Raw genomic sequence first — 72089 nt, forward strand, 5'->3', positions numbered from 1 at the left:
GGCCCTTGCAGGCTTACACTCATGAAGGAGATAGGTCATTCATTGTTCAACGCATCCTTCTGAGTAAGCACATCAACAAGAGAGGTGTCGGAAGAAAAAGTATAGAGAAAGAAGTCTTTACTGAAGTCTGGATTGTACAATGTGGGTGCTTCTGCTATAGCTTGCTTGATATGGGAAAATGTGTCCTTTTCCCTCTTGTCCCATTTATAAACTGCATCCTTCATGATCATATCCTGTATTGGCTTAACAATATGAGCAAAGTCAGAGATGAATTTTTGAAGGAAGTTGATCTTCCCGAAGAAAGGCTGCATGGATTTCTTATTCATTGTGTGAGGAATCTGCATGATGGTCCGCACCCTATCTAGGTCTACCTTGATCCCACTTTTAGAAATGATTTGTCCGAAGAGGTTACCTTCCGACACTACAAATATACTCTTATTGGTATTCAAGGATATCTTATATTTACGACATCGCTCGAAAATCTTCTTCAGATGGTGTAAGTGGTTTGATCTTTGTTTGGAGAATATTGTCAAATCATCAAGATAGACCACTATGCTCTATCCAACAATCCCATGAAAGGCGATTTCCATCGCATGTTGGAATGTTGCACCAGCATTAACTAGCTCAAATGACATTTGTTGAAATGCAAACGTTCTCCACTTCATCCTAAATGTAGTTTTCAATCTATCAAGCTCTGCTACCAGAACCTGGTTGTATCTTGAGAATCCATCGAGCAAAGAAAACATTTCAGACCCTCAAAATGTTTTCAGTATTTTCTCCATTGACAGAATGGGGTAGTTATCCTTATACGAGGCACGGTTGATATTGCGTAAATCTATAGACATGCAGATCTCCTGAGACTTCTTTCTCACAGAAACCAAGTTTGATACCCACGTTGAATGTCACACCTTGTAGATGATCTGAGCATCCAATAGTTTCCTCAAATCCTTTTGTATGAGGGGCTCAAGTGTTGGGTGGACTTTCCTCAGTTTCTGTTGAAATGGCTTGGCCCATTCCTTGATTGGTATCACATGTTGGATGATTCAAGTGTCATATGTCTTGAGTTCATTTTATGTCCATGCAAAATACATCACGATACTACTTGAATAAGCCGATGAACAATTGTTTCTCCTGTGGCATGAAGCAAGTACCAAGATTAACATATTTCAAATCTTTCTCGGTTCCCAAGTTGATTTTCTCATGAGACAAAGTAGAACCGTGGGTCTTGCCATTAACAAGTCCCCGAAAGTGGTTCTCCAGATCATACAAATTTTCCAGTGATACCACACCCTTGGGGATGAGGTTTCCATTGCCCGCATTAGCTTCATTCTTCATTGTTTGTTCGTGATTTTCCTCATCGATTGTTGCATCTTTGAATACGTCAGTGTTTTCCATAAAGTACAGTATATGTTGGTCGTCATAAAAAACACGTAATTTAGTTATATTATCTGGGATGGACGGTTTATACCAAATTTCAATAGAAAAGTCGTCCCTTAAAGGTAATATCCTAGCATAAGTGTTTCTCAAGGCATCTGCAACTGCGTTATGCATTCTTGGTACTAAAATAATATTGAAAGATTGGAAGTGAGAGATGAGTCACCATACCTCTTTTTGATAACTCTTAATATGAGGTGAAACACAATGTATAGTGTTACGTACCTGACACACCATGATTTCAGAGTCACCTACCACTTTTAGAACGACAATGTTGAAGTCAATGGACTTCTGTAAGCCCAAGACAAGTGCTTCATACTCTACAGTGTTATTTGTGCACTCAAATTCCAAGCGACTAGAGATCAAATGTTTTTTGATAGTGGGTCTAATAAAACGCAACCAGCTCTAGAGCCCTCATGTGTCTTGGATCCATCAAAGTACATTGTCTGCATACCATATGTATAGGGACTACTCAATGCACTAGTACTACTACTACTACTACTAACTATACAAATTTCATTATCACCAGTTGGACATGGAAGGAGATCCAACTATGTGTCTGGTGGAACTGGGGATGGCTCTGCAAGATATCACCCCAACTGTGTTTCTAGATAATAGTTCTATGAAATCCATTGGTTTGTTAGGCCCATTCAAGGGAGTCACTGCGTCCTTCATGTATCTCTCTAACTCTACCTGATCTGATTGTTCCTTACCCTATACGGAATCCATAAGTGTGACTAGTCTGTGGCAAAGTATCCTTGAAGCTTGCTTGACCAATCTTTGCTCAATAACACTCTGTATGCTTCTGGAATGTCCATAATAACTATGTTGATACATTGATGAACTCATCCAGATTATAACCGGATGATGACATCCATGAGTTCACCAATTTCCTGGACATGAGTTTTGTCTAGCTGAATGATTTATGCTTCTGTATTGTTTCATTTAGCATTGATCTTCTTGGCCACAGATAGTGGCATGACATTCACAGATGCATGAATCAACCAAAAAATTGTGTACATTAAAGTTGAATATTTTGAATGTTAACAAGAACGGTGGATAGAGTGTGTTTGCATCCATCATGAGTTCATTAAGTACAGATGTGAGAGTGTCAAGAGACTTACTAGATCCCTTGTCCAGAGGTAGCATTACCAGTGGAGGTTTGTCCAAGTGCCCGCAGAAGGATGTCCCACTGGCTCGTGATCTTTGTAAGTTCGAACATGGATATGTTTGCATGAACCTTCTTCATATTATCTATGATGTTATAATCTATAGCGAGAATACCAACCAAGGTGGCTGGGGATGGAACTTTATTTGTGGATTCTGGAGGGGTTTTGTCCTTACTACTGTTGGAAACACTTTTCATTGAAACTGCTTTCTCAGACTTTATCTAAGTTTTTTGTGTTGAGTGAGCCAAAGGATTGAGTTTTCTTAACAAGTTTTCTTTGAATTTTTTATTTCGAAACTTCAATCACAGTGGTCATCCCTTGGCTTCTCAAGTTGTATCATTTTTTCCACTTTTGGGTCAGACCATCACTCGGAGGCTACCTATCAGCAGTGCTCTTTTGTGTTGTGATAATGCAATGATACATATTCACTGCATGCCTACTGTTGCAGGCTCTTCCTTCTCTTCATCAAGCTCAGCCTGTTCCTCAACCATGATTGAGTCAACAAACTGCGCAACCATTTTGCTCATGATTTTCTTCCATTGTGGGAATGTCTTCTCTAAATAATGCTTGTTATGAAACGTTCAATACGAATCTGTGCCAATTTTTTCAATATTCAAGACCACATTGGAACTCTATGAATACTTGGTTGGTTTATTGCTATTGCTACCAGAAGTTGAATTCCTTCTGAGTATGAACTTGGGGGCTTGTTTCTCATGGTAGTCTCGCTTGTCCTTTGTTTGAGTTCGTCCATTTAATTGGTCAAGGACTTCATGAGATGAGTTAGGATTTCAAGATCATTCGAGTATTTTTCCTTAGCCTTGCTCACAGAGGCCTGAGACCTCTTACCCATGTCCTTGGAATTTTTTGTTGATTCATCATCTTTCATGACTCCAATAGCACACAACTCCTTCTCAACAGAAATAACCTCCTCGAAGTTTTTTGTCAATGGCTATCTCGCAGTTCTCTTTACAAACTACACAATATTTGTCGGCAAGGCATAAGTGTAGTAGTCTATGGTGATGGAGTCATGAAGTTTTGTGTCATTTGAAAATTTTTTTCAAGATGTGATTGAACCTCTGATTGAAATCTTTAACTTTTTCCTTCTGCTCAATCTTAAGACTACCCAACTCCTTTAATCACATGGTAGGGGTATTGTCTTCAACGAATTTCTCAAGAAAGATCCTTTTGAATGCCTTCCAATTCTAGATGTAGTTTGGATAAAGGTTGTGATACCATACAACTGCTCTACCATCCAAGGTACATGGAAAAAATATGCATGAAAAATTATTGTAACGTACCTCAAGTGTTTGCATATGTAGGTAAAGTTTTCCAAGTGATCTTCAGCGTTCACTTTCTTGTCAGGGTCATATTTCATCAAGAGCTTCTCCACATGCCTTGACCTCTTATGCAGGACACCCTAAAGTACCAGTGAGCCCTGAGTCATTTAGTCTAGATTTTTCTTTGTCATTTCTTCTTCTTCAATGTCCTCCTCTTCCTCTTTTGAATATGATGGTTCCTCTTCCTCTTCTATTTTCTCTTCCTCTGTGTATGTCCCACCATAAGTTGAACCTGAGAGTAAGGGGTTGCCTCCTTCTCCTCCATGAAAGAGTGGAGGCTCTTCTTCCCTTTCCACAACGTCTGCTAATTCTTCAAGAGTGACGAGGACCACCTATTCAACAAACAAGACCACTACACATGTGGGGGTGGTCTTGTTCTTCTTTTGAGAATATGGAAGACAGATTACTCCTGGAATCAATCCAATAGCTTTTGAAAACTGACGAGTGATGGGGCGGACGACCCGAAGATGATAATACGAGATTACACATTCAGGCCTATGCGGTGAAGAGTTACCAACTTTAGAATTACGAGTGGAGGAGATGGAGTGAACATTGTTGCATTGACCAGAATATGGATGATTGGGGTCAATGGGACAATCAACCATAAAATACTGGCTTCCATCCTTCTAGTGTAATAATTATTGACTGTGCTGGACTTGCCAACATTCTGGGGATCTCTCCGATATGAAGTCCCAATCAGACCTCTCACCATTTGGTGTAGGCGTCCCATCAAGTATAAAGGCCCGATTGCCAAATCCTCAAATATTTTCCTTGGCTATAGCTGTCAGCACAAGAGAGTGATGCAATGGTATCTTCGAAAAACAAGGTGAGTGTGCCTGGTGAGTGTGCAATGCAACTATGTCGAGGTTCTTTTACTATAAAGGGGGGGAGAAAAAGTGAGCCTCTAAGTGAGAGGTAATAATACCTCCTAGGAAGAGACGCACATGAACCAAAAGGACCTATCTAACATGCAATGGAATAGTCCACAACAGATGTGACAGTGATTACAACCAACAAATAAGGGAAGTCTATCTAACATCCAACGAAATAGTCCACAATGGATGTGACGGTCATTATAACCAATAAGGAAAGAAATATCTGTCTAGTATCACGTGGAATAGTCCACAAGGATTGGACAATGATAACAACCATTATAGCACATTCTCAACAAGATAAGCACTAAAATAACCGAAATAGTTCAACTATCTTTGTACACGTGAAAGAAAACACGAAATACAAGCGTCCATAGAATAGCCTTACATATATTCATAGTTCATGCATGAAGAACGTGATCGCCTTAAAAGGCTTCTGTCATTAAGAAAAAGTTCCAAGACACATATTTACATTGTACATCACTAGCCCCAGTAGTGGGATATTGGAGCCACTCCTTTCTCCTCAAATAATTCAATGGTCTCTCTAATTCCTTACAACAGGAGCCAAGATGAAAAGTTATTTTCTCATACAATGAGGGGGTATATATAACCAAAAGGGTGATGCTTTACCCTTGTGACTCTTTGACTACCCTCATGACTATCCAAATTCCTATGAATTTTCAACTTACATGACTCTTAATAATCATGTGTGTCCTTTGGACTTCCACTTTACAATACATTTGATTTACAATATACATGGTCCACAATGGTGATGTGGCATATGACAAATCATTACACGACTTGATATGATACTGCTGACATGGACTAGATTGACGATGTGGCAATGTTAAGTCCTTGTTGATGTTGAGTGCTAGATGTGTTCTTGGACATGCTTTCTCTTCTCCTCTACATAGCTTGGTGATGCAAGGTCTTCAATGATTTTTGGTCTTGGAAGTTTGTTGCAAACTTGTTTCCCTTTGCTTTCTCTTGGTAGGTCAACTCGTCCATTTAGCTACAAGTGGTTCTTTAGGAATTCGTATCTCCTTCTTCTCCTTCTTCATCATCTCTCCATGACTTGACAGTGTACGTGTTCCTGCAATTCACTCATGACACGACGACATCAATCCGAAAACTTCCTAATCTAATATGATGCATTATTATCCATGAACTAAGCCTAGGACAAGTCATAGGCTCAGAGAAAGGGCTCAATGACTATGATTGCATAGTTCCAGTTGACAGGGAGAGAGCTTGGTCACTGAGACTACACAAAGCGCAACTCAGGCTTGACTGAGGAACTTTTCTGCATAGTCCACAGAGGGCCATAATTTCATAGTGGCCACCGAGGGTCAAAATTGTGAAGATCAAGCAAGAAATGGTTGACGTGAGATGAGGACCTGGGAGGGAAGACTCCGAATTTTTGGAGGCCAAGGAGGACTGGGTAAAAGAGAGGCATGGAGGGAAAATCTGCACAATTTCTGGGGACAGTGAGCTCCTATTGGGGAAGGTCACTAGAGGAAACATATACACAGTTATGGAGGCCAAGGGAGGTTGGTATATTTTTGCATTGCGGGGTTCTAGCAAGCAAGGGAAAATCTTGAGGATTGAAAGTGCAAAGTGTGCAGTTCAAGGAAAAACTGGGAGGCACAACTGTGCAATTTTGGGGTCAAGGAACACTGTTAGCTCTGGGGTGTAGAAAACAACCCTGGAGGTTAATGACTATGCACTGCATAGTTCCAGGCAACAAGGTCACATTAATGAGCGCTGAGAATGTGCAGTGTGCAGCTCATTCAGGGCCTGATGAAGTTGAGTTGCCCAGTCAGGAATATTTTCCGATAATGGCTAAGTGCGGGAGGGAGATGGACTCGTGATGAACCTGAACTTTGATCACACACTTAGCATACTTCGACGACACGACAACATAGGCCATCCTAGAAACAAGCAAATAATTACCCTATGTGTGACTATCTCATGAAAAAAAGAAACAAGTGCGACACTTAAGATAGAATTTAAGATGACTGTGACGACACTTGTGTGACAGTGCTCAAAACTTTTTGTATGAGTGTGATAGATGTTTACATGGATAGGAAAACTTGTATACACAAAGACCAGCCTTTAAAACCACCATAAAAGGATCACAAACATTACATATTAGTCAAACATACCAAAATATGATAGTTAATCCAACAATAAAAGGGGGAAAATACCTTTGAGAAATCTCATGGAAATAGCTTGAGTGTTTGCAACTATCAAGGAAAAGACCAAGGAAGGCTCTGAAATTTGAGTGCAAGCAAAAATTTTGGAGGGTGTTGCAGCAACTACAAAAGTACCTCAGAACTTTTGGCCCTCTGTCACAAATACAAGCCACAAGAGTTTGGAACTTTGTCACAGATAAGAGATACAAACTTCGACCTTTTTGCTCATTATATGTACCAAAAAATTCATACCTCTATCATAGAAACAATCTGTAGACTTTAGCTTTCTAGTACAAGTCATACACCATAGGCTTCGGCTCACTTGCACAAGTTATACATCACAAGATTCATCTCTCTGGGATAGGGTACAAGTCACTGTAGTTTCTTCCTTCTGGAATAGAGATAGACCACATAGATAATTTTCTATTCCAAGAGTCTTATTTACCTTCTATTTTCTCCTTATTTTGATTTATGTTTAGAGGATTTGTGCCTTGTGAGAATGGAAGACTCTTATTTAAAGCCAATAACGAGATCGAATGCGTGTCAATGCTAGCTAAGATGAATTGTAGGAGAGAGAGGGCCAACTTGAAAACTTGGGAGTCAAAACTAATTTTTAAAACTTTAAATTTTTGTTCTTTTGATAAATACAAAATTTGATTTTCTTATGAGCATGAAGAACATGCTTTACATGAACAGATACATCAATATATCAATATGAATATCGACCATAACTACAAAAAATCAACAAAAAAGAGTATAGGTGGTTATGAATCCATGAGAGGGAAAGGAGTATGGGTTACGAATGGTCATAGGGGTCAAAACGAAATTCATTAGATAAAATATTAGTTAATTATAACTAAAAGTGATTTAACTTTAGGGGAAATCAACCCTAAGATATATGAGGGGAAGTTTAGAGAATGCCATGTGTTAAGCTAAATCCATGCACATAAAAGTGAGAATTTTCTAAGTTGAGCACATGATTGGTCATTCATTGCTACCTATTCATGTTTCCATGGAGACTAAGTTACTAATTTTGTCAAGAGGAGATCCTTATAGAGACTAAGTTACATGTGGAATTTAGTGTAAAAATTACCACAGGATAGTGTCTTGTCATAGAGTTTTTTGACCTATCTTACATTAAAGCCTTATTAGAGGGAGTTAACTTAAGTTATTGTAGTTGCAAAAAATAGGGCTCCCCTCTTAGGTTTTATTATATTAGGGGAAAGGAGATATAGTAACTAGGATGGCTGGTTGTTTGAGATAATTATGTACTAGGGAATATTGGGTTGAGTGACAAAGTGATCTTATTATCCCTTGTGGCATCATATCCCCAATATGAGGGTGGCCTAGTCTTGAGAGTCCTAGAATAAAATTACCTAAGGTTGCGATAAATGTCCTTAATTAGTAGTTAGTTGGTATATTTCAATAAGATAAGTGTTCTATTCTAGCTTATGCTTTAATGCGAACATTATGTGTATTTTCAGTTGGTAATTTTTCTTGATATCTTAATGTACCTGCTACATTATATGTTATGTTAATTAAGCTTGTATTGTATGTGTTAGTGTAGAATTTTAGGCATGCATATCTATTCATATACAAGGCTTAATAATCAATGGTATCAAAACTATGAGTTATTGATTACATAAACCAAGATAAAAATAAAATGAAAACAATTTAGTTTTTGTAGAGCATAAAAGAGTGTTAGTTTGATTCAACATGGAGTTGGTACAGTACAAATTGGTATGAAATATTGGGTAACAACACTTAGGATGTATGGGCTAGAATGAGCATGTAGAAGAAAATATATAAGATGTACATGAAATGTTTGAAGATTTTTCTTAAGGAGAAGAAATTGGGAAATTACATAAAGAATTCAATCACATATGGGAATATAACAAGTTTAAATGTTTGATCGAATTTTTTTTCATATGGGAATAAAACAATTTTATATGGTTTATGAGATGCAAAAAACATGGATTTTAAATTCACAACTTCATAATATATATTATAGAGCCAACCTTTATCGTTACAAATTCGAACATGGAAGATAGAGTTTTAAAATTAGGAAAAAAATAGAAGAGAAAAATTTCTTAGGATAATGAATTGAGAGATGTAAGATTCAAACTAGAAATTGAAAGCTTGGATTTAGTGAAGGAATGGGTTAATTAAAGAAGCATAGTTGAAATTTTTTTACAAATGTAAATTTCTAGAAAAAAAATGAGCTTTATTGATGAAATTTAACAAATTAAAAAAAATTAAGAAAAAATGAGTTTTTTTGAACTATTGACATTTTCAATGATGTGTATATACTAAGTGGAACGAAGTTAGATATGTGTCATCACAATGTGGATCTATAATAGAAGGGTCTATTGATTAGGCACATCCAAGCCCAAATGTAATCTGAGTCATTGAATGAGAAGAATCTTCACCATTAGATCTATCCAAAATAAGGAAGAGCATTATCAAGTGGGAAAATTTAAGCCCGAATTAAATTTGGATTATTGGACCATGACCATCCCTGGCCATTGGATTTTTTCGATGTAGGGTAGTGCATTATCAAGTGTGCACTGATTAAACCAAAAATAAATGTGGTTCATCAAATCTAGATCAATCTCCACCATTAAATCTATTGAGGTTAGGCTACCTCATTAACAGGAAAGTAAATCTAACTTAAAATTCAATATAAGCTATTGGATTCAGGTCAATCTCAATTTTTGAATAATTTATACTTAAGTGATGCCATTAATTTTCGATCATCTATTATGAACCATCTCACAAAAAGATAGAAAAGATAGATCAACGACTTCAAAATCAGCCTCTTCGAGGGGGCAACCTCCTTTACATTACACAAATGAACAATTCTTGGATGATTCAAATGACTAAACCTCCTTTCTATATATAGGAGTCTAAGGGGTCACAATATAATCAAATCTGACATAACAATAATAATATAAGGGCACAAAAATAACAATAGTGGGCTTCTATGGGGCACACTAATAACAATATGGGGACAATAGGGGCACAATAATAACAATAAAGGCTACAATGACAATAGTAATGGGGCAATCACTAGTATTATAGGGACCTAACATGCCCATCTCCTTCAAAAAAGTGTTTTCCTCAACGCTTGAGTAGTTCTAGATGCTTCTGTACAAAATTCTTATCCTCCCATGTGGAATCTTCAGTGGGTAAGTTCTTCCACTTGATGAGAGACTCCGAAATTGATTGATTTCATAGCTGTTGATTTCTTGTTTCTGTGACTGCTTCAGGTTCCAATATGATATTTCCTTCCTCATCAAGTTCTATCAATATTGTTTGAACTGGGAGTTTGTCACCTATAACCTTCTTTAAACATGAAATATGGAAAATTGGGTGCACTCAGGAAGCTGCAGGAAACTCCAATTTGTATTCCATAGTACCAATCTTTTGTAACACCTTGTATGGACCATAATACTTTGGTGATAATTTATTATCCTTCTTAGCTTGGTTGAGGGACATTTTTTGATATGGTTGTAGCCATAGGAATACCCAGTCACCTACATCAAAACTTCTTTCGATGTGATGTTGATCTGCCAGTTGTTTCATTCTATTATGCGCTAAAGTGAGGTTATCCTTTAAGAGTTGGAGAACTTGTTGTTGATGCTCGATGCGATTTTCCACTGCTTGAACCTTCAAATTTTCTCTTAAATATGATGTGATGGATGGTGGATGATATCCATAAAGTACCTTAAATGGGGTCATTTTGCTGCAGTATGGAAGGAAGTGTTATACTGCCATTTAGCTAGAGGCAACCATTTGACCCATTATGTCTATTTATCAAAGACAAAGCAATGAAGATATCCTTCCAAACATTTGTTTACTATCTCAGTTTTCCCATCAGATTGAGGATGATAAGATGAGCTATGAGCTAACTGAGTACCGAGACAAGAAAATAATTATGTCCAAAAATTTCCAGTGAAAATGGGATCTCTGTCGCTTACAATAATATTTGGGTTTCCATGTATCTTTTGAATTGTTTCCATGAATGCAGTAGAAACTGTACTAGATTTAAATGGATGAGATAATGCACAAAAGTGTGCATACTTGGTAAGTTTGTCAACTAGCACCATGATGACACTCTTCCTTCGAACTTGGGTAAACCTATGATAAAATCCATTGAAACCTCCTCCCAACATTGGCTTGGAATGGATAAAGGTTGTAATAGACATTGGGTCTTAATTATTTCAACTTTATTTTGTTTTCAAACCAAACATTCCACCATAAAATTTTGAATATCCGATTTAAGGTCATCCCAAAAAAATTCCTTCTTAACCCCATGGTAAGTTTTTAAAAATCTTGAGTGCCCTCCTAAGGGAGAAGTGTGCAATTCCATAATAATGTTTTGTTTGAGTTGGGAATTCTTACATAGGTATAAGTGAACTTGGTACCATAACGAATCATTTTGAGAGCTAAATGTATCATATGTACTGGTATCTTGTTGTAACTTTTGAATGAGTGCCCACACTTCTTCGTCATTCTTCCATTCATCCCTTGCTTCATTTATCCAATTTGGTTTGACAACAGAAATGGTGCAAAGCAATGCTTCCACATCTTCATCCTTTCTTGAGAGTGCATCTGCCACAACATTTTGCTTCCCTTTTTTGTAGATGATTTTAAAGTAATAACCCAACATCTTTGTGCCCCATTTTTGTTGCTCTTCTAAAGATAATCTTTGTTGTAAAAAGTATTTAAGAATATCATGATCCGTTTTTACCTTGAAGTGTCTTCCCATTAGGTAGGCTCACCATTTCTTAAGTGCATGTAGTATTTCCAACATTTCCTTCTCATAAATATATTTGTGTAAATACTTTCCTTTGATTGGACGACTTTCGAAAGCAATGGGTCTTTCTTCTTGCATTAAAACAACACCAATTCCATTTCCTGAGGCATCACATTCCACAATACAGGTTTTTGTGAAGTCCAACATAACTAAGACCAGTGCTTGGCACATTTCCTCTTTAAGATGTTCAAAGGCCTTTGTTGCTTCTGGAGTCCATGAAAATGCATCTTTCTTCAATAATGTTGTTAAATGTGTTGCTATTCTCCCATAATTCTTAACAAACTTGCGATAATACCCTATCAATCTGAGAAATCCTTGTAGATGCTTTATGGATGTTGGGATTTTCCATTCCTTAATGGATTTAATTTTTCTAGGGTCTACCTTAACACCTTCATAAGATACAATATGACCCAGATATTCCACCTCTTGTACTCCAAAGAAACATTTGGAGCTTTTTGCATATAATTGTTTCTCCGACAATAGTTTGAGAACTTTGTCAACATGTTGAACATGATCCTTCCAAGACTTATTGTAGATTAGTATATCATCAAAAAATACTAACAAAAATTTTCTAAGGGTGGGTTTAAAAATGGAATTTGTCAAAATTTGAAATGTAGAAGGTGCATTGGTAAGGCCAAAAGGCATGGCCAAAAATTCATAATGATCCTCATGAGCTCTAACTATTGTTTTCATAATATCTTCAATCTTCATTCTAATTTGATGATATCCTGAATGAAGATCCAACTTGGTGAAGTAAATTGATCCATGCAATTCATCCAATAATTCATCAATGATAGGAATGGGAAATTTATCTTTAATAGTGAGCTTGTTGAGCTCCCTATAATTTGTACACATGTGCCATGATCCATCCTTCTTGTGCACCAATACTATTGGAGAAAATAAATAACTTTGACTAGGTTGAATTATACTAGCCTCTAGCATTTCTGCAATCATACGTTTAAATTTCACTCTTTTGGGCATAGGGATATCTGTAAGGCCTAATGTTTGGAGGAACACTTCCTTGAATCAAATGAATATAATGATCATGATCATGAATAGGTGGGGGGCCTTTGGGAGTGTCAAATACCTTGGAATGATTGTCCAATACGTTTTGGAGATCTAGAGAAATATATGATTTCGATGTGGGAACCTCTAGCGAACATAATTGTGCAATTACGCCCCATTGTTATTTATTTAGAAGATTTCTTATTCTATTAGAGTTTATTATGTTTCCAAATTTCCTTGCAATACCCCTTAATTCAACTTCCTTTCCTTCCGAACAAATTTCATGAAAAGTTCTTGAAAATTAAATACCATTGTACCCAAGGATTGTAGCCATTGGAATCCTAGTACAACATAAGCACCACCCATTGGAATGGAAAGCATTAGGCTATTCAACACATATTATCCCATGGATAGATTGATATTATGGCACTTTCCAGAGAAATTTATGGTTCCTTCACTTGCAACCATAACTTGACACTCTGATACTGGATATAGGAAGCAATTCAATTCCTTGTCTATCTTACAATGAATAAAATTATGGGTACTGCTCGAATCAATCAACATTATTACCTTTTTCTTCTTAATATGCCCTTCTATCTTGATAGTTTGAGGAGTGGTAATTCCAACCAATGCATTACAAGATATGGTCGGATTCATTTCTTCTTTCTCCAAGGTTTGTTCCTGGTGTATATCCTCTTCTTTTCACATTTCTTCTTCCTTTTCTTCCTCCTCTTCACAATCTATGTGAAATAATTTCTTCTAAGCACACATATGACCTTTAGTGTATTTGTTATCATAGCTGTAACAAAGACCTTTTGCTCTTTTTTCTTCCAATTGTTGTGGTTTCAGCCTTGTAGGTTGTGGAAGGCTAGGGGCAACAACACTTCCATCTTTATAGTTGTGAGTAGTAGGCTTCCTAGTTGCCATAATTTTGCTTTCCATTTTTCTTGCCAACCTGAATTCCTTCTACAATGAATCAGGTTCCCAAAGGCGAACCTCATGTTGGATGTTATGCTTTAAAGTCCCTATAAACACATCAATCCTAGCTCCTCTGGAATATTTTTTACCCTTATATTCAATTTTGGAAGTCCTCAATGTGCTCCATCATTGAACCCTTTTGTTTGAGATTTATCAATTGGCTAAAAAAAATGTTTCTTTTTGTATCCTCATAATTTGCTATCATTTCTTCTGTAAAAATTGCCAAAATGACAATTTGTTTACGAGAGCAAAGCCATCGATACCGTACAAACTGATTTGGTTCCAAATACAAATTTGCAATGCGTACCTTTTGTGTGTTTTGCACATTATGGAGATCGAAATATTGCTCCATCTGTAGTATCCATGTTACGGGATCCTTTCCATCAAACTTCCTCATATCGATCTTTTGAACATGGTGGGTCTTCAATCCAACGTTAGAGTCTATGAAATCATGATTAACATTTATTTTGTTCTCATCATGAGTTTCCTTTACTACCCTTTCACCATTAGTAAACATTTCTTGTAGCAACTTTGTCAAATTTGTCTTCAAATCTTCCATTTTTCCTTCCATCTTAGCTTCCACGACATTCATCTTAGCTTCCACGCCTTTATTTAAACCATCCATCTTAGCTTCCACATCTTTCTTTAAACGCCCATCTTAGCTTCTGTTACTTTTTGTGAGAGTGAAATTTGTTGCACTTGGTCTTGTAATTTTGATATATGATGTTGCATTTCTTCCTCTTCTTCATGAGTCATGCTAGAGCTTTCAAGTTGCTTACTAGGTGTTTCCATTTTATTTCTTCGGGTCATCAATTAATGACAATTATGCTTGACTATGCCCTTTGAATTCCTTCAAACTAATTTTTCAAACCAAACTTATGCTAAATTAAAAAAAAAACTACACAACTTTTTTCACTTTGTAGGCACTCGATATTGAATCTGATGTATCTCTGAAATTTTAGATCTCCAAGGTTTTAAATTACAAATTTTGGTAGCCCTCTGAGTCCTCTTTCCAATGCCACAAGTCTTATCAAAATTGGATTCTCCAAGAAATTGTTATGCCCAAACTCTAGAGAGCCCATGTGCCTTACAATAGAAATGGTCTTCACTATCTTAGATGAATGAGATCATAGCGAGATTTCCAACGTGATGCTACAAATGATAAACAAATTCAATATGAGAGAATTGCACCACATGAAATAGTGAAGGGGGGAATAAGGAACCAATTTTCTTCCAAAAGACATAAATCCTTACCTAGAACTTAGATTAGGGCACAAAATTAGCGAATAGAAATATATTTGACAACAAAACCCATCTATGAAGCAAAATTTATGATCTAGGGATGAAAAATCTTTAAAAACTAGTAGAAAGATGTTGTGGCAGTACAGGGAAAATTGGGCTTCAACAAGCCACAACTTCCATCAGAAAAATTATATTTGGAGAAATGAGCAATTAATGGAAACATATTGTGGATAATTCATCTATCATTCCATATTTAAAAATGAGGCAATAAATATTCTAAAAATAAAACAAAGGCCATTGATAGCTTATAAAGGCCAAATATTCCTAAATTTCATATAATTGTGTAATTGTGTTTAAGTCTTATTTTAAGAGTTGACTAATAGGACTATTGTATGCACATCTTAGACCTAGATATAGGCATAAAAAATAAATCTCAACGTGAGAACCGAGACTACAGAGGATGTTCAAGTATGCTCCACCCATGAAGATGAAGTCATGGGGATGAATGTAAATATGGGTAACACTAAAACAAAACCCAATTATCTTAGGGACAAACAAGAGCCAAATGAGCTAATAGAGACTACGAAGAGCGTGAGGATGGAGGTGAAAATATACAGATATAATAATGAGAGGATAATTAGAGTGTAGGAGAAGATCAATCAACCACTTCAAAGCCTAAACTAGTTGAAAAGGAAAGTTGGGAGAGGGGCAAGTTAAAGGCATAAAGAGGAGTCGAATAAGCCTCGTGATAGAAGGGGAAACTATAAAATAACCAAACATTCAAGAATTTTAGTAGAAATCATAAGCTACATTACTCACATGATTTATCATTATGAATGGAAGATTCCTTTGAGGAATCACACACAATCAAAAGTCACTCTCATTAGAAATCAAAGGAGGATACATTAGTTCGAGAACATACAAGGAAAATTCAAAACGCTTAGGCTACCCATATTTGATGAAAAATATAAGCAAGGAGAACCTAAGGAATGGTTGCTTGGGATCAAGAAGTACTTTTAGCTACACAACTGCGCCTCTAACTTGGAAGATAAGATCTCCACATACCACTTGCAAGGAGAGGGTTTTATGTAATGTGAAAAACTTAGAAAATTCAAGTATCTAAATGAGAAAAAAATCACCTGGAAATATTTCAAAATGTACTTATATATGCGTACTATTATAGAAAAATATGTGAGACTTCTTTGAATTCGAACTTGGAAGCATGACCATGGAGGAATATGAAAAAAAATCCTTTGACTATTGAGGTATGTTTTCTTTATTAATGATGAAAAGGTCAAAACACAAAGATTTCTAAGTGGTTTTACCTTCATTTTATGGTGATACAATCAAATTTGATGAGCCAAATACCCTGGAAGAAATAATAAGGAAGCCTAAATACTTGTACAAACAAAGCAACATTTTGTAGATCTTGGAAAGACAATGAGAGGGAAAAAGTGGAGAAAAGGACAAAAATCTTGAAACAAATTCATCTTTTTTTGAGCAACCCTAATATAGATCTACTAGAACTAGCATGCCAAGGTGAGTCCAAGATGGAATAATCTTTAGGAAAGAGGCCAAAACCACCCTTAAATTTTGGGTTTGTAAGGGAGAATAATTGTTTAGATATTTCCCTCCTAAAGAGGAAAAAATGAGGATTTTCCATGATCCTGATGAAGCCACTATAGTGGAGGATATGGGGAGAAATATCTAAAGGATATACATAGCCTTAGATTGACAAGTTTAGCATCAACCACAAATGATTGAATTTGACTCAATAAGATAAATAATGAGCCCATTACCATTTTAATTGATTCTTGAGCTAGCCATAGTTTTATTTGTTAAATTTCCAACACTTCAACACTTTATACCACCAACTTGTCCCTATAAAACAAAAAAAATTGTTTCACTAGAGGCTTGGTGAGAATAATTTCCACCTACTCCTCTCGGGAAATGTACTAGAATCTCATGGCACCTCTCTAGACTTTGTCTATGATGAAGTGATATATGATATATATATCTTTGGATTTGTATTGAAACATGGGATATTTAGAGAGCTTAATGCAACTTTAATTATCACAATGAATCACCATAGGATCCAACCCAAGACCAAATCACCATGTGAGCATATTTCAAATCCATATGGCCTCATAGCTCACCAGACTCGTTGCCATGTATTCTACCTCTGCTAATGTAAGTGCCAATGATTGCTTCTTCATACCACACCACGAGATCGTGGTTAATCCCAAGACAAGAAAAACATATGGACACAGATTATTCGGGGAATTTTTAGGTCTAAAATGATCCTCATAAGGAAAATAATAAAATAGTTGTTAAAAAAAATCCTAAAATTTTAATTGTATTTTTTACTAATTTCATTGTACGTTCACTCAAATTTCAAGTGTATATATCCATTGGATGCAAAATTAAATTCCACATCCGAAGAGTAGCCACTTTGCATACTTCTAAGTAGACCCACACAAAAAAAAATGAAAAAACATGTATTTTCAACATGTTTTTTCTTGTATTTTAATTATTTTTTTTCGATGCAGTCATATGTAGTGTGGGTGCTCGTTAGATCAGGAATTTAATTCTGCATCCAATGAGTTTCTACACTTGAAATTTGAGTGAACATATAAGGAGATAAAAAGAAAATACAATAAAAAAAAGTAGTTTTCCTCTTTTCCCTTCAAAATATTTTCCTCTAGGGATGTCATCACTATCTTGAATTCTATTGGTTCTTTTAAAGTTAATTTTGTTACTACATTTTTTGTTTTGAGGCCCATTTTTTACCTCAAAATTCCCCTAATGCTTCTGTCCACAACAATTTAAGCCCAATCAAAATTTGTGTACCCTCACAACTCTACTCCACCAACTCCAACATATCTCAATCCAAAGTCCACTCTACCTCATAGATATCTCAACACATGCTTCACTACCACCCAATGAACTCATCTCAACTCCACCATGAATTGGTGAAGTATTTTCACAACAAAATAGATATCCAACCTAGTGTTGACCAAATACATCAAAAACTCAATCAACTACCTATACAATATAAGATCGACCAAATTGCCCTCAGAAGTACTTAACTCCTTTATGTTGGTGTTCATAAGTGTAGACATCGACCTGCATTCATCCACCCAAAATCTCTTTAGGACCTCCAATGCATACTTTCCCTACCTTAGGAAAATCTCTCTAGTTATTGCGACACCTCTAATCTAAAAATGTAATGCATCAATCTAATTTACTTCCTCTCAAAGTCCAAAATAAGGTCCTCCTTGCACATCCTTATGAGCTTCTCCAATACTGCTGAGAAGAGATCATCCACATAGAGGACCACGATAAGTGGTTCACCCTCAACAAGTACATAGTACAAGTTGGAGTCTGTTTCACTCTTGATAAAGCCCAAATCAAGAAGATATCATCAATCCTAGCATACCATGTGTGTAGAGTCTACTTCATGCCATAAAGGGCCTTATTCAACCTGCATACATGAGACCCTCTCCCATGCACCTCAAAGTCTTGAGATAACTTAATATACACTTGTTCCTCAATCACCCCCTCGAGGAAGGCAATCTTCACATCCATTTGATGTATCCTCGACTTCATCTCTAAAGCAATAGATATTACTACCCTAATAGATGCATATATGGTAATAGGAGAAAATGTCTCCTCATAGTCCACTCCCTCCTAGGAGAACCCTCTCATTACAAACCTTACTTTGTAGTTCTTAATACTACCATTACCTACATGCTTAATCTTGAAGATCCATCGAGAAGTGGCCATAGAATTTCCCTCCCACCTTGACACTATGTACCACACATCATTCCTCATAATGGAGCTATATTGCTCCACCATGGCATCCTCTAGACCTACTCATCTACAACCTCCTCAAAAGTGGAAGGTTCAGACTCAAAAATGTTGCTTCATGGGACCAAATTATTGGAAAATATCACTTGTGGCCTACTTTTCCTAAACATGTTGCTAGGTGCCTCCACATGCTCCTCAACATCTCTCAAGGAATGTTCATCCCATCTCAACCTCCTCCAGTTAAATCTTAAAGGAACATCTAGCTCCTCCAAATCTATATGTTGTGTCCTTGTTGTTGGTGTTGCTAATCCCTGCTCAACCTTAGGACCCTCTTACTCCTAATCCTCTACCCCTACTAGCTCCATATCATGAGACCTACTAAAGGTTATTCTCTCCTTGAATCTAACATCCCAACTGATGATGACTCTCCTATTTTCTAGAATGTACACCCTATAAACCTTTGAGACCTAACTGTAGCTAGTAAAGATGCCCTTCTCAATTGAGGGAGGGCTTCATCTTAGTCCTTTTGTCTAAGCAATGTAGACATAAACTAGACTATCAAAGATGCACAAATGAGTCACCTCCAGTCTCACTCTTTTAAACATCTCCTCGGGAATCTTCTTCTCCAATATTCTATGAGGAATCATATTCTTCAATTAAACAAATGTATTACATACCTCTCCACACAAAAACATAGGTGAGTCTTGATCATATATGATGCTTCACTTCTCCCACTATTGTCTTATTCTTCCTTTCGCCAACCCCATTTTGCTAAGGGTTGTAAGTAACTATGAGTTTCTTCTTGATCCTTACCTCCCTACACAAATCCTAAAACTCACTAGAAGTATACGTACTCTCATTATGAAATCTTAGTACCTTTGGTTCTCCATAAAAACTTTTAAACTTGTTATAGTTGATTGTTACAAGACTAGAATGTCGAGAATTCTTAAATCTGAGTTATGCTTCAAAACAAAACTTGACTTTGGAATTTAATAATTCTAATTCTTTTGAATATAGAACTACGGAGGTACAACTAGAATATAATTCAAAGATGACCAAAGGATTTTCAATAGTCTCTTCATCCCTTGCAAAGAATCAAAAATGAACAAGCTAAAAACAAATCAGGGAACAAAGGTGTACCATTGTTTTGTTGCAGAGTTCTTTCCTTATTGTGTGAGGGATCAAATTAACTATGCCCCAAATGCGTTGTTACAACACTAAGATAATTTATACCTCTTACTGATGTCTAATAAAACGATGGTTGAGAACGTTATGTGTTCAAATCAACCAATACCCAGAAGCGGTATTCTGAAACCATTCCATCAAGTGATCGACGATCCACATCCATCCCTGCGGTACCCCTCCTCATTTCCAGAAACCGCTATGAGGACCCCCGGAAGTGGAACATGGTTTTATGAAAACCAACTCATTCTCACATATGGATGACGAAATTTGGGGCCTGCCTTTCAAACATCATACGATGATTCAAAAATCTAAATTATGTTAAAATGTAGTCGTTTAATCAATAAAGTGGAAAACATAATTTAATATTGTATATGTGAGATATATAATATTAAATTTCATTATTGTATTATTTTAAAAAGGCATCATTAATATTATATATAATATTAAAATTTTAAGTGGTAATATCATGAATGAGCCCACGTATTATTGAAAAGGGTTCATTATTTGTAAAAGTTAGTTTGATCACTGTTTTAAAAATCAGTTTTATCACTGATTGAAAAGAGTTAGACTAGGGGTAGGAATAAAAGTTTGAATTAATTATTTGGGGTTTGGAGTTTGCAAATTTTAAGACTGATGTAATGACAAAATTTTTCTGGAGACTATAGAATAAAAGCTAGTTTTGATTTTAATTTTTGGGTAAAATGTAGTGCGTCTTATGTCTTGTTTTTCTAAAGTTTTTAGCATTTCATTTATGTTTTTTTTTCCTGGACAATTGTATATAATAACAGGGTCTTTTAAATTGGGATTATGAATTTACCTTATTAATGGTACTCATTTTTAAAGTTTAAAACTCTTAATGGGCAATGCACTTCTAGGAATTCATATACAATTTCCAAGTCTTTTCACCATTCGTTGTACATAATTTGAACTTAAATTCTTAAATGAATGAGTTGTGAAACTCTATCCTCCTTCATCTTTCTTCCAACCATCTCTCTATTTCAAAAAATCTGCAATCCTCATTAGTTTTCGCCAATCTAGTTTTGAATGATAGTTTTATGAACTAGATAATTTATTGCAATTCTCATATGCTCTCTCTCCAACCATATATTTAAAGTCCTTATCATTTTTTTTAGATTTCCTGGGCAATGTTTCTCTTGCAGCCAAGAATTGTCTATAGGGAGAAAAAAAACCAATAAAAGACCTCACCCTTGGTCTTTAGGAAGTAGATCCAACTTTTCTTGGACCAGACATCTATTAATTTCATAAAGTAGCTAGACGTAGCGATTGATTCCACTGACATAGTTCCGCATATATCTAAATGCATCAAGTCTATTATCCCTTTGGACCTAGACTCAATATGATGAAACATTGTATTGGCATGTTTTCCAAGTGAACACACTTTGAACACTCCCTCCTACTCCACCCTGATCTCTAGAAAACCTATAACCATCCTTTGTAACATAGGAAGACGCTTGCAGTGTGGGCGTCCCATCTTCCTATACCAAAGCTCAGTCTAGCTATCACTCTCATGTACAAGAGCCCTCACTATCTATCTTTCAATAGATATATGTTGTTTTCCCTTCTCCCAATTTCTCACCTCTTATTGGGATGAACTCCTTTTGGCCTATCATCTACTTCACCTCCAATGAAACCACCTCTAGTCCTTTATCCTCCATGGCCGAAATTGAAAGAATATTTTTCCAAACCTTGTGCAAAAATCACTTGGCTCACATCCATGATACCCCCTAAGTCCATATAAAACTCAATACTACCGACACCCTCTACTATATACTTGGTGTTGTCTCCAAGCTGTACATGTAGATCTCTAGGTTCTTTGGTCATGTTGCTGAAAATATCTTAAGATCCCATCATGTGATGAAATGCTTCACTTTCCAGAAACCACAACCCTCTTGTAATAGTACCAAAAAGGCATGACATCAAGGAAAGTTTCTTCTTGAACTTCTCAACCAACTCATCCATCTATGTTTTGGTTGTTGTAGATGATTTTCCCTTGTCCTTCTTCTTGTTTGGAAATTGTCTAACAAAGCGACTAACATACGGAATGAAAAGAATTTTACTTTTCTCTCATCCTTCTCTTTCTACTTTGTGAAGATCCTCCTCCACCCCCATTTCTCTTTTCCTTCCCTTTTCCCTTCTTTTCTTGCATAGCTAGAGAAATTAACTCATCCCCATCACCATTCCTACACTATACACCAGCTATTATACTCTCCCATATTTATTTCTTGATGAAGTCATCCCACAACTGGTTCCAATCAAGAAGTTGTTATCTAGCAAGGATCCCCTCCACAAAGGTGGTTCATTTCTTAGCACATCCCTTTAGAGCTACCTTCACTAGCTCTGAATCACTCACAAATTCTCCCATAGCTAATAGCTCACCATCAACCTGTTGGATCCTAGTGAGATATGAGGCTATGGTCTCTGATCTGCTCATTTGAATGTTATTCAACTTCTCTTGCAACACCATTATCCTATTCTAATTTTCTCTCTACTAAAGACTAGTTAAAGATACCCATATATGACATCTTGTTTCCTTCCCTATTATGTGAGCAATTAAATGATCCTTCACACCATCTAAGATAATACCCATCACTTCCACATCCTTCAAATTGTGCTCAATTTCTTTGGCAAGGTTAGAAAGAACCTAAATCTTTGTTTCTGCAAAACACCACAAACCATTCATTTTCAGAACAATACTAACATGATCCTTCCACGGACTAAAATTAGTGGCACCATAAAAATTGTCTTCATATATTGAGCTCATTGATGACATTTCACAAATCAACCTTGGCCACAAAACCCTAGTTGAAAAATAAAAATAAAATTTTGTCATAAAAGGAACAACGTATTATTGTAAAACCATTATGATCTTAGATCTCTCCTTCAATGTTTTTACAACTCTGATATCGTGTTAAAATTCCAATACCAATCCAAATTTCTTTACACCTCAACAATTTTTATTCCTAGAAAATTATTAAATAAAATTTTGAAATGTTATGAAAATATAATCATTGGTATTCAACTTCTGAAATTAAATATTTGCAATGGAAAAATAAAATCAGAAAGATAGTTCACATCACAATAATATGTATACACCCATAAAAAAAAATGAATTCATTAAAATCCTTAGAAGGTATTGGTCTAGACCCATAGAGAAAAATACAAAGAAAAATACATTAATGGGACATGTAACTTGGCCCACACTAGAAAAAAATAGCCCAAGGAATTTGACCCGCCAAAAAATCAGCGTCCTGAAGAATTTCACTCTAGAGAAACTTGGCCTCCATCCCCAATAAATTGTTCCTCTCCTTTCATCCTCGTATGACCCCTGCACACTCAAGAAAATTGGCCCACTGGATAAAATCAACCACTCCACAAGTCGACCTCCTCCGCACTACATGTACTTGAACTTTTGATTAACTAAACTTGGTCACTTGGAAATACCAAATTTTCATTGCACCCTTCCTCTCTTCTCTTCAATATAACTAAGCCTCTTGCTCTAGAGAAAATTTCTTCCTCCACTTGTTTGTCTTCAACTCTCCCTTACTCTTATTTTATAACTCCATTAAGACAAATCCCAAACCCTAATCTCCTAAATGATTGATGGTCGGGATTAGATCTCGCTTCTCTTGAGATCAATTGTTGAAATCATATCTAAGTCACATAAATAATTTCATTATTTATCCTTAGTACTTTCTCTTAATAGTTCATAATAATTAATTGGACTTAATTTGTACTTTCCTAAGTTAGGCTTAGGAAAGAATTCGTAAATCACTTCATCAAGCAAGAACCTAAAGAGTCAATCAATCATCGCTTACATACTACCAATATAGTTCCATCTTAACCACATATCTAGCACGTGCTAAGAGGGATCAAGTCTTTTGAAGTGAAAACCACTTTTATAGTGCAAAAATTGAAAAAAATGTTTGCATCTCAAGAGATTTAATCCCTCTCAATGTCCAGTGCTTGATAGATATGTGGACACACACACACCATTTAAATTGCAATTTTTAATGTATATATGGATTTAGTGCTTTGAAAATCTCATTGAGAACTTGGATTGTGTAATCTACATAGCTTAAACTTGCAATTCCAACAAATGTTTGCTGGATTTTAGACAAAATAGCCCAAAAACATCATGCTAAAAAGGGGCTAAAATGTAAAATAGTGAGATTATTTGAAATGTTTTAACCATAAGTACTATTTTTTTCAATTACTTTATATAATATACACATAGTTTTTTTTTAATATCTTTTACTTAACATGGACAGTGCAATATTTTATTTCTAAACTATATTGTACACAATAAAATGTTTTTTAGTTATTTAAATATTTTTAAATAAATGCTAAGTTTTTTTAACCTTGCATATTGATTTTTTTTAATTTATGACCTACATTCAATTTTTTCATTATTAATATTTTAAATGCAACATATTAATTTTATATTAAAATTTTGAATGAATTACATATCGCCCTTTTATTATTTTTATCATGAAATATTTGGATTTTTTTACTTTTAATTACTTCTCTTTGTGGATTGAAATATTTTATTAAGGTTTCTCTCTCTCTCTCTCTCTTTCTCTCTCTCTCTCTAATTGGCATTAATATAAACTTATTGGCATTGATATTGAAATAATTTATATAAGTTTTCTATTGAAATATTTTTAAAAAGTTATAAGAATTATATATTTTTAACACTTAGAAAATATAAGATTTTTATTTTAACTTTTAATTACTTTATCTGTCTCTAAATTTGTTATCAAATTATATTAATTCATATGGATATCAAAATATTTTATTTATGGTTGAGCGTGAGAGTGAAGTACTTTTACATATCCTCCATAATGGGTTGTAATATCTACTAACCACTTAGCGAGCACAGTGAGATAATTAAAACTAAATAAACATGATATTTATTATTATTATTTTTTTTAGTCAAATTCATATTTTTAGTTGACTTCATATTTTTATTTAGAGAATATTTTCCTTTTATTTTAAAAGGGACACATGTCAAATCAAGGTTGAGCAAGCACAAAATCACATATTTCCCTTGTACTAGGTTGTAGAATGCACCTCTCGGCACAAAGACACCAAGGTCATGTAAAACACCTTTTGAAGCTACCAAGAACTTTAACAATATTGATCCTAAAATTTTTAAAGGATTTCACTTGAATAGAACCAAGACTGGAATAACTTGGATGTTTCAACTAGCTACAAGGGATAAGAGGAGGATAATGAATCAATGAAACAAGAGGAAGATAATGAATCAGTGAAACAATGTCAACTAGACATGAATGACTTGTGTACAAAAGTAGATTTGAAAATCATACCTTTGGGTTCCTATGATTTCATAAATGCTACGGACTGGATGGAAAACGTCACGTTGTCCTAGATTGTTAAATTAAGACATTTAGTTATCTTGATGAGAAAGGACAAGAAACAAAGATTTATGGGATTCCAATACCCATCTCCATTTGAGAAATATCAACCATGTAGTTGAATAGGAGAAAATTATGTCAAATTTATGCATTCTGTATGGAGGAGACAACCGAGGATAAGGTGCCAAATTTTCAAGACCACCTAATGATCAAATTATTTGAGGACATATTTGGTAAAATCATAGGATTACCACCTAAAATGGATATTGAATTTTCCATAAATTTGGCACCTGATCTACCCTAGTATCCAAAACTCCATATTGAATGAGTACAATAGAATTGAAGTAATTACACATGTAACTAGAAAAATTTTAAATAAGGGGTACATACACCCAAGTGTGTTACATTGGGGAGTGAAAGTGCTCTTTGTTAAGAAGAAAAATGGCAAATTGAGATCATACATAGATTTTAGGCAACAAACAATTATCCTTTTCCATGGATAGATGTTTTAGTTGATCAATTCAAAGGAGCCAAGGTACTTTCCAAGATAAAACTACTATCAAGAAAGAATTAAATATGAAAAGATAAGTAAAATAGCCTTCTATACAAGGTATTAACACTAGAATTTGTTGTGGTTCCATTTGGGTTAATAGATGCACATATTGTTTTGTACGTTTAATGGATATAATTTTTAGATCAATATATGTGGATATGTTTGTCTCTATTTAGATGATATATTAATTTACTCTAAATCATAGGAAGAGTGTAAGAAACACTTAATGACGTTGTTATAGGTACCAAGAGAGCATTAGATCTATGCCTAATTAGGGTTATATAAGGAATGAAATGAAAGACGTGAAAGGAAATGAAATACATAAAGAGAAATATAATAAAAAGCATGGTGATATGGTGAAAACCCAAATTCTATTTATGAAACGAAATAGAAAAAATAATATAAAATAAAAATTGGCTAGAATGGTGACATATATCTATTGGAAATATCGTTTTCATTGATTTCAAAGATTAGGGGATACTACATATGCCCAAGTTAAAGGTTAAAATATGAAGATTGTTGGAAATATTGTTTTTGGACTTTTGATGCATAATTTGGATAACCTATATTTGAAGCCATCTTTACTCTAATCTCATAGCTCAAATAGTAGCCTAGGATATATTGTTGAAAATATTCTTCTAAGGCATTTCCAACATTGTATGGCACTCCCTCTTACTCCATAGGAATGAGGAGACATGAAATATTTCATTAAGATGACCCAAGCAAAGTACAAGTAGGCTGAGCTAAATGGTTTTACAAGTTGGACCCATAAGTGAACATAGAAACACTATAAATAAAGGATATGAGTTAATTTGAATAGTACCAAATCAAGAAGACATTTAATGTGCAAAAAAGGAGTTGAGGAATATTTTTAGGGCGATTCTTGGAGATTAAAGGTGGAAGAAAAATGTGATTTATGGAGCGAATGAGTCATCTTGGATTTTTTACTATAACATTTCTTCATGCTATGTTAAGTCTCACAATCTTTCTAAGACATCTAATAGGTTTACTTTCACCAAATTTATATTGAATTACACTTTTTCTCTTCGAGATTAGGGATTTTCATTGAAATTCACCTTTTCAATTTGACATGAGTTTTGCTAAATTTGATTTACCGCCATCTAACAACCTTCTCCATCTATTTTTTTTATTAAATCTACATTTCATTCTCTATGGTTGTGATGACTCCTCTTTCTCAGATCGCTCACATGTATTAAAAGTATCAAAAACTCCTCTTTCTCTGTCTGCAATTTTTTTTAATTTAAATAATATTGTATTTTGCATGACACCCATATGACTGGGAATATGGTTTTTGTTTGATTTGATTAAAGTACCTGGGGGATAAAATTATTTGAGCTCCTCATTCCAATTATATCATTTAAATAAATTAGTTTTTCATGTTTTAAAAAGTCTCTAAGGGTTGCAATTGGTGTAAGGATTAAGAGAAAAATTTAAGGGAAAATACGATTTGTGATCACATTTTTCAACTCTCCCCCACAGCTTTGCGTTCAATATTATTTTGGCCACGAGAGACCTACACTAAAGGATCAAGTAAGGGTAACTATTGGACTGAGAATAGGAAGAACGTGTGCATGTGATCTAGCCAAATGCTCTAAAGCCAATGGCATAAACACACTATGGAAGAACCCCCTTGTGCTAGGATTAAAATCCTGCCAACATCACCTTGATCGGGCTAGAAACCACCAACTTCACCTAAAAAATCAACTTGAGGGAATAGGAAAGACCCAGGGACATCCTAAGAAAAAATGTGTCAAAACTAGTACTTATGAGGAACAAACTCATCATTCTGGAAAATAGTAAGAATCCTTGCCTCAATTTCACGAATTCAGTAGTAGAAAATCTGTATTTATATCATATTTTTGAAAAAAATATGGCTTCTTGCCCCAATTTCATGAACTCAGTCTGATACAATTTGTATTTATATTTATTTCCTGATTTTTTATTTTGCAAATTTTGAGTATTTTAAATTAATTTGACTGGTCAAAAATATGTTAATTTTGTTTTTTGAATACGAAATTTGTTTATTTTATTTTATTATATAGGAAAGCTTATTCTGGACATTAGGTCAGTTAAAGAATAAATTCATAAATCATTTGTATTTATAATTGTTTTTCTTTTAAAGGAAGGTGAAGAAATTTATGATAGCTCAGTTGTACATTGGTAATGAGAATTGAAAACTTACAAATATATTATAATTTAGTTGTCAACTAATGATAAAGATAGTTACAACTAGCTGATAAACATAGTTACATGTGGCTATTGTTACTGATTGATATTGTAACACCCTCCTGCCACATCTACCTAAGTAACCGACCAACCAGGGTAAACATACGACGAAAGGATACTATGGTTAGATTCAACCTCCTATGTGACCTTAAGGAAATGGAATCGATGGAAACACAACCTAAATACCTTCTACATCAGCTACAGGACCCCTAAGAACTATCCCAACACTTCAGGCAGCTTTCTCCTGGTTCCCAATGAATTTTTTAATCACTTGACCTCTAGACACTCTCATGCTATAGGGCTGCCAGTGTCCAAGAGGCTCTGGACACTCTCATACTATAGGCATGCGAGTGTCCAGGGACTATTTTTTCCAGTTCTGTGCTAGCGTCCTCGGTATTTGAGCCACTTTTTTAGGCTGAGAGCCAAGGTCACTGCCCATAATTGAATGACATCTTCATAATAGTAAAATAACAGGGAAACAATGATGCAAAGAAAATAGTTGAACAAGCCCTTAATCAGATACCTACTAGCTGTGACAGGCATTTCATCGTACATATCACAAATATGTAATCTACAGGTGTAAACAACAGATTTAGGCATAGGGATCTCATACTTATCTGAGAATCGCTAAGAACCATTTTTCCCTCATATCATTTGTTGCATTATCATATATTTGGTCATAGATATATCGTTCATTCATTTACAAGTAAAAACATGATGAGAGCCATACATAGCCACTATCATAAAACACATACATAACCAGCATAATAGCAACAGAAATACTAATGAAATCACAACCATATGATCCACATATAAATCAATATGATACTCATAGAAATACAAGGAGAAATAACATTTCACTAATGATGCAAAATGCAAACCCGAGATGGGACTACCATGTTCCACCCGACCATAGAATGGTTGAGCCAATTCTCTCTTCAATCATTCACCCTCATGCCATATTCCAAGCATGAATGTGGGACTCAAACCAAAAGAACCATGGCATCCTGAGGCTTAACCACCTCACCCTCATCAATAGAAACTAGGATTTATGTAACAACCCCGAGTTAAAACATGCAACTAATTAGATCAATTATGTGATTTACAATTAACACACCTCTATTCAACTAATTGGCATAGAAGTTTTGAGAAATAGGAGCAAAGACAACTTACCTGTAGCAATGATATTCTTTACTTGTAAATTCGAAGTTGAACATTATAATCATCGCTAACCGCAACAAAGTTTTAGGGACGACTCTCCACCCAACCGTAGGCTCAGTTGCACAAAATTTTGCTACAACTAGCCACCCTCGAGCCCTCAATCAATGTACTACTGCCAGGGAATCCTTTTTCTCACAACACTTTTCTCCCAAGAGAATGGATTATGGAATCATGGAATGATCTCTCATCTTCCTCACCGTCTATTAAATAGAACAAACATTGGAAGGGGAACCGCATGCACACATTCCATGTGTCAACATGCAACTTTTATTTCTTTATTTTAAGTTTAACTTAATTTAGTAATTCTCTTAATATAATTCTTTCTTATTTTATTCCTTTTTACTTTTTGATAACTTTACTTATTTTTACTATTTTTATAGTTCTCTTAATTTAACTCTTTCTTATTTTATTTTACTTTTTGTTAACTTTACTTATTTTTACTATTTTTATAGTTTATTTTTATTTATATTTATTTAGAACTCTAGTATTGTTATTTACTATTTTATTTATTTATTATTATTATATTTTCTTCATTATTTATTATTTATTTACTATTATTATATTTTATTTATTGTTTATCATTTATTTTCTTATATTTTAATATTATATTATATTATTTATTATTTTTATTATTATTAGAGGACATTACATACTCCCCCTCTTTAAGGAACTTTGTCCCAAAGTTAAGTTGAATTATTTAAAATTTAATTTATTTAGTTATTTATTACTTCATGTTTGCCCTACACCCTTTGCTGAACTAGTATAACCAGCAGGCATCGAAAGTTTTCACAACACCCAAGAAATCTCAAGGAATCTCTATCCTTTTTCCCACTTTCAGAACCAGGCATAAGCCTCCCCGGTCTGTATCCTAGTCCAAAGCTAGCCCCAAGGCTCATGCCTGACTCAGACTTCATCTAGCCCAAGGCAGGCATCTGGTACGGTACTCAATGACTCCGAGCATCTCGAAAGGCTGTCCCACTCCCTCCACAACTACTAAGGCGCACAGCCCCAGGCATCGAAGTCCTTACACCCCCACCAAACTTTGGCATCCCAATCCAATACTAGGCACCTAGCCTACAATATTAGGTACTTGGCCTCCTCAAGATGGTCCCATAGCCCCTCAAGAGCTATCCATCAAGAGCTATACTAGACAAAGGAACCATTGGCATATGTAGTGTTGATTGAGTATGTCCCCATCCCATATTGTGTTAGTCATTCTCCCTCGCGAGTATGGGCTCCCACGAGATCATTGAATAAACCGGCCCTTTTGACCCATTTGTAGATTTCCTGTAAATCACCACATCTCAACATACATCCAATGTATTAGTTATAATTATAACACCATAGAAGATAACCCACATGCTAACTCTTGCACGTCATCATGAGAACATAACATCACTATTATTACAAAATTTTGCAGGTCATAATCTACATACAATTACTACATGCTTCACATCATAATACCCTCTTGAGTTATAACATCAACATATCTACATCAAAGACACATCATCACATAATAAATGAACCACATGTCAATATACATCATATCATAACATCATGATCCCTATGCATATCATATCCATCATGAGCATACAACATCATTATCATAACAAATAAATAAATGAATAAGCACCACATATGCATCATTAACCTCTCATCATAACTATATCCATTTACCACATACCACAAAACATTATTAATATGAGAATCCTCTCAATACTTATCAAATATAGAGCAATAAAAAACTACAAACATTCTTATCATGATTCGTTTAGAAAAATCAATGTCATTTACTTGTATGAACAATGAATGCCAATGATGAAATAAGATTATTCAACATCCATCTAGGATCTAGGTTGTCTCATAAATACTATTAGTGTCATGCTTTAATCAAGATACCAATTGCTTTTCAATAATTGTTTCATGTTCTCTCAACTAGCAAGTTAGCTATTTATACAATAGGTAGAGTCGTTTAAGTAGATCTTTGAGCCTCATCGCCTTTAGCCTTAATCTCTAGTCATGTATTCTTCTTTCCCCAAAGAAATTTAATGAAATTCATCATTAAGTTATTACTGACTACACAATTATTCTTTGAATGCTCAATATCAAAATTAAAATATCCATGATCACTATATATATTTTGTTTATCCATTATAGTGTTATTCTTCTCAATGGGACACAAACACTAGGTCATCATTGTTGAAGTCTTTTGTCATGCTCATTTGCACAAGGGAGGGTTGATCCTTGGTGAATTATCCTTCACTCAGTGAAAGTAAATAATCGTTCTTCCTCTCTTCGAGAAGCAACGTCCTTAGAGCAATACACCCAATAAGCATTACTTATGTATTAAGCCACTATAACTCAATGCTCACTCTCAATTCATCATACATACTCAATCATTCACTCTGTATACTATAAAATTGTCATAAGTTGTTTGCCTTATTATAACTTTTTTTTCAAAATTGAGTAAGTAATGAGATATAATTCAATCCTTGCATTACTTTCAATTAAAAATGTCACTAATATAAAAACAACTTCATGATTTAAAGTGCATATCAACACACCCATTAGCTAATTAAAAAAAACAAGATCTTTCATATTTCACATAAATTTTTTTTTTTAATATATATTATTAATTTAATATAACTTTATCATAAAATAAATATATATAAGCCTTCCTATTATCACTCACTTAATTTATATAATTAAAAAGACTAAACATTTAAAAACAATATTTTACCGTTGTTTTTGTTTTTGTTTTTGTTTTTTTTTCTAAAGCCACCTCCAACTTGTACCATCTCAATTTAAATATTTAATTGTAAATTTCCCTAACTATACTCAATCAATTATGTTAGAAAATCCAAAATTTGTTCTTCATAATCCTTGTTTTAAAAAGCATCATATCTTCAATAATAGTTATATTTTGAGTCTGTTCTACACAATTATGGGAAAACTCTTTGTCTATTTGTTTAATCTAATCCTTGAGATCTCATGTCAGTTAGGTAGCTAATGCGGCCTAACATTTCATTAAAAAAACCGTTTATTTAGAGAACTATATGAGCATAACATTGAATGAATCTAGGTTTCTACTAGACTTACATGTGAGAATGACTTCACTTTTAGTTCTCATGTGTATAACCTTGAGTCAAGTACTAATGTAAACATAAATGAAACATGGCTCAGGAAATTGAGATGTTTTTAATGTGCACATAAATTTAATGAACATGCATTTTGAAAGTATACATTTGATTAAGTTTTGGGCATGTATTTTTGGAAAAACCCCTTTTTGTGAGCCTGGTTGAGTGCCCGTTGAGTGGTATATACATATGGTTGATTGGATTTGTGTAATGTCTTCTTAAACCCTAAAAGCTATGAAAAGGAACATATGTAAATGCAAGTATTTTCACCAAAACAATTGGTTCAAATGGAACCGAAAAATATGAATTATTGAGAATTTTTACTCAACTTGGATAATACAGTTGGAGACCAATGGACTCGATGGGCGTGCTGAAAGTTATTTATTGGGGATTAATAACTGAACATATTTAACCTGAAACCCATTAAAATCCTGAGCAATATCTATTAAAAACTAACCAACCAACAAATTGGTCACGATTTCAAAACCCAAGCCACTTGTTAAACATAGCCAAAGTTTCAATTATCAGCAATGAACAACATTACTAAATCAATTACATGAACATAACTGCAATACTTTTCAATACGTATTTTGTCCTCGCCATCCCTTTGCATAGTTTTGACCTATATGAGACATACATCCTCTAATGTATTTGTACATATATGCTATGTTTATATTTCTGATATAAATACAATTGTGATTTTTCGTCCTGAAAAAAAAACTTTTCAATACGTATTTCGAACAAAAGTCGCAGGAATTAAGCTCGTAAAACCCTACATTTCAAAGTGAAACCCTAAGTACAATTTTTTTTTCGTTTATCAGCATGACTAGCAAAGGGAATATGGATTTCAGGTCGGCGGTCACCTATGGTACTATCTACTTGGGGAGGAGAAGTAACTCAGGGACAAAAACCTTTGCCTATTCCCACATCAGTTCTTTCATGCCAACTTACCCGCTAACGTTGGACTGGGACTTATTCTGTTCGGTTGGGCACTATTGGAATTGACAGTTCCTCTGGTCTCAGCTGGGGATAAGACTAGTGGGGATTATAAAATAATGTTGTTTCCTAATAAAAATAATTAATTAAATGAGCTGAAGATAAAAGAAACAATGAATTAATTTGCATATAAAAACGCTTTAAAAGTAAAATTTATATGTATCAAATTTGAAGGGGCAAAAACCTTTTTACATGCATGTCTCATGCCATCTATGAAGTTATATCATAAGGTTTCATTTTTATTTTTAAATATATATTCAAGTGCATAAGTGTATGCATGCAATTAAAAATCAGTACACTAAAAAATATTAATAGGGATGAAAGATAGAAGTAATTTTGGTCTTTATATGAACTAGAAGTTGGGTTGGGAATTTGAGCTTTGTTTCGCTAGTAAAATTAATCACTAGAGCAATAAAAACTATAAGAAGATATGCAAAACCAATTATAACTAAAAATTTATGTTTAATAAGGCATTAGATGTTAGCTAAAGAAGAGTTTTATATATTTTGTTATTGATTAAATGGACAAAATAGTGCCGAATTCACAAGCAATTATATTCAACTATAATAAACTTAAAGTAATTTGCAACTTAAATACAAATATAAATAACATATAATTATACAAGGGCTTATAGGTTTCAAGAGTTGGATTGAACACAAAATATAAAATTTAGATATTAGATCATTTTTTTTCTACATTAAAATGCCCATAGGCCCTAAGGGTTGAGCCTAAGCTCTGATACCATATGTAACAACCCCTAATTAAAACATGCAACTAATTAGATCAATTATGTGATTTACAATCAACACACCTTTCTTCAACTAATTGGCATAGAATTTTTGAGAAATAGGATCAAAGACAACTTACCTGTAGCGATGATATTTCTTACTTGTAAATTTGGAGTTGAACACTATAATCATCGCTAACCACAACAAAGTTTTGGGGATGACTCTCCACCCAACCGTAGGCTTAGTTGCACAAAACCTTGCGACAAATAGCCACCCTCGAGCCCTCAATCAACGTAGTACTGCCAGGGAATCCTTTGTCTCACAACACTTTTCTCCCAAGAGAATGGATTATGGAATCAGGGAATGATCTCTCATCTTCCTCACCATCTATTAAATAGAGCAAACATTGGAAGGGGAACCGCATGCACACATTCCATGTGTCAACATGCAACTTTTGTTTCTTGATTTTAAGTTTAAATTAATTTAGTAATTCTCTTAATATAATTTTTTCTTATTTTATTCTTTTTTACTTTTTGATAACTTTACTTATTTTTACTATTTTTATAGTTCTCTTAATTTAACTCTTTCTTGTTTTATTTTACTTTTTGTTAACTTTACTTATTTTTACTATTTTTATAGTTTATCTTTATTTATATTTATTTAGAACTCTAGTATTGTTATTTACTATTTTATTTATTTATTATTATTATATTTCCTTCATTATTTATTATTTATTTACTATTATATTTTCTTTATTGTTTATCATTTATTTTCTTATATTTTAATATTATATTATATTATTTATTATTTTTATTATTATTAGAGGACATTTCACTTTACCGTAATCCATCCCCGATCACTAGGCCAACACAATAAACATGTCATAATAGGATTTACCATGATCTCCACCCAACCACTAGGCCAAACAAGCATGAATGCCACCGGATTTCTCCACCTACACCATGAGGAATTTTTCTGTCTCATAGTCTCTCAGGATTTAACGCAATCCAAACCTAGATCACTAGGCCCTAAACCGAGACCTACTCTCCAAGGTTTACCGCATATCCCAAACCCAAGATTACTAGTCCCAACGAAGAGAAAACCACCTCTTGGCTTTACCGTATATCTTGTCATTCATAGACAAGGATTCCTAGGCCCACCAAGGCAACACAATCCTGGCTTTACCGTAGCCCACAATCTGGCTCAAGGGTCATTAGGCTAGTGGTTTTACCGTGATCCACAATCTAGTTCAAGGGTGACTAGACCATGTTCTCTATCATTTGGAGATCCACCTCACTTAGCTTCGAACCCATCCAACAATCCAGCTCAACCAAAACATGAGAACCCCATCACACCATGGCTATCTGGAAATAGCAAGGCTAGGATGAAAACATTGTTACACCTGGAAATACCCATGCCATAACAGCAAAAGAACCACATGCAATACCATGCATGCCAAATATAGAAAGGAAAAACACACGTAAATCGATATTTGCAAAGAATATTGTTGTAGTTGTTTGATCCTGCCTTTCCCTGCTTGATCTTTGCTTCCTCTTGCCTTCTTTGCCTTTCTTGATCTAATGCCAAAATGCTCCAAGAAAACTCTAAGTGTCCAAGTGTGAGAGAGAGAGAGAGAATAATGAGAGAGCTTCAAAACTAAACTAACAAAAGGTTACCAATTGGTCCTCATAAGCCTTTTTATTAATGAGGCCTCTATTTTCATCATTTTCCATTATTTTCTTTCTTTTTCCTCCTCACATGCAACCTACGACCTTTCACCTCCCTTTTATCCTAATTTCCATTATTTTCATAAATATATGTGCTAAAATTTCCATTTTTCCTTTTCAAAGCCTTAGTTATCATCTTTGCCAATTTCCTTAGCCATAATAAACCAAATGAACACCCACACTAGGATTGTTTTTCCCAACATTCAGCTTGGAATAAGTGTCCCATCAATCGTGATTATTATTTTTCATGTATTAACTTTTATTACATGGAATTTTCACCAAGGTTGTTAAAGAATCCTCCCCCTTTAGGGACACCTTCCTCAGTGTTCAACCACACCTATACCTCAGCAAAATCGCTGAAAAACAAACATACTGCCCATGGATATTTATAACATAGCTCGATGCAGTATTTACAATGATCACCCTGCTGAAAAGAAAACCAACATGAAAACATAACAACATGACAACAAAATGACATGACACCCATACCACTTATTGGAGCTTTATAACATATCTCATGGCGGTATTTACATCCATATACATATGTACATATACCAAAACATCATCAAACATATACCAAAACACCATACCAAAACTGATTTTCCTCAACTGGAAAACAAAGAAGGATACATAGCCCACATTTGATCTAGCATCTCCCATGTATCTTCATCAGGCCCAAAGTGATTCCATTTCACTTTAACCTATTTGATTTCTCAGTTCCGGAGCATGACCACATTTTTATGAAATATACACTGAGGCTCTGGTTGTAATTCTCCATCTGGTTCCACCTGTAATATAGACTAGTCAATCACATGATCAAAATATTTAACATCTTAAGCAATGAAAAATGGAAAACATCATGGACTTTCACCGTCGAAGGTAGTGCAAGTCAATAGGATACTGGCCCAATCCTCTAAATAATACTGAAGGGTCCACAAAATGGTGTTGCCAACTTGGTACATGATCCAATCCATAAGGAGATCTTCCTTGGTTTGATGTGAAAATACACCTGTTCCCCAACCTGGAACTGCTTGAGTGACCTATTCCGATTTGCGTAGCTCTTCTTCCTATCCTGTTCTACCTTTAGATTCTTCTTGATTACCTAAATTTCCTACTCCATCTCTGCCAATATGTCTAGTCCAATCAACACCCTATTAACAAGATCACCCCAACTGATGGGATAATTACAACTCCGTCCATATAATGACTCAAAAGGACTCATTCTAGATAACTCCTGATAACCATTGTTGTATGCGAACTCAACCAAGGGAAGATATTCTTCCCATTTCTGCTGCTAATGCATGACATACATCCTCAACATGTCCTCCAATATCTTGTTGTCACTCTTTGTCTTTCCATCTGTCTACGGATGATAAGTTGCGCTGAAGGCCAACTCTGTGCCCAAACCTGTAAATAACTCCTTCCAAAACTTGGAAGTGAACTTTCCATCCATGTCTGACACAATCTTCTTTGGAACACCATGCAATATGACCACATCTCTGATGAATACCTGTGCTACATTGCTAGCTGAGAATGTAGACTTCAATGGAATGAAATGTGCAACCTTTGTCAACATGTCCACAATAACCATGATGGAATCATGTTGTCTCATTGTCTTTGCCAATCCTATGATAAAGTCCATGGAAATGACTGCCCATTTTCTGCTCTGGAATCACAATCAGTTGTAGCAATCCAACTGGATACTTACACTCTGCTTCCACACGCTAACAATCAAAACACCTAGCCACAAAATCTGCTAGATCCTTCTTCAAATTTGGCCAATAGTAAAATCTCTTCACTGTTGTCAATGTCTTCTGATACCATGGGTGACTCGAATATGGTTTCGCATGAAACTCCCTCAAGATCACCTTTTTGAGCTCACTATTATCTGGCACATATATCATGTCTCTGAATATGACCAATCCATCCATTATGAGACAATAATCCCCATTTGAATGCAAACATCAATAAAAAATTCATGATTTCCCGGTTCTCCCAAAAAAAACAGCGTCTAAGGCCTCAAAATGGCTCTGGAAGTTCAGGATCCAAAAAACTACCAAAATAGTAAATTGTGTTACAATTAAGGAAACTGAAAAACTGAAAGAGACAATGTTGGGGCTCCAAGTGGAATAAGCAAGTGGCCACCAATATCCATCTGGATCAATCCTCTGCCCTTAGGAAGTAATGGTCCCCATTGTGTTGAGTGCCTCCATGAGATGGGGAAACTTCTACTGAACTTGGTCCCTGGTGAGCCACTTGCCTTGGTGTAGGAGTTGGCCAAATTTGACAAAATAATATAATTGGATCTTTTGCTGGTAATTTTTCTTGATCAGTGTGTCCATGATCCAATCAGTTGTGGCCTGATCCATGTAGTATGGGTTTAGCTCTATTGGTGAGATTTGTTCTGCAATGTCAAATGTGTATAGCAATGGTGGAAATTATGGCCAAAGGTGATCTACATTGAACACTGGGTGTAGACCAAGGAACGATGGAATACTGAACCCAAAGGCATTGTCCCCTACAACCTTGGTGATGGTGTATGTCCCATATTGGAGTGGGTGAAGCTTGTGTTGGCATCCATCGAGGCCCTCCTTCGACAAATGTAGCCAAACTTTGTCACCCACATGGAACTTGTGCGGCACCTGATGTCGATCATGGCACTGCTTGTACTTAGCATTGGCACTATCCAATATATCATGGACCTGCTGGTAGATGTGTTGAATGCACTCAATGAAGTTGTTAGCCCTGTCGGCTTTGGGTTGGACATGAGTCGAATCTACCTGAGTAGCTGCAAATGGTATGGCCACATCAATGGGACATAATCGTTGAAATCCCAACCCTACCTGAAAGGGGTTGTGGCCTGTTGAGTTGTGGAGAGCTCTGTTGTAGCTATGTTGGACATATGGGAGGCTTTCATCCCATGTGCATGGATGCTTTGAGTTGTACATGTGAAAAATGTGTACGATCATCCTATTGACGACCTCTGTTTGGCCATCAGTTTGGGGATGGAAAGTCATGGACTTAGTGAGTTTGGTATCCAACATCAACCAGATACTTGACCAAAATTCACTTACGAATATGTCATCCTGATCTGAGGCAATGGACTATGGGATCCCAAAGTGTACCCACACTCGCTCAAAGAAGAGATTAGCAGTGGCTTCTTCTATGATGCCTTATAGGTCACCATAATGGTCATCTTATAGAATATGTCGATGACCATGAAAATGTAGTCGTTTTCGTGCTTAGTATAAGGAAGGCATGACATGTAATCCATGGAGATGGATTCCCAAGGTCGAATAGCAGTAGGTAAAGGAGTATATAGACCTTGCTTCTTGAAGGTTGGTTTGGAAATGGTGTAGGCAGTGCAGGATTTAATGTACCTCCCAACATTTTGACAAAGGTTCGACCAATAAAAATACTTCTACAATACTGTCATTGTTTTCTCTACTATAAAATGTCTAGCGACCTGAGTGTAGTGCGCCTCCCAAATCATCTTGGAACGATCACTTGAAGGAAAAGAGATGTGTCTCAGGTGGCATAATAGTGCATCCTGGAGGTGAAATTTGGACCTTTCTTACCTTCTAGGAGTGTCTGGTATGTGCTACCGAATTCTGGATCACTCTCGTAAAGATGCAGCCACTCTAAAATCTCATGCCCATAGGAGTCGAGCACAGTGATCAGTGCCATGACTGGTGATCGGATGAGGTAGTCTGCAACATTATTTGTTTTTCCCTTCTTGTACGTAATGTTAAAATGGAATTGTTTCAGGTATGTAGACCATTTCTGATGGTGATCGTTCTGCAACTTTCCTTATGTTTGCATGAATTGCAAGGGTGAGTGGTCTATGTGGATGATTGTTTCCTTCCCTAGAATGTAATGCTTCCATTGATGCCAGGCTTGCAAAATGGAATAAATTTCTTTGACATATGTGAGATACTTTCGGATTGTGCCTGAAAGTGTCTCAATGTCGTAAGCCATTGGATGCCCCTGATGAGTAAGAATTGTTCCAATATCATAGTCAGAGGCATCTGTCTCAATATCAAATGATTGTTGCAGGTCTAGTAATGTGAGAACTAGTACAAAGCAGAGGCATTGCTTCAACTCGAAAGACACCTTTTGTTGGGTTTTGAAGCAACAAAACTTTTCTTTCGCTCTACCCTTGGTGACTTGACTTAAGGGTCAAGTGATATGAAATAACCCCAACACGAACCTGCCATAGAAATTCGCAAGGCCTAGAAATTTGAGGAGCTCTATTAGAGTGGTCAGGGTTGGCCAATACCAAATGACTTATATCTTGGGTGGGTCCACATGCACACCCTTCTCATCAATGATGTACGCCAGATATTAAACCTGGGTTATGCCAAAAGAGCATTTCTCCATATTAGCACACAACTTGTGTTGTCGCAGGGTTTGGAAGGCATGTCGAATATGGTGGAGTTTCTCTTCCCAATGCTAGATGAAGATCAAGATGTCATCTAAATACACCACCACGAATGCATTGGTGAAGGGTCAGAAGATGTCATCCATCAATCTCGTGAAAGTTGTGGGGGCATTCGTCAACCCAAAAGGCATGACCAACCATTCGAAAAGGCCTTCCTTGGATTTGAAGGCAGCATTCCACACATCAAAGGGTTTGATAGACACTTGGTGATAACTAGACTTCAAGTCAATATTGCTAAAATATTTGGCCCCCTTGAGCTAGTCCAGAAGGTCATCAGTCTAAGGGATTGGGTACTTATTTTGGACAGTGATCGTGTTCATCGCCCAATAGTCAATACAGAGTCTCCAGGTCCCATCCTTCTTCTGTACAAATACAATTGGGCTCCCATAGGGTGACGAGATTGACCTGATGTTCCCTTTCTGCAACAACTCCTGAATCTACCTCTTGATCTCATCATTCTCCATAACAGAGCATCGATAGATTGGCCCATTGGGTAGTGACACACTCAAGGTTAGATCAATGGAGTGCTTAACATGACAGTGCAGAGATACCCCCATAGGTGAGGTAAAAATGTCCCTGTAATCCTCCACGACCATATCCATTTGTTGTTGTTGTGTGGAGGAGCCCTGTTTGGAAGCCATGGCCACAATCTTCTTCTTGTCTTGAGGGCGAATAATAAGGAAAAAAATATCCTGCCCTATGAAATGATCTTACTACATTTCTTTTTAGAGATCAAAGAGATGGTGGTAAGAGGGGCTACCTCTAGTATCCTGTACAACTTATTGCCCAAAGTAATAATCACAAATCAAGGTCTAAACTCATATAAAACATGCCTCTTCCACAAGTATGGTTTTCCTAATAATACATCACAAAATTCAAAAGGAAAAACATCACACAATACCTCATCCATGAAGGGCTTGATGTTGTAGGGAAGACGACACTGCTAGCTGACGTAGAGATCTCGTCCTTGGTGAAGCCACCTGATGGTGTATGACTATGGATGTATTGTAGTTGGTAGACCTAACCGCTTCACGACCTCTGCTGAAATGAGGTTCTTTTGGCTCCTGCTATCGACAATGAACTGAAACGGAGAACCTTTCACCCACATCTGTGAGTGGAAGAGGCGTTCCTTCTCCTCTTGATCTTCAGGATCGTTCTTCTAGATATTTGCGTTGGCCATGGTGGCACTGGGCTCCGTGTCAATGATCTGCTTCCCTTTGTCATTCTACTTGTCGGGTTCTGACTCAAAGTCAGAACATGCGTTTGATTCATAAGCCTTCAGCTTAGCCACCAATGATTACTTGGCCCGACACTCACTTATGTTGTGAGTGGAGATCTTATTGAACTCACACCATTTTCCTGTGTTATTCTTTGTCTTCATGGTGTTATTCTTTTCTTATGGATTTGGCAGGTTGTCCTGGGTTGCCCCGCCTTGGCTTTGTCCTTTTATTCGTAGTATGGGGCAGCCTTTCCCTTGCTACGTATTCACAAATCCAAAGTCTCGTTTCTTTTGTTTAAACTTTTTCTCAATCTTGAAAGTTTATCAGTACACCATGCCGAGCAAGGAGATGTCTAGGAACTTCATGTTGTCTTGGATGTATCTGTGTAGATAGTCATGGTACTTGAGTGCAAAATGTCTCTCAAAATCCTTGATATCCAACTTTGTGCGAAGGGTATGAAAAACATTGGTAAACTCTAGCACGTCTTGGTCCCTTCCTTGTCGCAGTGTGGTCCACTTTATGTATTTATCCTCATAACTATCGATAGGGTAGTATTGCTCCTTGATGGTGTCCTAAAATGAACTCCAAGTGGGTGCGGCTGAAAATAGTGAGGGTGTACTTTCATCCTTCTTCTCTCACTAGTTTTCCCACCAATCCTTGACGTGGGGGGCGACTTTGAGAAGTGAAAAAGTAATATTTTCTCAACTGGAAAAATCATGAACAGAAAAATATCCTTTTAGCAGATTTAATCATTTATTTATGATGTCTGCATCTGACCTTCAAATATGGGGATGTCAAATTTAACTTGTACCTTAAAGGGCGTGGCACTTCCAGAGTGACTGCTGGAAGAATATGTGTCGCCTTTGGATAACCGCTAAAGGATCTAAGAAAAGCTTTTCATCATCGCATTCCTCTATCGCTCGAGGGCTTCTTCGAGCAAGATTTTGAAAGGATCTCCTTCCCCCTCGTCTTTCTTCTCTTCCACCATGGGAGGCCATCAGTATTTGAGAGGCTGGTCTTGCAAAGGTTTAACTAGTTGGAGTCCTAACTCCTTATATTCCGATCTCGTTGGGGACATGCAAAGAAAAACAAAGAAAGAGCAGACCGCTCTAATACCACTGATCCGGACTTAAACAATAATGCAACAAATCACAAATATAACCATAAATACAAATATGAAACATAAATAACACTTCATTTCATTAATATCAAATACTGAAATATGCTTACAAACAGAATGGAAATAAACTAGCTCAGGTGATAATAGTTTATCTCTAAGAATAGATGTGGCAGCTACATGCCTCTGAACCGTGTTACAATGAGGCTCGAAGGCCTATTTATTGAGGAACAATGGAAAACCCTAAACATCCAAAAACTTAACCCTGGGAGATGAAGTGCCAAAATTATGGGCCCCGTTTAGGCAAATTGGTACGTCAACTTCCCGGGGTCGTAACTTTGACATATATTTTCCGTTTGACGTGAACAATACCTCGTTAGAAATATCTATCCGAGGACTACCAATTTTGAATGCAAACATTAATCAAAATCTCATTTTTTCCCTATTTTCCCAAAAAAACGTCGTTTAGGACCTCAAAACGGATCTGAAAGTTCAGGACCCTAAAAACTGCCAAAAATAGTAAATTGTGGTACAATTAAGGAAACTGAAAAATTGAAAGAGACAGTGTTGGGTTCCAAGTGGAATAGGCGGGTGGCCACCAATATCCACATGGATCAAACTTGGATCACCCACATTTGTGATGGTGATTAAGAGGCATTTGTTTGACTTTCAAATAGACTTGGTGATGCATTTTTGTTTCCTATTTAGATTATGTAAAATAAGTATCTATTTTTATGTATTTATAACTAAAATATTTAAAGTAGACATGTCTTTATAATTGTGAACATGATGTAATATTAGTTAGGAGAAATGTGAAAACATGAATTTTAGTGACTATCTCATGATAAGTATGTGGAAAAAATAATATTTTTTGAGTTGTTCATTAAGAAATAATCAAATATATTATTTGTCAAAAGTTTAAATCTAATATAATGTCATTTTTGTATTATTTAATTCATATTTATTATTAAAAAGAGTTAAATTTTAACTAGTATAATAGCAAATAAAGAACTAAAATAACACCAAAATGTTATATCCTTATTACTAGAAAAAGGATCACTTGGCTCTTTAAGGGGGAACTTCCAATAGAGAAAATCCCCAACTACAAGTAACTTCAAAAACCTTATTTTACATTTCTTTATCCTCATCTTCAGAGAGAGAAATTTCTAATTTAAATTGGTAAGAGTTACTATAAATATTAAATTTCAATTGCTTGAAAATATCATAACTTTAGTAATAAATTAAATTTTATAAAAATAGAAATTTTTAAGTTATATTAAATATAAATTAATTGAGTCTCTATAGCTTAGTATGGAAGAGATGTTGTCAAGTAAAGGTACACTTAAAAATAATAAAATAATAATTTAAATTAACAAATTAATAACAAAAAAAATCAATGTCAATCGTAATTACAATGCTTCAATTTACACCTTAATCTTATATAACTTTATATAGAGATATAAAGTAACCGAAAGTAAAAAATATGATTTACTTTTTATTACAAGGAAGAAATGTAATTTTTTCACATGACCAGAAATAATATTATTTCCATTGACATGTGATATTTAAAACAAAAATATATTTATAACAAAAAATATTTTATTGTCAACCATAAGTAAATTATTTCAATGTGCATATTAAATTACATAATTTTATGGACAATTTATATAGAGAAAAATAAAGTAATTTAATTCTTATATTTTCACTTTAGTGAGAGATTGAGAGAAGTTTTATTCCATTAATAGTTGCTTTCTAATTCAATGTATGAGGGATATTTGTAATTTTTTCAATGTTTAATATGGATTTGATATGTAATATTTTAGAAAATATTAATAATAAAAATAATTAAATGTATACATACAGGAAAAAAATATGATGGGGCATATTTCAACATTTTAATAGTTGCTTTCTAATTCAATGTATAAGGGATACTTGTAATTTTTTCAATGTTTAATATGGATTTGGTATGTAATATTTTAGAAAATATTAATAATAAAATTAATTAAATGTATACATACAGGAAAAATTTATGAGGGGTCATATTTCAACATTTTAATGTGGAGAAAGTGAATTATAAATAAAATATTTCAATGTCAACTACATATATATTATACCAGCCTAGATCCATCTTAACTTCGGATCTACCAAGCCCCTAGAGGGATCAAATCCCTTTTCACTCTAAAAGATGTTTGCATCTCAAGAGATTTGATCCCTCTCATCCCTTAGTAGGTCCTGAGTTAAGATGGATCTAGGTTGGTTATAAAAAATTATGACTTAAGTTTTTCAAATTTAACAATAAATTGAATTTTATAAACTAATATTGAATTAGTTAAATTGTATATTTGAATAATTTATTAATAATAATATTTTATATTAAAAATTAAATGAGTTACACACTTTCTTCCTTTTAAGAACTAACTAATTAGTTTACCTTTAATTATTTTTTTCTTGCGAGCATTGAAATAATTTACTAATTAAGTTAGATTGAATATCTAAGAACTATCTAAGAAATAGAAAACTATTTATCGTAATTTTACAATCATAGTTTCAACCATACTAAACTTTGTAATTTATAAAAATATCTCTACATTTTTTTAAAATAAGTCGTTTTGCATACAATTTCATATATAAAAGTTTGATACAAGTTCACGAATACATAATCTATCATAATTATTGTTTCATAAAAATAAGCATCATGATGATAACCATATAACAAACATGAACATCATATAAGATACACATTTGAATTCACTACCATCATCTAATTATATACACCTCTAGCACATATAAACCTCATTAGATAGCACACAAATCTAATAATCTAATAGGGCATCATCATCGTGATCACATCTAACGAAACAAAAACATTGTAATCTAACATCATCAGCACACACATCCTCAAATTAATATAAATCTCATGTCAAATAACTTCTATCACATATACACATCTATCTGCAAGCACATTAAATGAACATATCTAACATGACCTAACAATATACACATCAACACCAACATATAAATTAAATACATAAATATGAACAAAAAATGCACCATATATATATATATATATATATACAAACAAGTCAAATAACTATATCAAGTCAAATAAGTGCAATCAAATATCTGTCGATACAACAAACATAGTAGTTCAGCCTGGTCTACAATAAAAGGCGATGGATAGTCAACTACTCCCTCAACGTTTGTTGAACTCAGCTGAGGTGGAGGAAGAGGTGCCTGGTCTACAGTAGAAGACTATGGATGGTCAACTACTGCCTCAACGCAGTCTCTGAAACTTTGAGGTGGAGGAGGAGGTGGTTGCTCTACTTTGTTAGGAGAAACATAAGGTACATCCTCTAGCTCTGGCATCTCAATATCAGGCAACTGACATGGAGGTGTACTAGTAGAAGGATCACCGCCACCCTAATGGCCATGATTTGATGGGGGGGTACTACCAGAATCATCATGATCACTACCCTCATCATCATGATCACCGCCCTCATCTAATGTATCTACCTCTACATGCCCTACATCCCTCCTCGTTGTCAGTAGCATACTAGCTATGATGATATGACAGATAAGAATCATCATCTCATGCAGGCAATCCCTCAAGAGATCTATGAACCTAGAATCTGCATTGATATCTTGATCCCTTGTAGGGAAAACTACCTCATCAATCAAAACTATGGCTAATTTGTCACAGTAGTCCATCCAAAATCGTAGGCCAACTCTACAACCCCAAATGCCCATGCCCCCCTGAGGATGTACCTCACCCTCTTGGGCCTCGTCCATCTCCTCATCTCCTCCAACAGGTGGGGGAGGAGGCATGTCCCCATTAAATGTGCTAATGTTTATAAACTATATAGTGCACAATAATAATTATACAATTTCAATAGTGAACAATTTAATAAAACAAGTTAAATAACATGTTAGAATAAAATTTATTCTAATTAATTAAAACTATAAAATGAAACTAGATTAATTTAAAGAAAACACTAATATTACCTATATCATCTGGAGGCTCAACTGCTATGAAGAGGATGTTGAGACACTGTCTCCAATCAATCCCTGCATATAGAAACCCCAACACAACAAACGCATAGTCATCCTCACTGGCTAGTAGCGCTAGTGCCTCAGCGAAAATCCTAGTCAGATACTCTGGCAGGCCCCACTTGGGCATCATCTTCCCCCACATTTGCATATGAACCTCAGTGATCGACCTAGGAGGGCGACGGTCAAATGTATGCCTCGTCTATGAAAACCTCTCAAAAAATAAACAAAATAACTCTGAAACAAAAGGGAAGGTCTCCCTCCCCTGTCTCAATGCACAACATCTATCAAAAGCCATGCAAAACTACCTCAAAAAAATGGCAGACCATCTGATACAACATGGATCCCGAATCAAAGAATCAACATAATACAAAAGAGGGAAACTAATGTGCTTCCCATCACTAACAAAGTGTGCAATGGTGATGACTAATAAAGATAGGCACCTTACCTCTTGTGCGACAAAAGAATAAATCCGTAGCTGTCCACCATGGACCTGAAAACATATTAGACAAACTACATGATGCCTGACATATCTCTAAGTGTAGGCAAGATGACTCTCAATTGCAACCCCAGGGCGGACATCAAGGAATTGGGGAAAATCCTCCCGTCTCCTGGATGGGTCAGTGATAAAGTATATTTCCTCCTCAATGGGCCTATACCACACCCTAAGACCGACATGGAAAGCCTGCTCCTGGGCACTCGAATGACGGATCGAAAGTCCCAATAAAACAAAGTGTGCCTTGAGGGATGTAGCCTCCTCATAGTACTTGACAAGGCTTACATTCCTTAAGAGCACTCGAGTTGCTGCAGTAATAGGGTGAGGGTATGAATCCCACTTTCTCTCTTTGGCCTCCCTTGTTCAAACCATATTGTATGGGTCCACCTATTGCTCCTACTCCTGCTACTGCTCCCTCTGTTGACGTATATGCTACATAATTGACATATAAAATACATCAGCCTCATACATAAAATACATTTTTTTATTAAATGAAACATGTATTTATAAATATGGAAACATAACTTTCAATTAACGACAAAAAAAAACATCGGTGTGCTCAAAATGCAGCCATGCATCAGCTCTAGTGTGCTTCCAAAAATAACCGCACCGACATCAGTGCACACATAAGTATGACGCACCATTGTTGGTTCACAAATTTAATTTTTCATAGCGTTGCTTCACACTTATGCATCGGTGCACACATATAACCTTTTCACACCAACACAGAATTTTCAGGTTATCGAACGCACTGAGCTATAACTATATTTTTAAATATTATTTTTACGACGTGTTTGGTAAATATAAATGCATCGGGAGTAACAAACTGACGTACACTTTATCATATTCCCAACGCATTTTTATTTATGAAACGCACTGCAACAAATGTGGCGTGTTATGTTCACGCACCAAAATGTGGTGCACCCTATAAATTTACAGGGTGAACCATTGTTGGTGTGAGCCGAATATATCAAACGCACTGCGTAGGGAGAATTTTTTTTTAAGCATTGGGGGTTTTCGCAGTGCATTATCAAACCCGCAATACTTAATTCAAAAGAGTGAAGGGACTCTACTTGAATGGTTCATGAGGCACAATACTTGCTAAGGTTTTTCAAATGGGGTGGCAAGCTAAGTGGGCTTGATTGTGGGGAAAACTCCACAGTTAAGCACGCTTGAGCCAGGGGCGATCTAGGATGGGTGAACTCTTGAGAAGTCCTGGTTAACGGGTGAAAACCACAGAAGTGATGATTGATGTGATTTATTTCACTAGTTTCAATCCCACTTCTTCACCCCTGTGAGTATCACCCGATGCAATGAGTGCTAAGTGAACTATTCAAAAATCATGAGAAATTAGTGAATTATGACTACCTCTCATGGAAATGGTCATAGATGAATGACTTACTTGATGCAGTTGAATCCCAGAAAAATGATATCTACGAGAATTTTTTTTTTCAAAAATAATGGAAAACTTAACATAATTTTTAATTTTAATCCACTAAAAAATTAAATTATAGAGAAACATATACATTACCTAGACATTTGGTCGTCGGGGAGGCATTGTGTACATGTAATGGAGTTTTTTTTTTACATGTTTTGAAAAAATTGGAAAGTTAGGCAGTGAGCACGGTACAGAAGGATGGTGAGAAAGAGAAGCACTAACATCAGGGCACTTTCATGAGGATAGAGTGGCACCGATGCTTCAATCTCTCCAACACTGTAGATGGTAAAAATGAAATTTACAGTCGGGAGGGTTTTTTTATTTAACCCTCCTTAAGTGCGTTACGCTAATTGCACAGGTGCGGAATAGATCCAAGAGCACCATTTTTTTAAAATTAAGAAATATATTTGCGGTGCTTTTCTTAGGATGCCCTAGGGTGTTCTAATGTAGGTATTGCACTGGTGCTTTGTCTAACTATAGCACCAGACTATTTTTTTAAATTAAAAACTACCTAGTAGTGCTCTTTCATAAATGCCCCGGGGCGTTTTAGTACCTTTACTGAACCAGTGCATCATAGGAAAATAACACCACATTTTCTGAAATTTAAAACCTATAGCGGTGCTAATTAGTGGTATGCACCAGGATGTTTTACTACATGAAAGGCGTTGGTTCTATCAATTATTCAAGCACCGGTGCGTTGTGTTATTTAGTGCACCGTGTTTTTTTATTTTATAAAAATAAATTTTCCATAATGCACCATGTTATATACAGGGTGGGTGCTTTTATGGATAGTAAAGCACTATTTCTCTTGTATATTGTAGATGCACCGTCCGAAAAAAATCCGCTAAAACATCCACCTTCCCACCTCTGCTAGTGACATCCACTACAAACGGATTTTTGGGAAATTTTTATAGGGGATTCCGCAAAAACCTCCGTAGAAGGTAAATTCCTTGTAGTGAAAGATTTATCCAAGGCTTCCCAAATATTTCTCATCACAATCACCACTTTGTAAAAGAAGGGGATAAATTTCGAAATGATAGTAGAATGTGAGGAAAGTTTTCAGTACTTAAAGTAATTGTTAACAAGTTCACCAAGTTTGAAATTTATCGATCCAAATCAGAAATGTGTTGTATGCACAAATGCATGCAAGGAAGGGATTGGTGGAATCCTTATGAAAAATGGTCATATTATGTTATGAATCTAGGAAATTGAAGGGGCCAAAAGAGCATTATTCCACTCATGAATTGAATTTTGAATCCATAATGCACGCCCTCAAAATGTGGAGACATTACATCATCATAAAAAGGTTTGATTTTAGGACAAACCATAGTGATTTGAAATATTTATTTAAACATCCAAAATTGAATGCAAGACAAATTTGATGGCTGTAATTTATCAATGGGTGTTACTTTTAAACAAGTCACATTAAAGGAAAAGAAACCAAGGTGGCTAATTCACTCTTTAGAAGAGTGCACCAAATGGATGTTATAGCCATAAGTATCTATAAACCTAATTTAAAAATCATTTTTTCAGAGGCTAAAATTTCAAACCAACAATATATGCAAATTAAAGAAAATACACATTAAGATAATTTATTGACACAACACATAAATTGTGAGTTGAATGAAGATGGAATCCTCATTAGAGGAGCAAGATTTATGTGCCAAAATTTTAGGAATTAAAAATACTAGTGCTAAGTGAAACGCATAGTGTGCCCTATGTTAAGCACGCATGGTACCAAAAGAGAATTTTAGCAATAAAATATAAATACTTTTGGATAGGTTCAAAATGGAAGTAGATAACAATATAGATAGGTGTTTCAAGCTCCAAAAAGGTAAGGTTAAGCATAGAAATCTAGTTGGATTGTTATAGCCAACACCCATTCCTAAGTGGAAGTGGGAAATTGTTTCAATTGATTTCATTATAAAATTTCCTAGGACTATGAGGTAGCATGATTCCGACATTGTTTTGTTAGAAAATATCACTAATGCTTCCCAATTCATTTTGGTAAATTCAACATATAAGGTATCCAACATTGCAGAGATATATGTAAAATAAATTGCCAAGATATATGAAGTGCCTAAGGAAATTGTTTCGAACAAGGATCCTAACTTTTACATCAAAATTTTAGAAAGGATTTTCATGGGAATTTTAACTAATTTAAACTACATTGCAACATCACATCTAAAGTGTGTGAGAAAAAAGGGACAATCAAGTATTGATGATATGCTAAGGATGTATGTGATGGAAAAACCATCAAAATGTAATACTCTAGTTAGTTAGGATCATTTAATAGACAAAGTAGTTCTTGGACCAAAGATGCTCAAGGACATAGAGGAACAAGTAGTGAAAATTAAACTGAAATTGAAGGCATCCTAGGATAGGAAAAAGATTTATGTAGAAAAGGGTATAGTAGCTGGGGAATTTCAAGTGGTTGACCATGTATTTCTGAAAGTGGGTCCAAAGAGAATCTCACTAAAATAAGAAGTTATAGGAAGTTGTAAACCATATTTTGTGGGTCATTTGAGATACTTAATAGGATTGTGTTAGTTTCATATGAACTTGCATTACCTGCATGCATGCATGTGCATAATGTATTTCATGTTTCATTATTGAAAAATTATGTACAGAATCTAATCACATTACAGATTATAATGTGTTTCAGGTGGAACTTGAAGGGGAATTTATGTAGATCTAGTGCATATACTAGAATAGAAAGTCAAAAGAGCACTAGAACAAATCCATGGGATTGGAAAAGGTCTAGTGGAGTTATTATAACCTCGAGGACACTATGTGGAAGTTAGAGGAGGTTATGTAGGAGGAAAATCTACACTTGTTTTAATAATTTTGATGTATGTGTATTGTCTATGCTGATCCCTATGTAGTGTGTGTAGTGAGGATAGTAAAAAAATAAGGGGGACAAAAATGTAATATCCCTAATTTTGTAATGCAAATTTTACATAACTAAGATATATGATGGTGAGCCAGATGATGTGACCAAGGGACAAGCTATGTAATGTAAATATTAGACATAATGGTAATAATAAAATACAGTGTTGGCTACATGATAGAGTGATGAAAAGAGTATGGGGGGGTATGACTCAACGGGAGGGGAACAAGAATGGGTTAAGGGGTCCCACAAGGGTCAAGAAAAAGGTCATGAAATAAAATATTAGTTTATTATAACTTCAAGTGCTTTAACTTTAGTCAATCTCCACCCTCAGTTATATTAGGGTAGCTAAGAAAGTGTCAAGTTAAAGACATGCATGTAAAAGTGAGTATTTATGAGTTGAGGGCACACTTAGTCATTTATTGCTGCCTATTGATGTTACCAATTCATATGGCTATCCAAGTGGGGGAAGGAGGACCTTGTAAAGACTATGTTACATATGAAATATCATGTAAAACTTACGATAGGAGCATTCCTCGTGTCCCAACATAGTTATTTTCTTAGCTAGATTACATTGGAGCTCCATTAAAGGGAGTTAATCTTAGGGACTACAATTTCAAAGAAGGGGGATCCCCTCTTGGGTTCTATGGGTTATGAGGGAAAATATAACTAGTGATTGGGATGTTTGGTTAAGTAAGCTACTTTTGTACCAGTAAATATTGAGCTAAGTGATAGAGCGATCTTGTTATCCCTTGTGGTGTCATAGAACTAGGTCAAAGGTGACCTGTTGTTGAGAATCTTAGAAAATATATGAATAACACTAGGAGGAACATCCTTAGTTAGTAACGAGTTGGTGAATTTCAATAAGATAAGTTTTCTATTCTATTTTATGCTATAATGTGAATCTTTATGTTTATTTACATGTTATGTTAATTAATCATGAAAATTATTTTTTAATGAATAATGCTAGGCATGCATCTTTATGCATATGCAAAGCATAAGTAGTCAATGGTATTAGAGCTATGAGTTGTGGATTATATGAACCAGGATGAAAGAAAAATGAAAAATATTACTTTTTGCAAAGCATAAAAGAGTATTATTGTGATTCAACATGGAGTTATGTACACTATAATTACAATCTAGGGAATGAATGGGTACACACAACAAGGAGGAAATTTACCTAGGAAAATGAAATTGGCCTAGACAATGTGAGATTAATTGAAGTGAGCAAGAATTTCACCCAAGTAGGTAGGAAATTGACTATGGAGAGTGGAATCGATGTAGGTAGAATTAAATTATAGCTTAGAGGAGTGATATATTCATAAAAAACTAAAAAAAAATCAAGTTAGAAAATCCCTAAATTATTGCAATGACTCTTTCATTATAGCCCTTAATCTCATTCAACTAATCACATAAGCAGTCAAAGTTTTTTATCTATTGTAGTTTTTCACTTGCACTTGGAAACTAAAGCTATAAAAAAAATCCATGGAGCTACAACAAAGGTTGAATTCTCACACCCATGAAATAATAAATCATCAATTTAATATGAAGTGTATCAATTACATATGAGAGATTATCACAACAATAAGCACAATAATCAATCACAATGAACTCAAAATTTTACCCTAAAAACCCGAATGAGAAAAATATCTTTGAATTTTTGCTTTGTGTCCTTATTCCAACTATATATAATTAATAATCCTACTAATGCAATCCTTGTGCATCATTCTCTTGTTAACCAATAGGCCCTTTGAAAGTGAATCTACAAGAGGAAATGGGTAGAGCTAGGGTAGTGAAGAGGCCAATAGGATAGTTTTTCATTTCCAATTTCTCAACTTATGATCCAAATGGATCCAAGAACACTCTCTAAGTCTTGAAAACTCTTAAAATCATACCAAAGATCAAAATCATCGCATGCCAAGAGCCCTTAGCATGGCGGAAAAACACTATCGAGAGGAAAAACCAGAGAAAAACATGTGAAATTAGTGAAAATAATAGAGTATCAGAGGCGGAGCAAATGAATGTATAGTAGCCGTCAGATCTAGCCGATCAACGGTCCAGATTTGGTCGGCAATCACAATCGGCATAGGCAGATGGTGGAAATCTGTGCAGACTACATAACACCTGCGATGGCGATTGGTGGAGTCAACTAGGACCATTGATCAAGCACACAGATCGACGGCCCATGTTGCATCGCATGATCACTATCGGTGATCACAAAGAGCACTTGCAAATGGCCTGGGGCATGAGCGATATGCGATTGCGATCAATCGTGTCGAGGTATCACAATCGAGGCTACACAGAGGGGCAGGCATATACGCAGACACATCTGCGACCCGATGAACTGGACCTGACAATTATATAAATACTATTCCATAAAATTTGAGATCCACAGCAAAGCCATTTCTAATGCATTCTCGTGATTTTAACATATTTCAAAAATACAAAGGGGAACTTTGGAGCAGGGCCATTGCGACATGCGATGGCGACTTACAAGTGGACCCAATAGGGGAATAGACCATATTGAAGGACTTTTTGAAGTCAGAATTGAACTATGCTTTGGCGGAATTTCATAGCCATGAATGTATTTTCTTGTGTAAATTAGAGAATGACTGCGTTTGGGGATTCTGAAGGATTTCAAGGGACCGAGGCACTCTCACACTACATAATAGGTGGCCACCTCCCCTTTAGGTGTTATGCAATGATTGTGTAACGCTGGAAGAGGGATTCAAAGCGGACAGAGGCCCGAGAGACAGAAAGCCAAGAAGGAGAAATGCAACCCAGATTGGCTTTAAAGCCACAGACAGAGAGCAAACAAGACAGGTAGTATTGAAGGCAGTGCCGAGACAGAGCTAGGACAGAGATAGAGAGCGTTGAGGGAGTCTGTGTACTCAGAGGAAGCTTGAGAGGTTCAAGCAAAGCTCTTGTTGTTGCATCTATTATGTGTGAGGCTCAAATTGAGCTCACTATTGTAAAAACTTTGCTTGAAGACATAATAGAGAGGCCACCACTGAAGGCTCGACTAGGAGACATAGCCTAGGAGTATTGGGTGAACTCCTCATTAAATTTGTTGTGTTATGTGTTTTCTATTATGTTTTGTTTACTGCTTCATTGTCTGTGTATTTCGCAATCTTATCGATCCATTTCATAAAATAACATAGACAAATCCATGCACATGAGTCTGTAAAACCTTATTAATTGTCTTAGATCTCATTATCAGATCAAGTGGTATCAAAGCTTTAGGTTTACTAAGGTTAGACAAGCTTGTGCTGGATTGGTGAATGATAACTAGGTCAAAGCTCAAATTAGGAGAAGGAGAACTGGTTGAAACTAACCCAGAAATTGGTAGAGTCTATCCTAGGAGGAAAATGGCAGAAGAAAATCCCTTGGAATCAGACTCTCAGTTCATGGACAGTTTCATGACCATGAGAGCCATGGTAGAAGAAATGTATAGAGAATTTAAGAAAGGTAAAAGTGAAGATTCTTCAACCTCCAAACAAGACAAAGGAACAAAAGAATCTCTTCTAGATGGCCATTCTGAAGGCAAAGGGAAAGGAAAAGAGGCTCCTTTATCCACACCTCCTGATAGCCCTGAAAATAAAAAGAAGAAAACATCTTTGATTAAATTAGATGTTAAATTTGATTTTCCAATATATGATGGAGAATTAAATGCAGAGAAGCTAGATAACTGGATTAGACAGATTGATGTGTATTGCAGGGTGCAGAGCATTGATTCAGACAAGAGTAAAATTCAGCTGGCCAGCCTACACCTTAAAGGAATTGCCTTGGTATGGTGGGAAGGCAGGGCACAAGCTGACTTGAAGAAGCATGGTAAAATTCTTTCTGTCTGGAGTGAATTTTTTCTGCAATTAAAAAACAATTCTATCCAATAGCTTACATGCAGCAAGCTATGATGAGTTGGCAAACTCTTCGCCAATTAAAAGGGCAAAGTGTACAAAGCTACACCCAAGAATTTATAAAAAGAGCTTTGATTCTAGGCATTTCTTTAGACTCACCTGAAACTTCGCTAAAGTATATAGGTGATTTACACAGCTATTTGAGGCACACCATTCTCATGTTTAACCCTACTAGCATAGATGAGGTATCTGTCCAGGCTACCCATCTAGAGGCTAGAGGCAAGAATGTGAACCCAGAGATTGGGGGATCATCAAAACCCACTGCAAGCAAGAACAAGGAAAAGAGGAAGTAGAAATGGAAAGAGAGGAAGGCAAATGTTGTACAAAAGGCCAAACCTTCATGCACTCACTGCAAGAAGGATGGACATGATGATGAACATTGTTGGTCTTTGCATCCGAAGCTGAAACCCAAGAAGTTTGATGGAAAGAAGAAGAAGATTGTTGCTGCTATACAGAAAGATTTGGGGTCAGACTCAGGTGATGAAACAACAATCGCAGCCATAGGTATAAAAGGTAAAAATTCTGAAGCATCTACTAGTAATTCTGCCCAAACTATTGATAGTGAAGAAAATGAGAGGAAAAGACATGAGCTTTTTCATATTAGAGTTATTTCCAAGCATCAAAAGATTGATACTTTGTTTGATAGTGGCTCACAAGTAAACTTAGTTTCTGAAGCAATTGCAAATAAATGGGGACTACTAACCACACCTCACAAGATGCCATATCCATTAGGTTGGGTATGTGATAAAGAAAAGCTACAAGTGACTAGACCATGTAAACTTAGGTTTTCTTTCGGGTCAGCATTTATAGACGAGGTTGAGTTAGATATCGTTCCCTTGGATATATGTGGAATTGTTTTAGGAAGTCCTTACTTGTATGATAGAATAGCCATTTTCTATTGAGCTGAAACTAAGTATCAACTCGTTAAAGATGGAACCAAATATATTGTAAGAGCTCATAAATTCAGGGCAGATGAAAAGAATTGTAAATTCATGTAAGCAATTTTTACTGATGGTTGTAAATGAAAAGAAACCTGATAAAACCAATGCGTTTTAAGGTTGTGATGCTAAACAACAAGATGATTTAGAAAAAGTTTTTTTAGAATATGATATCTTATTTCAAGAACCAAAAGGTCTGCCACCCAAAAGGGAAATTGTACATGATATTAATTTCCAGCAAGATGCTCCATTGCCTAACATCAGAATGTACAAGTTATCCTCTTTAGAGAATGCAGAAATCAAGAAGCAGGTACAGGAGTTGCTCGAGAAAGGGTTCATAAGACCAAGCACATCACCATGCGGATCTCCAATCGTGTTGGTGAGGAAGAAGGATGGTTCGTGGAGGATGTGCATTGATTACCGAGCACTGAATAAAATAACAATCAAGAATCGTTATCCCCTTCCTCGCATTGATGATTTATTGGATCAGTTGAAGGAAGCTGTTTACTTTTCCAAGTTGGACTTGCATAGTGGTTACCATCAGGTCAGAGTAGCAGAGCAAGATGCATGGAAGACTGCTTTCAAAACAAAGCAAGGGCTGTATGAATGGCTAGTTATGCCTTTTGGCTTAACTAATGCTCCTGCCACTTTCATGAGAGTAATGAATGATGTACTCAGGCCTTTTATTGATGATTTTGTAATTGTATATTTGGATGACCTTCTTGTTTCCAATAAAACATGGGAAGAACATTTGAAGCATGTAAGGCAGACTCTAGATGTTTTGAAAAGAGAAAATCTCTATGTTAAATTATCAAAATGTGAATTTGGTAAAACATCCTTGAATTATTTGGGTCATATTGTAGGGCGTGGTGAATTGAAGATAGATCCCTCTAAGGTTACAGTCATTGTAAACTCGCCTAAACCCAAGTCTGCTATTGAGGTTAGAAGCTTCTGAGCAGCACAATATTGGAGAAATTTTATTGCTAACTTTTCCTTAATTGCAGCTCCCTTACATGCTTTGACAGGATTGAACAAGGTGTTTCATTGGGGAGGCAAATAGCAAAAAGCCTTCGACACCTTGAAAGAAAAAATTAGTACAACACCAATACTAGCATTTCCAAATCTTCAACAACCATTTGAGATCGAAACCGATGCCAGTGATTATGCCATGGGAGCAGTGTTGATGCAACGTGGTAAACCCATATGCTACCATTATGAAACTTTTAATTCTGCAGTAGTTAATTATCCTACATATGATAAAGAATTGTATGCATTAGTCCAAAGTGTGAAGAAGTGGAAACATTACTTAATGGGCAAAGAAACAATTATACATACTGATCATCAGCCATTTCAGTACTTACACTCACAAACTAAATTGCAACAATCAAGACACTATAGGTGGATGGGTTTCCTACAATAGTTTCATTTAGTCATCAGATATAAAAAGGACATACACAATAAAGTTGCAGATATGTTGTCCAGACCAATCATAAATGCATCTACTATACTTAAGCATAACTCAGTAATGCATGAAAGCTACATTGAACAATATGCTCAAGATATAGACTTTAAAGATGTATATGCAGCTTTAAGTAATGGAAAAAAGGTAGAAGAATTGGATTACTATGTTAAGGACCAACTCTTGTATCATTTGGGAAAGTTATGCATTCTACAAATAGAAAGAGTTAACATAATTAGGGAGGCACATACTTCTCTGATATCAGGTCATTTTGGGGTAAGTAAAACAGTTGCACAGCTGCAAAGATACTACTATTGGCCAAGAATGCATGAAACAGTTTCTAGATATGTAAGAGGGTGTACCATGTGTGCTAAAAGTAAGCCCAACAATAGAAAACTAGGCTTGTACACTCCACTACCAGTCCCTTCCCGTCCTTGGGAAAGTGTTTCCATGGACTTTGTTGGGGGATTGCCAAAATCTAGAAAGGGACATGACTATTTATATGTTATTGTGGATAGGTTCAGCAAAATGTGTATTTTAATACCTTGTAATAAGAAAATTACAGTTGAACAAACAATGAAGTTGTTCTTTCAGCATGTTTGGGTGCATTTTGGGTTACCCACTTCCATAGTATCTGATCAAGACTCCCGATTTGTTGGGAAGTTTTGGTCAAGTCTGTGGGAATTGATGGACACCAAACTGAAGAAGAGCACAGCCTTTCATACACAAACAGATGGCCAAACAGAGGTAGTCAACAGGAAAGTGATCTAGTTGCTTAGGGGTTATTGCAGCAAGCATCCCAAGGTTTGGGATGAACATTTATGTTATGTGCAACATGCTTACAACCGTGCTAAACATTCTTCTACAGAGAGATCTCCTTTTGAGACCTGTTTTGGTTTTATACCAAGGTCTCCCTTGGATTTTATCTTTGAAAAAGACATAGCAGTTGCTGGACATAGTGATGTGGACAAAGCAACTAGATTCATTGAACAAATCCAAGAAATTCACCAAGCAATGCAGGAACAGCTGGAAAACAGCCAAGCCAAATACAAGGCAAGGCATGATAAACAACGAGTGGAGCACAGCTTCCAAGTTGGTGATGAAGTCTGGCTGTATATCAGTAAATACAGAATGCAAGGTGAAGGAAAGAAGCTGAAGCCAATAAGGTATAGGCCTTTTAAGGTAGTTGAGAAAATTGGTGAGAATGCTTTCCGCCTTGATCTACCAGCATACATGCACATCTATTCAGTGGTAAATGCATAAAATTTAAGACTGTTTGAACCTTCATTAATTGAAGATCCCGAAGAGCAAATTCAATTGCCTTCCATTGATGATCTGTTGCCTGAATACCTCAATGAGCTACAGGAAGATACAATTCTGGACAGGAAGGTGAGGACTACATGTAGAGGGGATGTGGAGTACCTTAGGATTGGGCTCAAAGGTTCAAAACCCAGCAGTGCCAAATGGATAGAGATTGGGCAAGTGAGGCAGCTGTATCCTCACTTGAGCGATGCTTGAAAACCAACTTTTGGTGGTCCAAAAACCTTTTTCATGTAGAAATTTCCCACTTGTAGATCACCTGATAATGAAATAGACTAAAGCAAAATACTTGATCTACTTCTACAACCAATTTAGCGGAAGCTTAATCGAACATGAGAAACATCAATAAGAACACATATAACTAATAAGAAGGAATCAATCACACATAACACAGAAGATATAACCTGGGGAAAGCCTCAGCCTAAAACCCCAACTCTGTATTATCATACAAGTGGAAATATAGCCAGTATTACAAAAAGAATCAGCTCAAAAGCTATCTTGCTCTCTCTGCAATACCTCTGCTGCTCATAGACAGTCAAAGGCCTCTATCTAACCTCTGGTCTACCCTCCAAGCCTCCTATTTCTTTGCGCAATTCTGATTGGGGTCCAGTGTAGCCACTTGTGTGAATTGGCCTCTTCACACACTCACTAACCTCTGATCCAACTATGCAGTCCTGAAGGAGATAAATCCTCATCATGGATGAGCTTCCTTTATAGGAAAAATATTCATCCAACTGATAGTACATTGTCCCTTCTCTGATCTCAACTGGGTCTCTGTCTGAACTGACATGCATGAGTTATTCATGAGAGAATCTTCAGTTATCTGAAGTACAGTAGTTATATGCTAGCATGCATTAACTAACTGAACTTACTTAATTTAAACAAACTGTTTAAATCAAATATAACTGGACTTGACTCTGTTAACTGAGCCAACTAATTACTACTCAAATTAGAACTCATCCTTATCTCTTTAACTGATGGATAAATTCCTCAATTAATAGAGAAACTGTTGCATGTCCTCACATAGACTTCATGTTTTATTTTTTACAACTAATTAACTCATGGAGAATTGATTAATTTATTTTCAAATAGCTGCTAAAGATCAAATTCGAATTTTACTTCCTATTTTTAGTCAGGGACTGACTAAAATAGGAATCCATCCTGAACTGCTAAAAATAAAATGCTATTTTTAGCACTTCCATTTTTCATTCCTTGTTGCTCAATCCAGCACTGGTACCCAAACTGCTATTTATAGTAGTGCTATTTTTAGCACTTCTATTTTTAGCATTTCTTGTTGCCATTTTCAACACTCCCTCTCAACAAGAAAGGCTTCAACTCGAACCCAATCCTGTACCTCTGGAATGTTCTGCACGCAACACATCTACCAAGTTTGGTTGCTCCAGCAACTCTCGAAACGAAAAAAACTCCCAACTGACCTCTCTGTTGGGCTAGAAACATACTCTGATACTGAAGCTCTACCTGCTACTGACAAGTGCTCCCTCTCTAACCTCTGAGCTGCTGAAACACTCCATGCATCTCGCACCATTTCACACCTCTCTGTGCCATCATACACTGGTGCAACACTCTTGTGCCTCTCACGTTGTTGCAGCCTGCTAGCTCTACGTTGTCTTGGGACTCCTGCACTATAGCTCTCTCTCTGCCACTCCATCCGCATCTGTCTCTACCCAATCAGTCAGTCATGTTACTCCTCATCAGTGCTCCTGTAGCAAAGTCGAATCAAATAGGTTGGGTACCTCAAGGATCCTGCCCCTCCTCCTTGTGACAATCACTCCACATTGCCCCACCTCCTACCTGGAGGTATGGCTGCATGTGATCCCTCTGCCCACCTGGCTCGAAGTTTCCCCCTATTGGAGGTCTCTGCATGAGTATATGTCTCTACTCGATCTCCTCTTAGCTTCTATAGTTATGGCTACTCCACAACCTCCTGAAGCTGCTTCACCAATTATGGCTCCTCCACAATCGTCTGAGACTTCTTCTGGCACTATTAGCCTTGTTGGAAAATGGCCCAAAAATGGATCCATATATGCCCCAAATTCTCCAAATTTGCTTAAAAGCATGCCAATGGACCCATATATGCTCTTGAAGTCTTCAAAAGCCTCTTAAGGACCATTCAAAGTAAAAACCATTGCATGACAAGAGCCCTTGGAAGGGCGGAAATACACTATCGGGAGGCGAAAACACTTCAAAACCATGAAAAACCATGAAAAATAGTCCAAATGACAGTAGTCGTTAGATCTGGCTGATCAACGGCCCAGATCTAAGAGGCAAATCGCAATCGGCATGGGTAGGTAGCATCAATAGGTGCAAGACATCGTCGATCAGCGATTACCGATGATTGGGTCAGCACATCACATTGGCGAAAACCAAGGGGCGAGGGCAACGATGATCGGCGATTAAACGAGGACCATCGATCGCGCGATCAGATCGACGGCCCACATTGCATCGGTGGATCACAGTCAGGGAAGCGAGTTAGAGGTTATCAGCACAGACAGTAGGCAATGAGAAATCGCGATCGGCGATTCAACGTGGACCGTCGATTGCGTGCGCAGATCGACGGCCCACATAGCATCGGTGGATCACAATCGGGAAAACCAAGGGGCACAGCCTTTACATGTATATGTGCGCGATGCGATAAGACCCAGACCTGATGGGTTTCAGAAGCAAAATGTATAATCTTTCACGTCCGCCAAAGCCCATTTTCAATGCATTTTCAATGTATTTCGTTATATAATGAAATACAAAGGGGAACTCGGTAGCGCCAATAGCGATGAAGCCCAAACCCAAAAGGGTTAGGTAATGAAATCTATAATATTTGAAGCCTAGAGGGAGGCCTTTTTCATGTATTTCCCATATTTTTTCAAGTATTTCAAGGAACAAAAGGAACAAAGGGACCATGCCATTTGCGATAGGCGACAATGACCCAAAGGGCGGACCCGATAGATATATATGCCATGTTTAAGGACTTTTGAAGTCTGAAACGTTGAAGTTTTGGTAGGATTTCTCATAGTCGCATCATTTCTCTGTTATAACAGAAAGCAGTCCCCGTTTGCATTTAGAAGATAACAGAGGCCCGAAGACCCATTCTATCACATAAACAAAGGCCGGGAAATAAATTCCGGGAGATAGAGGCTGAGAAGCAATCATGGGCATCGACAACACAGCTCAGCAAATAAACAGAATGATTGTGGGGCATCTCTGGCACGGTAGAGCTCCCAGACAGTGCAGCAACTACCCAAAATATCTGAATGCGGTTATTCCTTTGTCAGAAGAGGAAAACCGTCGGGCCATGCCTACCTATTGAGGGAATCAATTAGTTAAACAAGACAGAGGGATAGATTAAGACACCTGAAGCCTCAAAAGGCTCAGGACCATTGTAAACAAGCTATAAATAGCTAAAAACAAGATGTAACAAGGGTTCAACTTCTGGAGACTATTGAGACTTTGCTACTCAAGCTTCTCATCTTCATTCTAGCAATATAAGCTTCTTTTACTGTTATATGTTCAATTTCCATTTTCTCTTATGTTCCAAGCTTGCACTTGAATAGGTTGTTCATGTTTCTTCTGTGTCTAATGCCAGATAACTATCATCTTATCTCCACGTTGATAAATTAGAATTGCAAGCTTCTTTTACTTCTTGTAGTTGGCCATTCATATGTGTTTATATATGTGCCTACTGGTATAGTAGGTATTCTCCATCCATTCATTAAATCTACAAACTATTGAGCATTAGTGGTCTAAATCCTTGTAAAGCTGAGGGTGTTCATGTATGTCTTGAGTAAAAACAGAGTTGAAATGGTTAATCTGGCTTGATCCAAACCATCTTTCATTCCAATAGTTCAAAGAACAATATTGAAGATTATATGTTACCAGGCATCTCCGAGTTGCAACCATCGGAGAGTTTCCTAGAGTGCTAACATTAATTGTTAGCTCCTTCTGGGGATGAAAGCCTCCCTGTGAGGTTTTAAGAACTGCAGAGCACTTCCTTTCCTGTAAAACAAAATTAAATTCTTCCCCTATTGTTCCATTGGGCATGGAGTCTTTTTAGCATAACATAAAAACTGAAAGAAAAAACATATGTACAATAATAAGGTTTTCGAGCCTTAAGTGAAATAGAGTTTCAGGAACCACCCGTTTACCGGGTTACCAAAAGGGTCTCCTCCTTCTAGATTGTGCAGGATGAATGTATTGTTGCACTGAACTTGAGCAATGTCAAAAGAACTAGTCCATAAGGATTCAAACTTGCCATGATTACCTCTCTTTTCCTTCAATGCGTCCCATTTGAGCACCCAATCACCAACTTGGAAATTGTCCACTTTTGCCTTCCTGTCAAAGGTTCCTTTGATTTTCTTCTGATGGACCTGTGACTTCTCAACCAACTGCTCTCTGATCTACTGTAATTCAACTAGGTTATTCATTCTTCTTACTAAGTCATTCTCTTCATCTTGTTCTTCTTGCAAGAACTTAGCCACAGGGAGGATCAACTGGATAGGGAAAACAACATCAACGCCATAAACCAATTTAAATGGAGAGTTCGCTATGGACTTTTTGATGGAAAGTTTGTCAGCCCATAGTGCAAACTTCAACTTGGAATCCCAGCTCTTTTTGTTGTCTTCTAATAGTTTTTTGATTATCCTTACCAAACTCTTGTTAGATGATTCTGCCAGGCCATTGCCTTGAGGATAATATGAGGTAGAATGCACCACTTTAATGCCCATGGATTCAGCCATGTCCATCAATTCTTTTGCCTTAAAAGCTGCTGCATTATCAGTGACTAGTTTGGTTGGGCAACCAAATCTAGTGAAAATATTCTCATTCAAGAACTTTATGACAACTTGATGATTGGCATTCTTAGTGGGTATAGCCTCAATCCACTTGGTGAAATAATCAGTGGCTACTAAGATCCATTTGTGTTGGCCACTGGAATGTGGGTTAATTTCACCTATAAAGTCCTAGCCCCACTGCTGGAAGGGACTATTGACATGTATTGGCTTGAAGGGAAGAGATTTTAGGTGATGTCTTCCTGCAAATCTCTGACATTTGTCACAAGCTTTTAAAAAAGAAAACACATCAGAGACTAGTGTAGGCCAATAATACCCAGCCCTCAAGATCTTGTGAGTCGTGGTTTTCCAATAATGATGCCCACCACAGATGCTAGAATGAAACTGGTGTATGACCTCTACAGATTGTTCTTTATCTAGACACCTCAAGAGGATTCCTGATGGGTCTTTCCAGTAAAGCATATTTTTGTCAATGTAGAATTTGGCTGATCTGAGTCTAGTGGTACGAGCTTGACTTGAACTAAGCCTTGGAGGAACTTCCAACTTCTGCAAGAAATGAACTATGCTGGCATACCATTCGCATGTGGCTAGATTTTCAGCCACGGACTGATTCTGCTTTTGCTCTTCTGATGCTCCCCTTGTTTGCTCATCATCTGAAGTTAAACCCATGAAATTTATGTCTAACAAGCTACAATTTTCTTCGGCCATGAGCTTAGCCAAGCCCTGACCTCTAACAATCTTGGTGGGCTTCACCTCTATGTCAAATTCTATGAATTTTGCAATCCATTTTGCCCTCTTTCCATCAATATCTGGCTGAGTCAAGACATCTCTCACTGAGGCTGAGGGCACATATGCAATTACTTTGGAATGTAGAATATAAATCCTGAATGCTTTCAAGGATTTTATGAGAGCATAAGCTTGCTTCTCAATAAGGTCATACCTTAGTTCAGCATCCCTTAGAGTTTTGCTAAAAAAGGCCACGGGGTGCTCTATGCCTTCATCATTTTTCTACAACAAGACTGCTGTCAGTGTATCATAAGAGGCAAAAGAGAAGATACAAAACCCCTTAGTGTAATCTGGGCTGATTAGAGTGGGAGCCTCCATGATAGCTTGCTTGATGGCTTCAAAAGAGCTTCTTGAAGCAGCTGTCCATTTTATCTCCGATCCTTTCTTTAGCATGGAAGTGATGTGCTTTACTAACTCTACAAAGTTTGGAATGAACCTCCTTAAAAAGTTGATCTTACCTAGGAAGGATTGGATGTCCCTTTTCGACCTTGGGATGGACAATGTCTGAATGGCTTGAACCCTGGCTGGATCAATCTTCACACCTTCAGCAAAAACAATATGTCCTAGAAGTTTGCCTTCTTCTAGAGAAAACTATGACTTCTTTGGGTTGACTGAAATTCCAAACCGTCTGCACTTCATAAAGACTTTCTTCAAATGTTGTAAATGATCTTTGTGGCTGCTGGAGAAGACTGTTTTATCATCAAGATAAATAAGGACAAACTTGTCCTTCTCTCCCACAAAGGTTATGTCCATGGCCCTCTAAAAGGTAGCCCCAGCATTCATCAGTCCAAAAGGCATCTTGGAGTACATGAAAATGCCCCAAGGAGTAGTGAAGGCGGTCTTTTCCTGATCTTCAGGATGTACATCAATCTGATTGTAGCCTGAAAATCCATCTAGGAAAGACATGTCTCTGGCCCCTGAAACTCTTTGTAGCAAGTGTTCCATCTTGGGCAGGGGATAATTATCTTTTTTAGAGCACTTATTCAGATTTCTGAAGTCAATGCAAAGCCTGATTTCTCCATTTTTCTTCCTTACCACCACTAGGTTGGCTATCCACTTCGAATATCTTAGGGGAATTATGATTTTGGCATCCAACGGCTTCTTGATTTCTTTCTCAATCAACGGCAGTAAGAGAGGGCTCACAACTCTTAATTTCTGGTTAAAAGGGGTGGAGTTCTTTTCTAGTGGGATCCTATGCTGAATAATGTCTGGGTCATAGGTTTTAAGATCGTTATATTCCCAAGAAAAAATATCAGTGAATTGCTTCATGAGGGAGCAATACTCGAAATTCTGGGCAGGAGACAAATGAGTAGACAGATTGATGAATTTCGGATGGGCTGGGCTCCCTATATTATGTTTACAAACGACGGACTCATTCTCTATTTTGGTCGGCTTGTAGGGCACGTCATTATGATCGAAAAGCTTCTCTAGAGGCACCAATCCCTTTGGTATGTGATTACTGGGCAATTGGATGATGCTTTCTCGACCGATTTCACTTTTTAGCTTGGACTGGCCGACTTCTTCCATGTTTTGATTTTCTTGGTCAATGTGCATTTCAGCAAATTCCTCAACGACTTGTAAAAACATGTTAATTTCCTCATCGTCTTCAAAAACTCTCCAATGCTTTACATTGTCTGGCAGGGACGGTCTGTATTTTACCTAAACTTCATATGTCAATTTAGGAGGCAAAGGGGAACAAACATGCTAGCAGAGACAGCAAGGGAGTCAGCAAGCTGGTTCTTCATTCTTGGAATATAAGAAATGCCTAAAACTTTGAAAGAATCTTTAAGCCTCCATACCTCATCCCTGTATTCTTTCAGCCTTGGATGCTTTTCTTGGAATGTTTTATTTACCTGCTGAATGATGAGGTCTACATCCCCAAACACTTGCAGGCCTTTGATACCCATTTCCTTAGCAGTTCTTAAGCCTAGAATCAAAGCTTCATACTCTGCTATGTTGTTTGTGACCTGAAAGGCTAATTTGAACGACAAATGAATGTATTCTTGTGTTGGGGACACAAGGACTACACCTGCCCCTACAGCTTCTTTGGAGCAAGCCCCATCAAATAACATACCCCAAATCTACAGGTTTCCATCCTACATGATCTGGCAAACTGGCTTTTTAAGTTGCGTGGAGGCCAACTGAGACTCTTCAATATGAAGAATACATGCTCCAAAATCAGTATCAACAGCGTAGATGGGATGATTAGTGGGATTCTTCTCATTGTTGATGATGTAAGCCAATTATGCCTCTCTGTATAATCTCTTGCTCTCACCTCCGAAAAATGGGACAGTAACATAGGTCAGATCATTTTGTAATGATCCACCTAGTCTCTTGATCCAACCTCTGGAAAGTAACATGCCAAATTTGGGAGGTACATTTGCTACCACAATATCCATCATCATGCTTTTCATAGGCAGCTGAGACAAAGTGATGGCTAGGTCCTTGATTAATCCTAGACATTTCACTTTTCTAGAGTCGAAAGAAAACAAATCATGATAAGGCTTAGTGATGTTGAGACCCAACTCGTTCATAACAGCTTTTGGCATTAAGTTATGGCTAGCTCCGGTGTCCAAAAGGTAGTTGTGGAGGATTTTATCATGAATGTTCAGAGAGACATAGAATGATGGGGAGTTGTCCTCACCATTTTCAATCATTGGGCTGAGGATGACAGCTGGCTTGTCATCTTGTAGATTTACACAGTCGGTGGAGGCTTGGATGGCTTTAGGCTCAAGGGCTTCGAGGATGGATCTTTTGAAGGACTCACTTTTCACTAGTTCAATCAGAGGCATAGGTATTCTTAGCTTTTGAATTTCTGATTGAAAACTAAAAGGAGAAGGGGACTTGTCAAGGCCTCTTACCTCATGAGCTGGAGCTTTGAGGATGATAGGGTCAACTGCCGGTTGTTTTTGCTTATTAGCTTGTTGTACTGCAGGGTCAGCAGCTCTTTGAACTAGAGCTTCCTTAGAATTATTTATCTTCAACCGCAGATTATATCTGCGCTGATCTTCAGCTTGTAGAACAGCTTCCCCACCCCATTCTTGGTTAGTCTGGTCATTGCATAATGACTTTTCATAGGCAGCTGCGGTCAAAAAGGAAGCATTTCCTTTGTCTTCAAGGCAATGGATCTCATCATCTTCTTCAAACTGCTCTTCCTCCATGACTACATTCTGGAAAGGGGTCTTGACACTTTGGTCTTCATTGGAATCTTTGCTTCTTTGCAATATTTGCAACTGTTCATTAGCTCTTCTATATGGATTTGGATTTCTAGGAGAAAAGGTATTGGGAACTCTCCCTTTCCCAAGGTGCTGCTCAACCTTTAATTTTGAAATTCCGAAGGCTAATGACTCGATCATTTTGGTCATTTTATCTATCTTAGGATCAGAGGAGGATGAAGACTCGCCCTTCTGTCTTCTTCTATCAGCATTTCCCTTGAGTTTTTCTGCAACCATGATGTTTGATTCTACTTCCAAGACTACATCCTGCATGTCAGCCAAAGTAGCACACCGCCTCTCTCTCAACAGTAGGCAGAAGTCAGAATCAAAAGCATTAGCATAGGTAGTAGTGGGCTTCACTTTAGCTGGTATCTTACTATACATGCTGTTAAATCTCTTATTAAAATCGAACAGCAGTTCACCATTTTCTCTCTTTAAGTTCCCAAACTCAGTGTGGTAATAGAGGAGATCCTTCTTATCCCCCCAATGTTTTAATAATGTATCATCTAAAGCTTCGATATCCACTATAGATCTTTGGGTTTGTTCTCTGAACCATTTTCTAACCTCCCCATCCAGGCTTTGGACAAAGACTCTCATCCACACATCACCTTCACCAATATCTAGATTATCAGCATAGCTATAAAATGACTCAAGGTGTTCTTCAGCAGTGACACCTTCAGTCCTAGTGAACTTAGGCATATACTTCTGATACTCTCGAGTGGGCATAGTATTCAAAGGAGTGGGCAGTATTAGAGGTCCATACCTAGCGGCTATGATTCTTTCCATTTTGGTGGGTGCTTGCGGACTTGCCATAACTGTGGTGACTAAAAGAGTACTAGAAGTCTGAATGACAGAAGGCGAAGGAGTGATTGACGAGACCAAAGGAGTATGGTGAATAGGAGGTGAGTTTCCCTTTGGGCTAACAACAAGAGGAGAAACTAAAGAATAAGGAGCTTTATGAATTTTTGAGAGATTTTCTTCACTGCTAGTATTAGAATCTGTACTCTCAACATGTATTTGTTCTATTGCAAGATCTTCTTGAAGATATATAGAATATTTTTTAGGTTTACCTGAACCTGATGCTCCTTTCTGCAATAATTTCTTCTCCTTGATGGTCTTTTCCAGGTCAGGTACTGGGTCAGCTTGCGATTTCTGAGGATTTCTCCAAGTATGCCTCACAAACTGAGCCAGAATTATGAAGTGGAGTCGCCAAGAGGTTCGGCCTCCGGTAGAGTCGCCAGATAGATGATTACAACCAAAAATGTGCCCAGACTTTGTCTATCATCAAAGTTGGGTCTATGTCGTTTCCCAGGGAAGCTGAGCTTCAGTTTCCTCTCCCCAGCAATGACGCCAATTAATGTTAGCACTCCAGGAAACTCTCCTATGGTTGCAGCTCGGAGATGCCTGGTAACATATAATCTTCAATATTGTTCTCTGAACTATTGGAATGAAAGATGGTTTGGATCAAGCTAGATTAACCATTTCAACTCTGTTTTTACTCAAGACATGCATGAACACCCTCATCTTTACAAGGCTTTAGACCACTAATGCTCAATAGTTTGTAGATTTAATGAATGGATGGAGAATACCTACTATACCAGCAAACGCATATATAAACACATATGAATGGCCAACTACAGGAAGTAAAAGAAGCTTGATGTTGGGTGTGGAGCCTGATTATCTTCTATATTCAAAGGTATCGCCACATAGGACCCCAGTTCGAAATGGGGGCGGCAACACCGCCCGTAAAATATTCGCTGCAGGGGGGTCCAGGGGGGGGCGGCTGCGACCTTTGGGAGACCCCCCCTGGCGGGGGGTTTCGGGGGCAGCGCCCCCGAAGCTAAAAACAGCGGTAAAATTGCCTTGTAAAAGTATAGTAATTTCTAGTCAATCTGGGCCGTTCATTAGGCGGTTGATCTGATGGTAGAACTTATGTTTAGTTTAGGGTTTTTTGCCCTAGAAGGCAACCCCTCTCTTTGTATGAGGGTATTGTATTTGAGGCTGTGAGATAAATGTGTATTCTGTGAGCGAGAAACAGAGAGGTGAGACTGTGAGAGAAAACAGAGGATATTACAGCGGATTTGCTGTAGGTTGTGTCTCTTCATTTTGCTAGATAATAAAAAGGAAGGGCTGGCTGTTCGGGGTGGACGTAGCCCAAACTGGGTGAACCACGTATATCTGTGTCTCTCTTGTTTTGTGCATTTTCTGTGTTTATATTTCTGCAATATTTTATGTGTTCCATTGCTCCGTAATATATAATTTTCTAACACTTGAAATTCTAATTTATCAACGCAGAGATAAGATGACAATTATCTGGCATTAGACACAGAAGAAACATGAACAACCTGTTCAAGTGCAAGCTTGGAACAGAAGAGAAAATGGAAATTGAACATATAACAGTAAAAGAAGCTTATATTGCTAGAATGAAGATGAGAAGCTTGAGTAGCAAAGTCTCAATAGTCTCCAGAAGTTGAACCCTTGTTACATCTTGTTTTTAGCTATTTATAGCTTGTTTACAATGGTCCTGAGCCTTTTGAGGCTTCAGGTGTCTTAATCTATCCCTCTGTCTTGTTTAACTGATTGATTCCCTCAATAGGCAGGCATGGCCCGACGGTTTTCCTCTTCTGACAAAGGAATAACTGCATTCAGATATTTTGGGTAGTTGCTGCGCTGTCTGGGAGCTCTACCGTGCCAGAGATGCCCCACAATCATTCTGTTTGTTTGCTGAGCTGGGTTGTCGATGCCCATGACTGCTTCTCAGCCTCTGTCTCCCGGAATTTATTTCCTAGCCTTTGTTTATGTAATAGAATGGGTCTTCGGGCCTCTGTTATCTTCTAAATGCAAATGGGGACTGCTTTATATTATAACGAAGAAATGATGCGACTGTGAGAAATCCTGCCAAAACTTCAACGTTTCAGACTTCAAAAGTCCTTAAACATGGCATATATATCTATCGGGTCCGCCCTTTGGGTCGCTGTCGCCTATCGCAAATGGCATGGTCCCTTTGTTCCCTTTGTTCCTTTTGTTCCTTGAAATACTTGAAAAAACATGGGAAATACATGAAAAAGGCCTCCCTCTGGATTTCAAATATTATAGATTTCATTCCCGAACCCTTTCGGGTCCGAGCTTCATCGCTATCGGCGTTACCGAGTTCCCCTTTGTATTTCATTATATAACGAAATACATTGAAAATGCATTGAAAATGGGCTTTAGCGGACGTGAAATATTATACATTTTGCTTCTGAAACCCATTAGGTCCGGCTCTTATCGCATCGCGCACAAATACATGTAAAGGCTGTGCCCCTTAGTTTTCCCGATTGCGATCTGCCGATGCAATGTGGGCCGTCAATCTGTGCGCGCAATCGATAGTTCACGTTGAATCGCCAATCGTGATCACTCATTGCATACTGTCTGCGCCAATAACCTCTGACTCACCTCCCCAACTGCGATCCGCCGATGCAATGGCCGTCGATCTGATCGCGCGATCGACGGTCCTCATTTAATCGTCGATCACCATTGCCCTCGCCCCTTGGTTTCCGCCGATGCGATGTGCCGACCCGATCATCGGCGATGTCTTGCACCTATTGCTGCTACCTGCCTATGTCGATTATGATTTGCTGCTTAGATCTGGGCCGTTGATTGGCCAGATCTAATGGCTGCTATGATTTGGACTATTTTTCATGGTTTTTCATGGTTTTGGGGTGTTTTCGCCTCCCGATAGTGTATTTCTGCCCTTCGAAGGGCTCTTGGCATCCGATGGTTTTGACTTTGAATGGTCCTTAAGAGGCTTTTGAAGACTTCAAGAGCATATATGGGTCCATTGGCATGCTTTTAAGCAAATTTGGAGACTTTGGGGCATATTTGGATCCATTTTTGGGCCATTTTCCAATAAGGCTAACAGGCACTACATGTTGAGAGGTAATGTACTCTCCCTCTCAACCACCAAGTCTCCATCAGT

The sequence above is a fragment of the Pinus tabuliformis genome, chromosome 6, assembly GCF_031772625.1.
Source record: "Pinus tabuliformis cultivar Carrire ecotype Pingquan chromosome 6, CPIR1, whole genome shotgun sequence".
NCBI lineage: Eukaryota > Viridiplantae > Streptophyta > Pinopsida > Pinales > Pinaceae > Pinus > Pinus tabuliformis.